This window comes from Cupressus sempervirens, chromosome 11 (assembly GCF_028749045.1).
Source record: "Cupressus sempervirens isolate cs-2001-9-10 chromosome 11, ASM2874904v1, whole genome shotgun sequence".
NCBI classification, from domain to species: domain Eukaryota; kingdom Viridiplantae; phylum Streptophyta; class Pinopsida; order Cupressales; family Cupressaceae; genus Cupressus; species Cupressus sempervirens.
The window spans coordinates 845,107,784-845,179,872 of NC_143128.1; the positions used below are offsets into that span (position 1 = coordinate 845,107,784).

General features: G+C 34.7%; 1 protein-coding gene and 1 pseudogene across 1 annotated transcript; both read left to right on the plus strand.

Moving 5' to 3' along the window:
* Nucleotides 1–16,355: 16,355 nt before the first annotated feature.
* LOC149532195 (uncharacterized) lies at nucleotides 16,356–54,101 on the plus strand (annotated as a pseudogene).
* Nucleotides 54,102–62,248: 8,147 nt separating this feature from the next.
* Nucleotides 62,249–63,660, plus strand: LOC149532196 (uncharacterized). The gene is made up of 2 exons (XM_089810769.1): nucleotides 62,249–63,126; nucleotides 63,317–63,660. Exon 1 carries the CDS (start codon nucleotides 62,264–62,266, stop codon nucleotides 63,104–63,106), a length of 843 nt encoding a protein of 280 aa, XP_089666895.1. The 5' UTR covers nucleotides 62,249–62,263; the 3' UTR covers nucleotides 63,107–63,126; nucleotides 63,317–63,660.
* The last annotated feature ends 8,429 nt before the right edge of the window (nucleotides 63,661–72,089 follow it).

The following is a 72,089-nucleotide window of genomic DNA, read 5'->3' on the forward strand; positions in this document are numbered from 1 at the left end:
TGCTATTTTTTATGGACAGAGATATCCTCCTAAAAAAATGCACCTTTGACCAAAATTTTAAAAATCAAAATGACAACATATTTTTTTGAAATTTTTAGAATTTTTTCTTCATAATTTGCATGTATTATTATTGAAAACAATAAAAAAAAAATTGAGGAAAAATCATTATGTTTTCAGAGATTTGAAAAAAAATGTTTGAATTTTGGTGCATTCTATCTAGAGGATAGTCAATGAAACTTTTTATTCTTCATGACAATGCATAGGTTATATACATCATTCATCTCTATAAAACACATCAACTTGCATTACAAATGATTCACAAGATGAGGGTACTGATTACTTATCTTGAGGCTATGTGAATGCTAGCCTTGTTTACCTCTATATTGGACTTAATTTATTGGTAACCAAATTAATAGATCTTGGGTAACTAATAATATCAATATCTTTTGGTTAGAAATTCCTCTTGTGGAAAATTTTTAATTCAAAGGAAACAAAAAAATTGAAAAATCTTTTCAGCAAGATATGAAAAAGCTCCCCACCCTTGTTACATAGTGAAATAGTTATAAAAATTGAATCCCCAAGCTTTTAAAAGAGTAGATATTTGGTCTACTAAAGATAAATAAAAAGAGAAAGAGGACTCCAAAAATATGTTATGTTTCAAAAAAATTCATCCATGATAAATACATGAGAATAAACTCTCTACTGTGATGGTATATATTTTTGGAGGATTTTAAAAGTTTAATATTTCTTTTCAAAATTTGATTTTTAAGTATTTAGTTTCAATAATTTTGGACCACATGTGGAAAAGGGTTTAGAGTATAAGTTTAAAGCCAACATTTATCTTGCAATGAGTTTTCTATCATCCACATAGTGAATTCCCAATCCACCTTATTTTTTATTTCAAATGATTTTCCATTAAATAAGAAGATTTTTTTTCCTATACATGTTGCCTTTTCATAATAAGTTTCTCAATTTTTTTTGAAAAAATCTATGTGCTTCTTTTGGGCGAGAAGCAGTGACACGTGTTAGATAATTGAGAGGGGTGAATCAATTAGAACCAATCATCCTATAGGTCTTAAAAACTCTTTTCAAAAATTTAAGCACTTTAATCTTTCAAATCATTAACATGGTAATCAGATCTAGCATCTTGAATTAAACTCATATTTAAACTTTGGAATAAACTATCAATTTAATATATGTTGAGTATCAAAGTTATCTTCTAGCTTATACTGAGTTGCAACAATAAATTGTAAACATAAAATAAACTTGCAACATCATAAGCATTCACAAAATTTGACACAAGTATTTAATGTGGAAACCATGTCAAGGGAAAAACCATTTGGGAACTCATAACCCAAAATTTTTGGTCTTCTGAAGTGGGCTCTATTAGGAACCAACATTGTTAAAGGTTACAGACATATTGTTAATGTGGCCTTATTAGAAGTTTTTTGCCAAAGATCATCTAGACCTTGTAAATTCTTTTAAACTTATAAAGAATGGCCCACTCTAAAGGACTTACAAACAATCCATATAATGTTACCATATAGGATTTCAAAAGACTATTAGGTCCACTTGGTTAACATATATTTTTGCTACAATGACTAGAGGGTAACAATTAAATGATCTGTTAGGTTTAGCACTATCTTGCTTGTTCAGATCTATGCTTTTCTCAATCTCTATCTTTTGATCCCTTGTTAGTCAATTCATAGACTCCATAGATCAACTTAGCACTTCTTTTGCTCAATATTTGCAATACTCTCTTTCTTTTTTCACCTTATTTTTTCAACAACAATCAACTCAATCAATAATATCGGCAACAATAAACATCGTTTCCATCCCTTAAATATAAAACTTTTGTCGCTTCTCTAGAATCTTAAATTTTTTACCACTAAATAATAATCATTAGATCTTTATCAGGTTTATGTTCATTGAATCTATATGCTCAAGAAATATACTTCCACCTTGAACTTTGTGCTCCATTTCTAATTGTCAATTCTCCTATATTATGTCTTCTTAGATTTTCTCCATGCATTGATTTTGTAAAAAAAATCATCCTTATCTTCAAAAATTATTGAAAAATATTTATTTTTATAAAATAGTGGCCTCATATTAAATATTTTCTTAAACTTTACTTCCTTCTAATGCTCAATTAACATCACATCTCACTTGGTCAACACTAGACTTAGTTAACACTGAAATTGCTTGGTTAACACTACACTTTCTTCATCTTTTCTTTAGGTGCATAGTGACAAGTGTAGTAGCTTAGTTAGTAATATGTTCCTTCATTAACCAACCAAATTTTCTTTCTTATACATGATTCCAACACTTCATCAAATCGTGTAGAGAAATCAAACCAAAATTATGTTTTCTTGAAGTCTAACTCATTCAAATGCCCATTGAATACCATAGATTTATGAACACTTACATCATCATATTTTATTCAAATCGTCTTCATCAATCAAGTGATATGACATTGTACATAATTATCATAATTTTTAACCAATTAATGGTTGAGATCAATGACAACATAACAACTGATATGACTCTTTCACAGACATTAGCAACATTATTAGTTGAGGCTAATAATGTGATGTAGTTATGGATGGAACCCAAATATGATTTGATTAAAAGCATTCTCGTTGCTAATCCAATAAATCTATCATTTTATATTTTATAATAATATTTTATCGATGATGTAGGAGATAATATTTGAGCAATTTGAGGCTTTATTGAAACCTTGGAAGAAGGGAACTCTTTATTGCTTACAAGGAAATGATTTTTGATTAAAATTAAAACATTGTTGCAAGAAGACACTAATCAAGAGTGATATGTTGAAAAATAACATGTTTCTCTTTGATAGATTAATTTTTATCTACAAGCCTTACAATATTCTTCGAGAGTGTGGTTAATGGATATTTCCCATTTATTTCAACTTGACTAGAAAGGAGGGTGTTATCAATGAAAAAAATATGAGTGGTAGATAAAGAGGTATTTGGAATCACCACACATTTTCAATCATTAATAAAATACTAGTGATGAATGAATTTGCTAAGGGTTGTAATACCCCAAAATTGGCTCATTGCCATCTCAACCAATTCTAGTCTATATAATCAATTCTAAAGTCCTATTTTACTAGGTAATTCTTATTCTGCTACTCGCTACTTGACTTAATTGTCAAATACAAAAAAACCTTAATTTGCATTAATCATGCCATTTATTTAATTCCTAAAGTATTGACTCGTATTAGTCACATTAAACTTGTTGATTAAGATTTGATTTAATTTAAAGTATTTATGCTTTAATTAAATAAATTATCTCCTAAGGCTAATGTACTAAGGAATTAAAAATATTTAATTTAATAACTATGCTTATTTTCATTAATTGAATGTAATTATTCAATTAAATGTAAATGGCATTTATGAGGTTATATCTCATTTTATTAAATTAAATATCTTTACTAAATCCTATTTCTTAGTTCAAAAATTAAAACTCTAAGTGAACTACTTCTCGAAAATGGAATCAATTTAGTTAACTTGCTCTCACAATTATGACAACTTCAGTTCACTGCACCTGCATAAGGAAGTTTCCATCTTAACTAAATCTTTTATCTAATCCTAACCATTCATCAAGGTTGATCCTGACCGTTGATTTATTCCTAGATTCTATTTAAGGGACTCATAAATCCTCATTATAGAGGTTGAATGGAATTGATACTGAATCTCTGTTGAATCGTGCACCCAATTGTTCATTACTCTTATAAGCTTTCATTTCTTAGATTTAATATGCATACATCTAGTTAATTTTACTTTATATATTCTTAGATTAAGTGCATATCCTACATAGATTTAATTGCATCTCATATAGATTTAATTTCATTTTTAAAACTCTTCATTCTAGAATGGTTTGGTTGTCTGCATCTCAACTTTGAGAGCATAAATAGGCCAAATCCTTCTTGATAGAAGGCAATAGGTTGTCTTGCAGGACCCCTCTTGTGTGAACAATCTCATGTTCATTCTAGGATGAATCCACATACAAGGACCATGTTGAAGTGTGTGTGTGTGAAATCTAAAGCCACATTCTGCATATACATTTCTAGTGCCCACCATGGGGCCGAGAAAAATAGTTTTTTGGCCTCATTTATTTCTTTTTCTTTCATTTTTATTATTCTATTCGTATTGTTTCATACAAATTCTCAAATTTTCATGTGAAGATTAGAAGGGTTTTACATGTGTCTAAAAACTTTCTCATGTGAAAAAGTGCCCGATTGCGCAAGTCTTTGAATGGCCCGTCATTTTCTTGCATGGGTCGGTGAAAGATTTTGCCCGTTCTTGTACAAGATTTTGCACAAAATTCTGAAATAATGAGGTTCATTTTGTTATTTTCAACATGTTCTTCATTATCTTTCACTGGCATGCTTTTCTCTGAAGCATTATTGTTATGTTTTTCTAATTTTTTGTAGCTTAACTATTGTCTGCAAGATGTTTGACAAAGATTCCTTTACATAAATCATTCAAACATGAACTGACAATGTGTTTTCTTTCTTGCTTTTAAAACATAGTCTAATTAGGGCTTGTGAACTTCCTAGGGTGTAAGATAGAAGAATAGGGGATTATGCTCTTCATGACTTGGAGGTCTTGACCAAGGGTGAATCATAAATCTAGACACTTCTAAAAGATGACATGCTGGAGAAGGAAAGAAACTTAGTGGTTCTCTAGTGCTAATTCTTTTCTATGATGAGATGATGGTTTCCTTTCAAGGGAATCAAAATCTTTAGGAAGAATAAGTCTAGATTTATTAAGCTAAGTCGGTAATTAACCTGTTCTACATGTTTGGGTGAGAAAGTAAGGTGGAGGAGTATGCTCTTTCCCCTTAAGGGAAATTAGAAACTTTGACCCTTATGTTCAAACTACTAGTCTGTGTCAATCCTTTAGAGGGCCTACCAGAGTGATCCAACCTCCAGGAATGACCCAAGTGAGCACACTCCTTTCGCCAGAGATTCCAACTCACTATAATCAAGATGTTTTGTAGAGTGAAAGACTCCAAAGCCAGATTAATTAGTTTCCCTTGATTCTTGATATCACTTATCAAGGGGAACCTCTGTCTGTTGCACTAGTTAGCACTGACTCTAGTCTTGCTAAGCAAGTGTGTGCACTCTCAAATGCTGGTGTGGGCTACTAGTCTCAACTCCGCTTGTGGAGCCACTAGGGATTAATTTGAACGAAAGCTAAGTAAAAACCTCTTAGTTAGAAGCTACCCAATTTACCTTTGAAAGGAGGCATAATCTTTGTGCAAGGAAGGGGAAGAATATCTCCTATAAAACTAACCATAGGCATGCTATTGGACATTGGAAGGTGGTATATGCACTTGTCCCCTTCCACAAGGATGCTCATTTAGCATATACAATTGAGTCTTTTGAATGTACCAAAAATATGGGTGCCCTATAGGGGGTGACACGATTGTGTAACATACACACATGCACATAAGATGTGGGACAAAGGTTTTGCCTTCTCTACCATTTTCTATTTCTAGGGATAAAGTGTGTTTGTTATCAAGTCATAAATATTCCAAACCTTTTTAAACAAATTGCAAGTCAAGACTCCCTCGTCCCTTTGAGTTGCTTTTCCCTCAGTTGGATTGTATTCGATTACTGCTTGCTTCTTGTGTCCTATTGAAAACACTTTTTCTTGTTTGAAATCCAACATCACTTTCACAAATCTAAAAAATCAACCTTGCAATCTGTCTATTATTTATCAAATAAACTTGTAATCTATTTAGAACTGTACAAAACTATTGAAAATCTCTTTGAAATTCAATTCTCTTGTCAACCTGATCTGGAATTATGCACACAATCTTGCACCATTTTGCGCAAGTAGTCACATCTTCATGTGGTCTATTAGCACTAAAAATTGCATGGTCAATTTTGAGCACCATTGAGAAATTTGAGCCCTATAAATGCTTTTAAGTGCACTTGTACCCGATTGTACCCTTGAAGCCCATCAAGTGTTTAATGTTTCTAACACCCTCTATTTAGTGCATCTAAGTGTTCCATGAAATTAAATTGAGATTTTGACCCATTTCGTGAAGTCCCATTTCGAGCACATTTCAAATCTGCATTTTACCCTGTGTCAAACAGCAATAGGAGCCTATGTTTGCATCTGAATAACTCGCACCCAGAAATGTTTCATGATTTTCTTATTTAAGAGTGTTTAGTGTCCATACCGAAGAACCTATGTTTTAGATTTCAAGCCATTTTGAGCTTTTTTGACTAGGTTTTGAATCCCTCAAAGTTGGTGGTTTACTGTTTTCACACATTTGCAAAATGTTCATATTTCTAGGAAGCCCTATTTGACCTATAATAAATTTTGACCACTTGCTAAAATGATGAAATCCCTTTTCTGTTGCATTTTAGAGGTCAGATACTTGTTATGTTTTAAGTTTGAGCTTATGACAAATCTATTTGATCAGTTTTCAAATGCAATTTCTATCTTTTTACTGGTGTCAGCAAATGCAGATTGTTTGGTACCCCTGTTCATGATGTTATAATTCAAAACCTGTGATTGGTAAGATTGAATGGATTGTACCATTTTTTTTTGCTCTAAAAAATCTTTAACTGTGCCAATTTCCAAGTCATGACAAATCCATTTGCACACTTTTCCATGTTAATTCCATTTGCAAAAAATGACTTTTAGACAGTGTTTCTAGCCTACAAAATCCAAGTAGCCTACTTTGACTCTTCGCCAAATGCATCTTGTTATTTGTCAAGAGCCCAAATCATAGATCCATATTCTCCTCATGACAGAGAACCAATGCCCTAGTTTTCGTATTCACAAGTGTCAGTTTGCCCAATTTTCAAGGCCAAATCTAAACCCAATTTATTGTTTTCTAACTTGTTTACTTGCAAGTAATTCTGAGAGGTCAACTTTGAAAACAAATATCTTTTGACCCCGAATTCATCTTGAGACAAGATCTAACAAGGTGCAAGTGTGCAGAATAGAAAATTAGTGGGTCAGTTTTTAGAACTCGGTCAGAGGTTCAAATTAGTTTTTAAGGTCAGTCAATAGAACTCTTAGCACAAAATTCACAGTTTGCGAAAGAGAGTTAAAATGAGTTTTAATTGATGGTTCAATGGTTGAATTCAATTCTAATTAATTCAAAATGATCAATGGATCAATTTTTCAATTAGCCAGACCCGCCTTGGGGCCTGACTAAATTCTATTGGATTGATAAGGCATGATGAGGTTTTCAATATTATTAATTGTGAGTGGAATGAATTTTCTTTATTAAAGTATCTTAATGCAAAGGAGATATAAGTGGTGATGATATGATTGAGGTATGAGGGTAAAACCTTTTCTGACTAAGTAATGAAGGCATTTGTTGTAGCACATATAGTACAATTTCATTTGAAAGAGTGAGAGGAGCTTTTTTGTTGCTCTCAAGGCTACAGAGGAAGGACTTCTCAACTTGAAGTGTGAATGCCTCTTTCAAGATGTTGACAATATAAGAGATATGGAAGTAGCTGGCTCCATATTGGAGTATGAAGATGCCAAAGTTGTGCTATCATAACCAGTGGATGAAGTAGAACCTATAGATATGTCCCCACTTGCATTATAAAGAAGGTGATTCAGAAGTGGATGGCAGTGAAATAGAAAGAGGTTTTATAGGCCATCCAATTTGTGATTTTTTCTAGAAAAGATTCTATGGAGAAAATGAACTTTATAGGAATAATGCAATTGAACATGTTGGAAATATGTCTTGCTCTAAATGCAGTGTTGCACTTCAAATTCTTTTTAGCTTTTAGTAAATGCGACTTGGAGATGAACATGAGTCCCATCGAGGCAGTAGAGGACGTGGACATGGACACAACATGAATTATAACCTTTCTTCAAATCATACACATAGCACTGATATACAAAATGAATAGACTACTATTCAGAATTCTATGTTAACTGCTTCAGCTGAGAATGTAGTTGGTTCTTTGGACCTTGACCCAATGCCTCCATTACTTTCCTCTAAGGTTGTAGCAATCTCTTTTATGATTCCAACAAATGCATCTGCTAGGTATCTTGTGGTGACATCTTAAATTAGGGGAAATCCACAGAAGAAGACAAGAAGAAGCCATCTTTGTGAAGGAAATCCCATGCGAATGGAGGCCACAACCAACAAGCAATATTGAAAGCACATTCAAAAGGGGTAGCCAATATTCAAAAGGGAAAACTTCTATAAAAGAAGCGACATGGGATATGTAAAAGAAGAAGCTACCAAACAATAGCAAACCCATGCACGTAGAGAAAAGCAATGTTCCATGCCAAACAAGAGAATGGGAGAGCAGGAATAGAGGCCCCAGGCAAGGCTGAAATTAGCAAACCTCCAAGCAATAGACAAACTGCCAGTATAGAGGAAAGTCGTATGCCAAAGAGCAACCCACATGAAGGGGAACTTTCACAACAAAGAAAAGGGTAAACCAAAGTAGAAAGCCATAGCATTAAAAGCATTGAACAAACCACAAGACAAAGCCATGGCATCCACGCTGGAGACTAGGAGAAGTCGCATGAGTAAAAGGAACCCTACACTAGCAAATAAAGGGAGATTCACGCCATAAAGTAGTCTACACCAAATCAGGAAAGCCACAGCCATAGTGTGCAGACGAGTTTGTAAAAAAGTGCCAAAGAAAGAAAGAGGAGTCCACGCAGGGGTCCACACTGCCAATAATAGAGGCAAGCACGTTGACAAATAGCAGCAGACCATGTTAAGATGAGAGAAATTCATGCAAGACAAGGGAGTGGAAATTGCATTTATAATGTTGATATATTAAAAGAAGAGATCACGCATATAGAAATGGAAATCCATGACATAGAGCAGTTAATGTAAGGGGAATATTCAAAAAGGAGAAGCTGATTAAAGAATCCACCAGCAATCAAAGGTTAAAGATGCCTGGCATAAAAGGAGAGCTGCGTGTTAAGCACCAAATAAAGGGTAGCAAGTAGAAAGGATAAAGGAGCCCACAACACATAAAAACAAGGACCTACCCACATCAAAGTGGAGAAAGTTGACTTGTTTAAAGGAGATAACAGTGAGCTTTTATCCCACATGCTGCTTGGGCAAGACTTTTTAAGTCTTCTTATACTATCTTGTGCATATGGTTTAGTGTCTTAAAGGAAGAGGGCTTTTGGAAAGCCATAAGGTTGGTTGTGGGATCCCACCCATATGGCAGTGGATGCCAGCATGGAGGTAAAGCTAAATCTTGAACAAATACGCATTTAAAGTTCTGACATCAGCAAGTTCTAGGTGACCGAAAAACTCAAAAATTTGGTGCCTCACTACTTTGCTAGCTGGTAAATCTCAAAAATCTAGCTAGTGACATAGCAATGTCACAAAAAAACTCCAAAAACTAATGAAAGAAAACTCCAATGTGAAATGCAACATGGGTCCCACATGGAGTTGTAGTCAGCAAATCAGCGAGTGACATGTCATGACCAGGCAATGACATGGCACATAAAATGAAGATGGAAGAAGATTGCAACATGTGTCTTGATCATGTGGTCATTGCTACATCGCCAAATAGAAGATACATGAGAATTATCATAGTGACATGGCAAGGGTTGATGTGGTCATGACACATGGTTGTAGGTCCCGATAATGCTAATGAGGCAAATGTGAGTTTTGACCAATAGTGGAGTGCCACATGGCATCTAGGTGGTGCGATGATGTGGCAAGGACAAGGATGAATGAAGTGATGCCATGTGGCACTAGCTGTGCAAGCTTGATCCAATCATGTCTTGACATGTGCCCAGGTTGGTCAAACTAAGTTTGACCTAGATTGGAAGGGGAGGAAGAATTTCAAAGGCTTAAAATAAAATTTTATTTTATTCCTTCTTAGGTTCTACGTGCAAGGCATAAAATTTTAAAATCATATTTGATTTATTCTATAGTTTTAACTTTCATAAAGTTAAAATATATGCAATATGTGCTATGGAAGCTATCAACAAAGGTCTAATTTTCAAACAAGCATAATAGGTGCTATTTTTAACTAAAATAGGCACTCCAATATACCACCAAAACTAGAACAAGATGAATTTTTTGAATTTGACATCGATTTTAGCATAGGTGCTCACCGGTTTGCATTGTAGGACAATTTGTAAAACTTGGGCCATTGGCAGTAGAATGAGAAGATTTCAATATTGGTCATCAGAATTGGTTAGAGGGTAGTTATGAAGACTATTTGAAGCCAGAATGTGGAAAATGTGACTTTGAGAAGATTTTATTGCATTTTGGAGGCCTCTTAACTAATTTTTGGCTTAACCATGATTTAAAATTTGGCATCAAAAGTGGTTATGAAGATGAACCAAATATCTGAGATTATTTGTGCCATGTATAGCCAAAATGGTGGGATTTGATTTTCAGTTATAGAGAGAAGGTAGAGAGAGGCTTTTTATCTTCTTGGGAAGGAATTTTGAGTGGACACTTGTCATCTCCTGATTAGATCTGAGAATTCACTTCTCCCTATATCATTCCCTTTCTTTCTCACTGTAAGGGTGCCAATTTTTGGGAAGAAAAGGTTCGTTCTTGTATGACCATTGGTTCCAGTATTTTGACATGATTCCCTAACGGTGACACCATTCCTCAACATAATTCTCTCATGTGAATAGCAGTAGTGTAGATAATACAGCAAGTTCTGATATGTTAGGTTTTTTCATGTTTGAATTTTATGCATCTGAATGTATAGTTTCAAGGAAATTAATACATATGAGCAATAATTTCACTAGTTTCATAATGGTTCTTGTCTCCTGTCTCAACAATCTATAAGTCTTATGTGGTCTTGGAAAAAATATCTAAGATCCATTTGCATCCCCTTCAGGTTGTATGTTTGATGTATTTTGCTATTGGACCAAAGGGCCAAGTAAATGCTTGATATGTTTGTAAGAAATGATAATATTGAGCAAGGAACGAGAAGCAATCCAAGTAAGTTAAGTGTGAAACAATGTTACCATAAGATAAGCAAACTCCAAGAGCATACACCAAGATGGTTCAACAATGGAGACAAGGATTTATAAGGGGAAAGCAAAGAAAACCCCTTGTGAGTATTATGAATGAAGGCAAATTCCTAGAGAAGAGAGAGAGAGTGTGTTGGAGCAAAAGTAGCTCAATACAATAACATCAAGTACTAAGAGTGTATTGGAGAAAGAAGGAGGAGCATCTCTTATATAGAGATGAGAGAGGAGTTGCATTTGTAACACCCATTTCTATGAATGCCACATTCATAATAGGTGTGTGCAAAGTGTCACAATCCTCTTAAGGAGGATAAACTAAATAAAGAAATAAACAAGAGTTGTCCTTACATGTGGAATAAAGGACAAACAATGACATGTCATCCACATGTGTACAAGAGGACAAACTACATTTAGGGACCCTTGGAATATCCCAATTAATATATCCAAGGAAAGATTAACCTTTCTAACACCCCCCCTTAATCTTTACTTGGGGAGTGTACATCAACGGGTTGTAAACCCAAATTTTTACAATGGAACTGAAATCTCTCTTTAGAAAGTGGTTTGGTTAAAATATCAGCCACTTGATCTTCTCCTTTACAATAAAGAAGAATAATTTTCTTGTCTTCAACTTGTTCTCGAATGAAGTGATGTTGAAGTGAAATATGTTTGGTTCGTGCATGATAAACTGGATTCTTTGCCAAGGCAATAGCACTTTGATTGTCACAATGTATAGGTGTAGGTGATTGTTGAGGTAGACCCAAATCATCAAGAAGTCTTCTAATCCATAAAGCTTCCTTAGCAGCATTGGTACAACCTTTATATTCAGCTTCAGTTGAGCAAAGGGAAATAGAGTGTTCTTTTTTGCTTTTCCAAGAAATTGGACCTAAACCAACAAAGAAAAAATAACCACAAGTGGATTTCCCATCATTGGGATCTCCACCTAGATCGGAATCAGTATAGCCATATAAAATAAATTCAGAATTTGCATCATAAAATAATCCCATATTAATAGTTCCTTTAATGTACCTTAAGATGCGTTTAGCAACTTTAAAATGAGTTTGTTGAGGTTTAGACATTAATCGAGAAACTAAACCAACACTATAAGCAATATCAGGTCTAGTAAGAGTTAAATAATTTAAACTTCCTACCAATTGCCTATACAAAGTTTCATCAACAAAAGGAGTATTCATATCATTCATTAATTTAGTTCCTAATTCACATGGAATTGAAACATGGTTAGAGTCATTCATCTTAAATTTTTCTAAAAGATCATATGCATACTTGCTTTGAGAAACAAAGATACCTTTAGGAGTTTGAAAAATTTGCATACCTAAGAAATAATGTAAGATACCTAAATCTGTCATCTGAAATTTCAGTTTAAGTTGGAATTTAATATCAGAAATCAAAGCGTCTGAACTAGAAGTGAGTATAAGATCATCTACATAAACAATAACAATGATAATATCATCGTTAGTATTTTTAATATACAAATTAGGATCATTTTTAGTTCTAGAAAAACCTTGAGAAATAAAGAAAGAATTAATTTTAGAATACCATTCTCTAGGTGATTGTTTAAGACCATAAATAGATTTGTTCAATTTGCAAACCAGATTTTCACTACCTTTCTTAACAAATCCAGGAGGTTGAGTCATATAGATTTTTTCATGTAAATCACCATTTAAGAAGGCACTTTTAACATCCATTTGATGAATGGGCCAATTCAGGTTAGATGCTAAAGCAAGAACTAATTTGATATTAGGCATTTTAGCAACAGGAGCAAAGGTTTCATTATAGTCTAATCCTTCAATTTGGGAAAAACCTCTAGCAACTAGTCTAGCCTTGAATTTACTAATTTCATTATTAGTATTCAATTTTATTTTGTATAACCATTTACATGAAACTAGATTCTTGCCATGAAGTAATTTGACTAAGTCCCGAGTTTGATTAGCAAGTAAAGAATCATATTCCTCTTGCATGGCTTTCTGCCAATGAGGGTGAGAGTTAGCTTGATCAAAAGACTTAGGATCGTTAGAATTCATAATAGTAGTCATCAAAGCATAATTACAATAATTAATCCTTCTATGTTTAATTCCACCAGATCTAGAAATATAATCATCAGCTTCATTGATTAAGTTTTGAGCCCATTTAGGTTTACGTTTAGTTGTGATGGAATTATCACTAGAGGAAGAATCATTAGTAATAAAAGTATCATTAGTATCTACTTGAGTATCATGAGTTGTAGGAGCAGAAATAATCGGTGGTACTTGATTTGAAGGATGAAGAGAAAGAGTAGGGTTAAGAGAAGGAGGTTGGTCCTCCACCAGCACAATTTTAGTGCCACTGAGTTCTTCATCATGTGTAGTAGAGCAATCATGAACTCCATTGTCTGCAATACAAACATCTCTAGCAACTTGAACTTTGTTAGTAGTGGAATCATAAACACGATAACCCTTAGTGTTTTCATCATACCCAACAAACATATAAGGAGATGACTTAGCATCTAATTTATGCCTTTTCTATTTAGGAGTATGAACATAAGCAATAGAACCAAATATCCATAAATGATGTAAATTAGGTTTCCTACCAGACCAAGCCTCTTCTGGAGTGATAGCCTTGAGAGCTTTGGTAGGAGTCCAATTAAGAATATAAGTTGCACAAAACATGGCTTCAGCCCAAAATTTATAATGCAGATTCTTAGCATGCAACATGCTTCTAGCCATTTCAACAATGGTCCAATGCTTTCTTTCCACCACACCATTTTGTTGTGGTGTATAAGGAATAGTAAGTTTGTGTTTAATTCCACATGATTTCAAATAAGAATGAAAAGCATTATTCACATATTCCTTCCCATTATCAGTTCTAAGAATTTTAAGTTTAAACCCAAATTGCCTTTCAACATATAACTGAAATTCAATAAATATATCAAGAACTTGATCCTTGCTATGCAAAAAATAGATCCAAGTTCATCTAGAAAAATCATCAACAAAGGTAAGTGCATACCAAGAACCTTGGATGGAGGTATTCTCCATGGGGCCCAAAAGATCACTATGGACAAGATGCAACTTATGAGTTGCCCGCCATGATTTTCCACTTGAAAAGGGCTCCCTATGCATCTTACCACTCATACAACCTGTACAGGCAATCTTGGAAGGAATAATGTGAGGCAAGCCATCAACCATATTATACTTTTGCATGAAAGTAATATAATCAGAATTTAAATGGCCAAGTCTTTCATGCCATATATTGAAATCAATAGAAGTATGTAAAGAATATCGTGAACTAGCAAATTCATGGAATTTAAACAAATTTTCATTATCCATTTTAGCATGAGCAATCACTTTGAGAGTTTGAGGATCTATGATATAACATGTATCTTTGTAGAATTCAACTTTATAGTCCTGACATAACTGTGAAACAGAAAGTAGATTAGTTTTCAAGTCAGGTACATATAATACATTATGCAATTTACCATTAGGAATAGTAACATCACCTAATCCTTCAACTTTACAAGTCTGATTATTAGCTAACTGAATAGGAATGTTAGCAATATCAGGTTGTAAAGAATCAAAAATTTCTTTATGAGAAGTGACATGTTGTGATGCACCACTGTCAACAATCCATTCTAAAGGTCTACAAAGATTAAAGCTACAAGTAAAAGCATGATGAGAATTAAAAACAGTAGAGTACCTTTTTTATGGTTTGAGTTTTGATGATTGTTACTATTATTCATAAGTTTTTTATCATTTTGCTTTTTAAAACAGTTATTGACAATGTGACCATCTTTGCCACAATAAGAACAATGAGGTTTGGAATTGGAATGATTCCTTTGATTATTAGTATTACGAGTATTATTAGGATGATTTTTATTATTATTATATTTTGCATGAAATTTATTGTTGGAATTATTTGAATTAGTATTATATTGTTTGTGATTATTATTATTATTAGTGGAACAAAAATTATTATTTGAATTTCTAGACACAAATGCATGTTTAGTTGATTTAAGGGTACCAAACTGAATTAGCTTAGCTTCTTCCTGTCTTAATAAAGTTTGAAAAATAACATATGTTAACTAAGAAGTTAAAGTAGGAATAGCAAGCTGTGCATGAATATTAGTTATAAACTTTTGAAACTGTCTAGGAAGACATTTTTTAAGAATAAGATGAATTAAACGAATGTCTTCTAATTGAACACCTAAGGCCATAATTTGACTTTTAAGAGAATCAAATTTTAAGAGAAATTCATCCATACTTTTAAAATCTGCATACCTGAGATCTTCAAGTTGATCCTGCAACTGTATTTTGCGGTATTCATCGCCACTGTCATACTTGGTTTTCAAGATGGACCATGCATCATGAGCTTTAGAACAATGAGCAATTAAGACATATAAATCTGGAATAATGGAAATACCAATTAACCCTAAAGCTTCTTCATTTTTAGCTTTCCAAGTATCTTTCTCGTCTTGAGCAGCCACTGAACCAGGTTCAAGAGAAGGGTCAGTGGCTATTTCGAAGATGTGTTTAAAATGAAAAATAAATGAGATATGAGTTTTCCAAGAATGATAATTAGAATAATTAAGTTTTATTTTTGGAATTAAGGTTGACATGATTAAAAAAAATTTCTCTCTTTTTTAAAAAAAAATCCTTAATTTGAAAATCAAATTAATTGAGAAAAAAATTGTTTTTTTTTTTAATATATAAAATTAAGAATATATCTTTTGTTTTTTTTTGAATTATGGATTTGAAAGAAAACAAAAAATTAATAAAATTTTTATTTTTATTTGTTTTAAAATTTATAAAATTAAAATTTGTATTTGTTTTCAATGGTTTTGTTTTAAGAAATAAAACAAGATTTGAAAAAGTGAAAAAAGGCGGGCAAAGAATGGGAAATTTAAAATGGTTGAGAAAAGGGGAGCGGAGCGCAGGCGGTGGCTGCCGCGTGGCCAAAGGGCGGAGGAGTTGGTCAGCCCTGGTCGGTGGAAAAGGCAGGGTTACAGAGTTTTTAAAAAAAATGCAAAGAGGATAGGGATGTGGCTGCGCAGGCGGTGGTTGCCGCGTGGCTTGGATGCAAGCCGTGCCGAAGGGTTTACGCCGGGTGTGAAGGGGACAGCGGAAGCGGTGGAACAGAGTTACTACAGGGTTTATGGTATTTTGTGTGGGGCGTCGTTGATACCGCACGGCAGTGATGAGGGCTTCGACGAAGTTGTAGATCTCGCTCGAGCCTATGTTTTATGTGTGTGCGGCGGTGGTGAATGCAAGCGGCAACGTGCGATGGTATTGCCGACTCGCAACGGTGCACTAGTGTCGTGCGGCAGTGCACGGCGGTGCTAATGGCTCGCGGCAGCGCACTGGTGTCGCGCGATGGTGCATGACGACGCTAATGGCTCGCAGCGGTGCGCGGCGGTGCACGGGTGGTGAGCGGGTGGCGCGACTGCCCAAACAAATGCAATGTAAAGAATGAATGCGGGTTTAAATAAAATGCAATGTAAAAAAAAATTAATAGATTTATAAGGATTAAAATCCTATAAAAAACATCTATGTTGTATGGTTGAAATTTTCAAGAGCATACAACAAATAAATATAGAAGAATATATTAAAAGTTTTTAAAGAGTAGGTAAAAAAAAAATTTTAAAGGAGTATAAAAATGAGAGAGTTATTCAAAACTTTACTCATGTAATACTTCTTGTTTTGGCGGCATGCCTTCCAAAACAAGAAAAAAAATTGAAATTTAACAAGAAAACCCTTTGGCGGCAAGCCTTCCAAAGAGGGTTAGTAAAAAAAATATGAAACTTTACAAGAAAACCCTTTGGCGGCAAGCCTTCCAAAGAGGGTTAGTAAAAAAAAATGAAACTTGCATACACAAGATTTGTTAAAAAGAGCTAAAATCACAACACAAACTTCTTCTCTCAATAACGTCTCCAAATAAGGTGTGCTCCAATGAATGGAAACCTTCAACACAAAACTTAAAACAAGGATTAAATAGCCAAGCTCTGATACCATGTAAGAAATGATAATATTGAGCAAGGAATGAGAAGCAATCCAAGTAAGTTAAGTGTGAAACAATGTTACCATAAGATAAGCAAACTCCAAGAGCATACACCAAGATGGTTCAACAATGGAGACAAGGATTTATAAGGGGAAAGCAAAGAAAACCTCTTGTGAGTATTATGAATGAAGGAAAATGCCTAGAGAAGAGAGAGAGAGAGAGAGTGTTGGAGCAAAAGTAGCTCAATACAATAACATCAAGTGCTAAGAGTGTGTTGGAGAAAGAAGGAGGAGCATCTCTTATATAGAGATGAGAGAGGAGTTGCATTTGTAACTCCCATTTCTATGAATGCCACATTCATAATAAGTGTGTGCAAAGTGTCACAATCCTCTTAAGGAGGATAAACTAAATAAAGAAATAAACAAGAGTTGTCCTTACATGTGGAATAAAGGACAAACAATGACATGTCCTCCACATGTGTACAAGAGGACAAACTACATTTAGGGACCCTTGGAATATCCCAATTAATATATCCAAGGAAAGATTAACCTTTCTAACAATGTTTAACAAGGTTACTGGTTACTTGAGAAGGATATTTTGTGAAAATGAGATCTGAATGAACACTAATGTCTAAATCACAAGGGGATTAGATAGATCTAATGTTTGGGTATATGAAATATGTCCTAATGTCACAGATGTATTTTTTGAATTCATGGAATTGCCCAATGGATTAGGCACTGGTCAGCTATAGGATCATTAAAGTCTTACTGTTGCATATCTAAGAGTTTGTTGAATTAAATATTATTAATCAAACATTTTTCCCTTTCATGTTGAAGGACCTAAATGTTTAGCCCTCACTCGACTTATGAATTTCATAGATATGCATCTAGCTACTGTAGATATGTGTTATTGCATGAGTTGTTAGGAGATATAAAGGTTTTCATCTACTTAATTGATTCAGGGATATGTTTTTACACTAGTAGGATATCAATTGAATCTTAGGTCCACCCGCCTAGGTTTTGTAGAGCCTAAAGTAGAAGAAGGGTCAAGCCTTATAGTTGGCCCAGTGTCTGAAATGACATGTTGAAAATGGGAGTTAGCTGCCCCTAGATATGTCATATTCTCATTGGGATAATTGAAAACCCTCCAATGTTTTCAAACACCAACAAAATGGCGACTCTGGTAGGGAATTGCATACAAAAAGAACCAACATCTCTGGCATGAAATAGATTGGATATAGCAAATATATAGCAAGAGGTGTTCCTTAGTTTCCTTGCTGAAGTTTCATGTTCCCCCAGTTTCCTTATCCATTAATAGTAGAAGTTTGACTAAATTGAATAATTTGTAAAATAAAAGTAAACTTGAAGTTTTGATATGTTGCTATTAGAATTCAGAGTTAGTTTCATGTTCTTTCACATTGTCAAGAGTATCAAATTCCCATGTTGTTGTATAAAGTTTTTGGATACTAGTTGTAAATTTTGGACTAGCTTGTTTTGTTTTGCAAGTTGGTAAATCTTTTCTCACTAAGTGAGTGGCGACTCAAAATTATATCTTTGCACCAATGCTTCATGAATGTGAAGGTATTCTGAAGGAAACAATAGTCAAAAAGTAGATTTGAAGATTTCATTTCAAGTTCTTGATAATGAGTGAAAGAATTAGATGAGATGCAGTGCAAGTGTTACTAAATCCAGATAAGATCTAAATTTGTTGTTAGTTTCAGCATTGAAGTAGTTGTAGGCATCTGTATTGAAAGGTATTTACATTCTCATGTGATTTTATTTACATGATAGTAAGCTTTGCAAAAGATTCTTTGCCAAATGGTATTTAGGATTAAATAGGAGAACGGTTTAGTACAGTTCAACATACTTTGTGAGTGGTAGATATAGTGAAAGTATTTTCATATTTCGAAGTATGTTTGAAGTTGATTTGGTAGAAGATATTTCTTGATCTACTACAAGTTATGAATTCTAAAAGTGTTTAATGGTGAATGAGTCTTAAGTTTGAAGAATGTCGAGTTTCATTTCATGTAGTATGCAGCCTGTTAGTCAAAGTTTTAGATTTGTTTCTACCAAGCAGTATATGCCATTAAAATTTAATGGTATTCATGGTTTCGCAAATACTATGCCCTATGATCTTAGAAAGTACTTACCTAAGTTTAGTGGGAACCATGAAAATTCAGCTAGTCATCATGTTTAGTTGTTTAGTGACTTCATTGCTGATTTTGAAATTGCTCATGAAGATGTTCAGATGAAGTTGTTTGTTCAGACTTTAGAAGGGGATGCTAGGGATTGGTTTTTCTTCCTGCCGGCATACTTAATTTCATCTTGGGATGAATTAATTTCACCCTTCATGATGCAGTTCAGGGAAAGAGTAAGTATCTCTGATTATTTTGATAAGTTGTTGAATATCCAAGTCAGGAATAGTGAGTTAGTTCCTGAATTCAATATCAGATTTCCAAAATTGTTGAATGACATTTTTGAAAGCTATAAGCTAGATGATCAAGTGTGTTTAGTGGTTTATCTCAGTGCATTTGATAAGAAGATGAGCTATCTATTGAGAGATAAGGAACCTAAGACTTTACATCAAGCATTCGTGACGACAATAGAGATTGAAAACAATATAAAATATGGCTTAACCCAGAGTCACTTCTCTAGGAATGTTTGCCAGCAAGATGAGGTGCAAAGGACAAATCAATGTCACATAGAATGTTCAATTTTAGATCAGAAAATAAGTACCCCTACTATTGCAAAAAATCTTGTTGAATTTTCAGAATTAAAAACATGTGTAGATAAGGTTTCTTTTTTGCAATGAAGAAATGATTCCATTCTTGCTGAATTGAATGCACATGTTTATGGTAGTACAACACTAGATGATAGAGTTGATTCACTTGACGAGTTATGCATGCAAGATATAAGTTTAGTCATTCATTCTCCCATTGATGGTTTGCATTATGTTGAAAACATAACAAATTAGGAAGAGGAAAGGTATTTATCTTAGTATGAGGATGAAGAAGCTGCAAGTGATGTATCAAGTATAAAGGTGAAATTAATGTTCCGACATATTGTGAAGAGGCCTCATGTGAAGACAACGATGAGAGAGGTTGCTCAAGTAAAGAAGAAGACAATGATAGTACATATCCATCTTCATGTGAATCAAATGCAAATTGGGAAGAAGAAAGAAATGACAAAAGTTGTAACTCTTATGCTAGTAGAGGTATGAGTTCTTTTCTTAAATCTAGAAGTGAATTTCCAGTTCAGAATTGTGCAAATCAGTTTGAGGTTGAAAGTTATGAAGAAGAGTTGTCTACACAATATGAGGATAAAAGGATTATTTATAAAGAAGAATTGATTAGTTGTGTAGACGAATGTCTTGAGGATACATGCAGTGATAATCAACAGACAAATGATTCTAAGGATAATGCATCTGCACCTATTGGTAAGATAAATGATAATTTCTTTGCAAAACATTTGAATCACCTTGATAGAGACTATGAAAATAATACTGATTCATATTTTGCATGCTTTGTTGATGGAATTAATGGTTTGTCTTTGGGTGATGATTTTGATTTTTCTTCACATGCTAAAATTTTCCGTGAAGATGAAATGGGTAGTGAATTTAAAGTATATACTAATGCTTTATATGATGAGAATCTTGATGATGATCAACCCATTTTTTGTCAAAACGTTCAAAGAGGGTCATTGCATGGAGTTATCAGTCCTTTATTTGAAGAGCACATGGACAATTTAGATTTAGTTGAGAATGAGTTTGATGATGATACCTTGTCTTACTGCTATAAGAGATCATAATGTTCTTCTTCTGAGTTTGATAGTGAAACTGATGATTATGTTGCATCTGATGAGATGGATGGCAAGGTATTTGACAAAGTTGTTTTTGAAAATCGGTATGCACCTTCCAATGAGTTTTATGATGAACTCTCTTATGTGAAGACTAATCTATTTTCTGATTGTGAAGAACCATTTGAGGATTGTGGATTAGTTCCAAATTTTGACATTGATGACATGTGTGAGTACAAGACAAAGTGCTCGCTTGAATACTCTCTGGTTATACATAAGGATACACAATTTGAAGGTATGAGTGATCCTTTTCCCCGTGTTGAATATGAAACCTTCATATTCGAGAATGATGGCATGTGTGATTTGCCTAATAAAGAAGAGTTTTAGTTTCAGTCTGATATATTTGAGCATGCTGATCAGTATTTTCATAATGAGCAAACATTTGAGAATGAAGCAAGTTTTTATATGCATTATAGAAGTAAGAACAAAGATTCAGTTTTACTAAGTGTTGAGTTTCAGGATGCTGATCTAATAGGTGAAACTGATAGGAAAAGTATTTTTAGTTTAGCTCATGTATGTTTGGATGAGAATTAGGTTTATGATAGAGGTAAATAATTTTGTTGAAGTTCGGTGGCCCGGGGCCATTGTTTGTACATAATCTTAGTGGTAGTTGTTTTGCTTTCAATAAAGTTGTTCAAGAGGGTTTTTGAAGTTTTGGGAATGGTCTACTTCTCCTAGAGATTTGAATCCTTTCCATGCCTACAAGGGACATGCATCCCCAAATAGAGCCAGTGTTGGTGCTAAAAATTGCATGGTCAATTTTGAGCACTATTGAGAAATTTGAGCCCTATAAATGCTTTTAAGTGCACTTGTAACTGGCTGTACCCTTGAGGCCCATGAGGTGTTTAATGTTTCTAAAACCATCTATTTAGTGCATCTAAGTGTTCCATGAAGTTAAATTGAGATTTTGAGCCATTTTGTGAAGTCCCATTTCGAGCACATTTCAAATCAGCATTTTACCCCAAGTGTCAAATAGCGATGAGAGCCTATGTTTGCATCTGAATATCTCACACCCATAAATGTTTCATGATTATCTTCTTTGGGAGTGTTTAGTGTCCATATATGAGAACCTATTTTCAGATTTCAAGTCATTTTGAGTTCGTTTGAGCAGGTTTTTAATCCCTCAAAATTGGTGGTTTACTATTTTCACACATTTGCAAAATGTTCATATTTTTCGAAAGCCCTATTTGACTTATAATAACTTTTGACCAGTTGACCAAAATGATGAAATTTATTTTGTGTTGCATTTTAGAGGTTAGAGACTTGTTATGTTTCAAGTTTGAGCTTATGACGAATCTGTTTCATCAATTTTCAAACGCGATTCCAAATGCAATTTCTATCTTTTTACCAGTGTTAGCAAATGTAGATTGTTCGGTACCCCTGTTCGTGATGTTATAATTCAAAACTCATGATTGGTAAGATTGAATGGATTGTACTATTGTGTTGTCCTCTAAAAATTCTTTAAGTGTGCCAGTTTGCAAATCATGATGAATCCATTTGCACATTTTTTGAGGTTAATTCCATTCACAAAAAATGATTTTCAAATAGTGTTTCTAGCCTACAAAATCCAAGTAGCCTACTTTGATTTTTCCCCAAATGTGTCTTGTTATTCGTCAAGAGCCCAAATCACAGATCCATATTCTCCTCATCATAGAGAACCAATGGCCTACTTTTCGTATTCCCAAGTGTCAGTTTTCCCAGTTTTCAAGGCCAAATCCAAACCCAATTTATTATTTTCTAACTTGTTTACTTGCAGGTAATTCTGAGAGGTCAACTTTGACAATGAATATCTTTTGACCTTGAATTCTTCATGAGATGAGATCTGACAGGGTGCAAGTGTGTAGAACAGAGAATCAATGGGTCAGTTTTCAGAGCCTGATCAGAGGTTCGGATCAATTTTTAAGGCTAGTCAATAGACCTCCTCGCACCAAATTCACAATTTGTGAAAGAGGGTTAAAATGGGTTTTAATTGATGGTTTAGTGATCGAATTTAATTATAATTAGTTCAAAATGATCAATGGATCAATTTTGCAATTCAGTCATTCAAAAATAGATTTTTTTTTTTAACCGGACCCACCTTGGGGCCTGATTAAATTCCATTAGATTGATAAGGCATGATGAGGTTTTCAGTATTATTAATTGTGATTGGAATGAATTTTCTTTATTAAAGTATCGTAATGCAAAGGAGATATAAATGGTGATGATATGATTGAGGTATGAGGGTAAAACATGTTCTGACTAAGTAATGAAGGCATTTGTTGTAGCACATATAGTACCATTTCATTTGAAAGTGCGGGAGGAGCTTGTTGTTGCTCTCAAGACTATAGAGGAAGGACTTCTCCACTTCAAGTATGAATGCCTCTTTCAAGATGTTGACAATATAAGAGATATGGAAGTAGTTGGCTCCATATTGGAGTATGAAGATGCCAAAGTTGTGCTATCAGAACTAGTGGATGAAGTAGAACCTATAGATATGTCCCCACTTGCATTATAAAGAAGGTGATTCAGAAGTAGATGGCAGTGAAATAGAAAGAGATTTTATGTGTCATCCAATTTCTAATTTTTTTTGGAAAATATTCTATGGAGAAAATGAAAAAAATAGGCATAATGTAATTGAACATGTTGGAAATATGTCCCACTCTCAATGCAATGTTGCACTTCAAATTCCTGTTAGCTTTTAGTATAAGTGACTTAGAGATGAGCATGAGTCCCATCGAGGTAGTAGAGGACGTGGGCATGGACACAACATGAATGATAACCTTTCTTCAAATCATATACATAGCATTGATATACAAAATGAACAAACTACTATTCACAATTCTATGTTAACTGCTTCAGCTGAGAATGTAGTTGGTTCTCCAGACCTTGACCCAATGTCTCCATTTCTTTCCTCTAAGGTTGTAGTAATCTCTTTTATGATTCCAACAAATACATCTTCCAAGTATCTTGTGGAGACATCTAAAATTAGGGGAAATCCATGTAAGAAGACAAGAAGAAGCCATCTTTGTGAAGGAAATCCCATGCGAATGGAGGCCACAGCCAGCAAACAATATTGAAAGCACATTCAAATGGGGAAACCAACAGTCAAAAGGGAAAACATCTATAAAAGAAGTGGTAGGGGATATGTAAAAGGAGAAGCCGCCAAACAATAGCAAACCCATGCATGTAGAGAAAAGCAATCTTCCATGCCAAACAAGAGAAGCCAGCTAATAAGAAGGAACTCCATGTAATCTCAAAAGGAGGGAGTAGGAAAAGAGGCTCCAGGTAAGGGTGAAATTAGCAAACCTCCAGGCAATAGAGAAAATGCCAGTATAGAGGAAAGTTGTATGCCAAAGAGCAGCCCACGTAGAGGGGCACTTTCACAACAAAGAAAAGGGTAAACCCAAGTAGAAAGCCACAACATTAAAAGCATTGAACAAGCCGCAGGACAAATCCATGGTATCCACATTGGAGACTAAGAGAAGTCACATGAGTAAAAGGAACCTCACACTGGCAAATAAAGGGAGATTGATGCCATAAAGCAGTCTATGCCAAATTAGGAAAGCCACAACCACAGTGTGAAGACAAATTTGTAAAAAAGTGCCAAAGAAAGAAAGAAAGAAGAGTCCACGCAAGGGTCCACACTGCCAATAACAGAGGAAAGCACATTTACAAATAGTAGCAAACCATGTTAAGATGAGAGAAACTCACACAAGACAGGGGAGTGGAAATTGTGTTTATAATGTTGATGTTGTAAAAGAAGAGATCATGCATATAGAAATGGCAATCCATGACATAGAGTAGTTAATGTAAGGGAAATAGTCAAAAAGGAGACAATGATTGAAGAATCCACCAGTAATCAAAGATTAAAGACACTTAGCATCAAAGGAGAGTGACGTGTTAAAAAGCCAACAACAAATAAAGGGTAGCAAGAAGAAAGGATAAAGGAGCCCACAGAACATAAAAACAAGGACCCACCCACATCAATGTGGAGAAAGTTTCCTTGTTTAAAGGAGATAATAGTGAGCTTTTATCCCACATGCTTCGTGGGTAAGACTTTTTAAGTCTTCTTATACTATCTTGTGCATATGGGTTAGTGTCTTAAAGGAAGAGGGCTTATGGAAAGCCATAAGGTTGGTTGTGGGATCCCACCTATACACCAGTGGATGCCAGGATGGAGGTTAAGCTAAATTTTGAATAAACATGCATTTAAAGTTGTGACGTCAGCAAGTTCCAAGTGATTGAAAAACTCAAAAATTTGGTGCTTCGCTACTTCACTAGCCGAGAAATCTCAAAAATTTGACTAGCGACATAGAAAGGTTGCCAAAAAACTCCAAAAACCAGCAAAAGAAAACTCCAATGTGAAATGCAACGTGGGTCCCACATGGAGTTGCAGTCAGTGAATCAGTGAGTGACATGTGGCAAGTAGGCAATGACATGGCACGTAAAATGAAGATGGAAGAAGATTGAAACATGTGTCCTGATCATGTGGTCATTGCTACATCACTAAACAAAAGATACACGAGAATTACCATAGCAACATGGCGAGGGTTGATGTGGTGATGACATGTGGCTGCGTGTCTCGATAACGCTGATAAGGTAGATGTGAGTTTCAACCAATAGTAGAGTGCTACATGGAATCTAGGTGGAATGATGACATAGAAAGGAAAAGGATGAATGAAGTGATGCCATGTGGCACTCGCTGTGCAAGCCTGATCCAATCACATCTTGACATGTGCCTAGGTTGGTCAAACTGAGTTTGACCCAGATTGGAAGGGGAGGAAGAATTTCAATGGCTTCAAATAAAATTTTATTTTATTCCTTCTTAGGTTCTACGTGCAAGGCATAAAATTTTAAAATCATATTTGATTTATTCTATAGTTTTAACTTTTGTTAAGTTAAAATATATGCAATATGTGCTATGGAATCTATCAACAGAGGCCTAATTTTCAAACAAGCATAACAGGTGCTATTTTAAACCAAAATAGGTGCTCCAATATACCAAAAAAACTAGAACAAGATGAATTTTTTGAATTTGAGGTTAGCTTTTGCACAGGTGCTCACCGGTTCGCACTGTAGGACAATTTGTAAAACTTGGGGCATTGGTAGTAGAATGAGCAGATTTCAACATTGGTCATCAAAATTGGTTAGAGGGCAGTTATGAAGACCATTTGAAGCTAGAATGTGGAAAACATGACTTTGAGAATATTGTATTGCATTTTGGAGGCCTCTTAACTGATTTTTGGCTTAACCATGATTTGAAATCCGGCATCAAAAGTGGTTATGATGATGAACCAAATATCTGAGATTCTTTATGCCTTGTAGAGCCAAAATGATGGGATTTGATTTTCAGTTATAGAGAGAAGGTAGAGAGAGGCTTTTGATCTTCTTGGGAAGGAATTTTGAGTGGACACTTGTCATCTCCTAATTAGATCTGAGAATTCACTTCTCCCTATATCATTCCCTTTCTTTCTCATGGTAAGGGTGCTAGTTTTTGGGAAGAAAAGGCTCATTGCTGTGTGACCATTGGTTCCAGTATTTTGACATGATTCCCTGACTGTGACACCATTCTTCAACATAATTCTCTGATGTGAATAGTAGTAGTGCAGATAATATAGAAAGTTCTGATATGTTAGGTTTTTTCATGTTTGAATTTTATGCATCTGAATGTATAGTTTCAAGGAAATCGATACATATGAGCAATAATTTCACTAGTTTCATTCTGATTCTTGTCTCCTATCTTAGCAATCTATAAGTCTTATGTGGTCTTGGAACAAAGATCTAGGATCCATTTGCATCCCCTTCAGGTTTTATGTTTGATATATTTTGCTGTTGGACCAAAGGGCCAAGTAAATGCTTGATATGTTTAACAAGGTTACTGGTTACTTGAGAAGGATATTTTGTGAGAATGAGATCTGAATGAACACTAATGTCTAAATCACAAGGTGATTAGATAGATCTAATGTTTGGTTATATGAAATATGTCCTGATGTCATAGATGTATTTTTTGAATTCATGAAATTGCCCAATGGATTAGGCACTGGTCAGCTACATGATCATTAAAGTCTTACTACTGCATGTCTGAGGGTTTGTTGAATTCAACATTATTAATCAAGTGTTCTTTCCCTTTCATGTTGAAGGACCTAAATGTTTAACCCTCACTCAACTTATGAATTTCATAGATATGCATCTAGCTACTGTAGATCTATGTTATTGCATGATTTATTAGGAGATATAAGGGTTTTCATGTGCTTAATATATTAAGGGATATGTTTTTGCACTGGTACAATATTGACTGAATCTCAGGTCCACCCACCTAGGTTTTGCAGATCTTGTAGTAGAAGAAGGGTCAAGCCTTATAGTTGCCCAGTGTCTAAAATGGCATGTTGAAAATGGGTGTTAGCTGCCCCTAGATATGTCATATTCTCATTGGGATAGTTGAAAACCCTACAGCATTTTCAAACACCAACACAGTCCTGTCCAGGTCTTCAAATGAGAACTTATGTATGCCTGCACAAGATCTTTCCAAGTGTATTTGTTGAATTTGTCACTTCTTTGTGCGACCTTGAACAACTCTTTGCACTAATTTAAATTGTTGTTCTGAGATTTTGCATCACCTAGTGTACTTTCTTGCTTGCCTCATAGAGAATCTTTGTGTAAGACCTTGTTCTAAAATTGTCAAATCAGCTTATTCAAGAAATTTGTGATTTGTGTCTAGTCTATTTCTAGCATTGAGTTGCATTGAGTTGTCCCTTCTCTATCTGTAAAAAATCCCAAATAGCGGTATTTAGCTTAGCTAAAGATTTGTGATCCATACTTTTACTAGTCTCGTCCTTTAGTTGTCTTGATTCTTGTTCTTTAGTGCTTGTCATACTTCATGTTATGATAGTCATAATCTTTGGCTATCATAGCCTTCAAATCAGACTATTTGTGCCTTAGTATACAACACTCTTATCTTGTCCTATTGAGACTAAGTTCTATTGCAGTCCTTGTCTAGGTTCTTGCTTCTTGTCCTTGTCTATGACTATCATAACAAGGAGTGGCAATGTATTTTATCCTCTTGGACTTAGGTGAGGTCATGCTAGGGGTCATAATCATGGTAGAGGTCACCTTCCTTTCATTACATAGTTTGCATCTAGTTTGTCTAGGGAGGTATCTTCATGATCTCCCTCACCCATCAGGTCACCTTGAGTCCAGCAAACATTTTCCATAAACTTGTGACAAACTAGGAACCCTCTGTATCAAGATGATCTTGATACTAGTAGAGGTCCCATATCTCCAAACAAAATGTCAAACTTCCTTTTCAAAGGACCTTTCAAATCACAATGTATTGAAACTGAAAATGTTCCTACAATGACTAATCATGAACCTAAACATGGTAGTCACAGTAGACATCAAGAACCACCCAAGAATGACAATAAGAAAGACCATGACACTGAAGAGGAACAAGAAGAGGTGGAAATACTTGCTAAAGACATAGAAAAATGTTGAAGAGACAAAAACTTTCAAAAGCTCATGGGAATTCTACTCAATGAAGAGAAAGAAAGGTACTTTCTTCAACTTGCCCAAGAGGGAGCTAAGCTACCTTCTCATTTCAATGTGGAAACCATCATCATGCCTAAAGAGGAAACCTAGACTTCCAAACTCCAAAAACAATTGAAAATTATGCAAGATCAACTAGCTCAAATGATGCAAGAGAGGGAAAAACCTACTAAAACATACACCCTAGATGCTCTTTGTCCCTTTCCATTTGACAAGAGCATAGACATGCCTCCTTTCCCAAGAGGAGTAGAACTACCTAAATGTGAAAAATACTTTGGAACCACTAATCCCCATGATCACTTGGGGGAATTTGGTGTATTATCCATGGAATTTATGCATAACTAGATAGATCGCATGCATTTATTATCTAGAAGTCTAGATGGTCAGGCTTTGGAGTGTTTCTCACACTTGCCTCCTAGTATCAAGATGTTTGACGAAATTGCCAACTTTTTTGTCCAACAGTATTCTCATAACGTTCAACACCCTATCAATATTCAAGATCTACGTAACCTTAAGTAGAAAGTTGAGGAACCTTTCCTTACATTCCTCCAATGGTAGAGACAATTTTTCACTAAGTATTCACACAAAATTCTACAAATAAAAAATCTTGAAATTTTCACTGATAATCTCCTACATGATTTCAGGTATAGAGTCCAACTTCAAGGTCCACATCCCTTTGACGACATGATCACACAAGCTATCTATAAAAAGGAATTTATGGTCAAGAAGGGTGAACTTACTCTTCAAAAGGACAAAAAACAAGGTTCCACCTCCAACAAGGATAAAACCAAACATATCAACAAGAATCAAAAAATTGTACATGATGGGGTTGTTGACAATGTCACTCCCAAACCTGCTAAGGCAACATTTAATCTCAGAGATGGTCTCAATGCAGAAAAAAATGCTAAGAAGCCTCCTCCTAATAATAAGACATCTAGGAACAAACCAAGAAACTCATGAACCAAATGCCGTAAACAAGAGTATACTTCCCTGGGTGAACCTTTGGATATGGTTTACAAAAAAATGTTACAACACAAGCTTATTTCACCATTGGAAAACCCTCACCCCTATGATCCACAGCCATGCCCACCATGGTGGAATGAAACCTCATTCTATGAATATCACCAAAATAAGGGGCACAAAAGTAGCAACTACATAAACTTGCACCACAATGTCCAGGACATGATTGATGTTGGTGAACTTGTGGTAGATGGACATAACAAGAACTTAGATCACAAGGCCTTCAAAGAGCCTTTCCCATCTTATGAAAAAGGAGAGAGTTCAAAACCAAAGCCCAACAATAAGGCTAGCTATGCATATTCCAATGATGATAAAGTAATCAACATGGTTGAACCTATGGATTCTGAATACTATGATGTCATTACAATTAAGGGAAAACAAGATAATGATAAACCCAAGACACCATTTGTCTTGAGGGGTCCTACTTCCAACATAATGGATAACACATCTTTGCAAAACTATGCTAATGTTGTTACTCACTCTTGCACCAATTTTCTGCTGCTTTGCTTAGACAATTGAATTATTTTGAGGACTCTATTGATCCTCGGTGCAAGATCACTATCAAAGCATATGTTGAAGTTGAATGAAAGTCTTTAGGTCTTGTGGTCTTACCCATTTGCATTGGCCCTATAGAAAGGGATGTCACCTATCAAGTGCTTGACATTCCCTTGGCTTATAACATTCTACTAGGATGGCCATAAATACATGAGATGCATGTTGTGCCATCCACATATCACCAATGTGTCAAATTCCCATTTCATGGCTCCAACGTCACTATTTTTTCCACTACTAGCTATACCTACAATATGCTCAAAGCTGATAAAAATTTTGTCCCTACTAATTGGGAATCCAATGATTATCATGACAACAAACTGAAACAAATTGAGCAGTCATTCAAACTAAAAGAAACTAGCATGGGAGAGTATCATATTGAATCAGTGCTATCATTAACATCTCTTCTAGACTCTCCTCATCATTATGGAAGACCCTTAGAGGAAAAGAAGTTGTTTGTGATGACACCTCAAACCAAGTATAATGGCACTTTTGTCAAGGGTACAGTTCCCCTAGAGGATGAAAGTGAAAATATTGTTGAATGGCTTTACAGAGAAGAGACTATAGTAGAATTAATAGAGCAAGCACAAGAAATCACTCCTAAGAAATATGGGCCTAGTCTTAGGCTCATGAAGCATTTTGGCTACAAGGGAACTGGCCCTATTGGATGCAATAATAATGGCCTAATTGATCCTATCAAGGTAATAGCTCAAAGAAATAATGATACAACTAGCTTAGGCTTTAAGAAGTTTCCCTTTCATTTAGGAGCTAATAAATTCATATTGAAACCTAAGAATTCATCTGGAAATGAGTCATAAGCTGAATTAGATACTCAAGAGGAACAATCTAACAATGAGGGTCCCTATCCCTATCCTATCCCTCACGATCTTGCTAAATTCTTTGCTGAGCTAGATGACTTTGTGCCATGTGTCATCACTATGGATGATACTAGTGATTCTTCTGAGGACAATACTAATCAACCCAAAGCTCATTTAGAAAAGGGAGAGTCTAGTCATTCATTGCGTATTGAGTACCTATGTAAGAACCTAGATGATGAAGGTGAGTATGTCCCTATCACTATTGGGGAGTTCTATAGTCCCTTGCCATGTAGCACTAATTCTAAGCAATATGAGTTTGACTCTCTTTCAAAAGAAACTATTGATAAATACATTGACCAAGTTCATGTCTATGAAAACCAAATCGAAGTGGGTGAAATGTCTAGGGTTAGGTCAGATGGGTCTGATCCAACTAGTGTCCTAGAGTCATCAATTTCTGACATTAGTATTCAAAGGCATTCAAACATACTTGTGGATGAAGTCGTCATAGGTCTTGAATTGTTGGTCCAAGCACTTAATGACTATACTATGAACACTATTGAACCTGTCACTACTCTTTCACTGACACATCCTAAGCTTATAGACTAGAACCCTAATGCATCTAGTGAAGTCCCCACATTCTAGAATGACTATGCTCTTGCCTACTACCTAAACACTATCAAACCTATAATGTCTTCCACCAATGAATAGAGGATCAACATGACTGAAGCTAACATCAAATATCTTAGTCATACAATTAAAAAGAAAAAATGCAAAAGGTTTGATGGTGAGAACCACATTACAACAGTGTCAGAACCTAAAAAAGTAAAAACAAAAGATGTATCCAAGGGTGAAAACCTCTTTGAGGTGCTCATGGATGAGATATTTGATGCACTTCCAATTCCTTTTCAAGAGAGATCATCAGTGTTGATAGATCTAACACAACCAATCAACCTGGGTACAGAAGAACATCCTTGTATGATACATCTAGCACAGTCACTGTCTCCTAAAGAAATGGAAGAGTGCATTGCCTTTTTCCAAGAAAAGAAGATAAATTTTGCTTGGGCATATTCTGACATGCTAGGACTAGATCCTGATCTTATCATGCATCACTTGTCCATTGCACTAGGCATCAAACTCATTAAACCAAAACTTCAGAAAATGCATCCTCACGTTGCATTGCTCGTCAAAGCAGAACTGGAGAAGCTTCTAAAATTTGGTTTCATCCACACAATTGATTATGCCATCCAACATTTCTCTAGTCTCTAAGCATGATAAATCTATCAAAGTTTGTACTCACTTCTATGATCTCAACTTGGCATGTCCTAAGGATGATTTTCCACTTCCCAACATTGATATGATAGTGGACATGATGGCAGGCTATGAGATGTACTCACTAATGGATGGATTTTCTAGTTACAATTAGAGAAAAATTGTACCAAAAAATTAGGAGAAGACTACTTTTACATGTGCATGGGGAGCCTTATGTCAGAATGTAATGCCATTTGGCTTGAAAAATGCTAGTACAACCTATCAGAGAGCAGTAACTACAATCTTCCATGACATGATGCATAAGACCATGGAGGACTACATGGATGATACCTTGGTCAAAAGTGCAAAATTCAATACTCATCTGCAAGATTTCGGACCCATCCTAGATCATATGGAAAAATTTAGTCTTCAGTTCAATTATAAGAAATGCACCTTTGGTGTCACATTAGGAAAATTGTTGGGATACATCATGTCTACAAAAGGAATTGAGGTGGATTTGGAGAAAGTTCAAGCAATTATGGATATGCCTCCACCTCGAAATATCAACCAGATGAGAGGTCTACAAGGAAGACTCCAATCTATTCATAGCATCTCACAATTTGTGGATAGATCACAACCTTCACAAAGACTTTATATAAGGGTGTGAAATTTAACTAGAGTCAGGATTGTGAGAAAAGATTTATACAGATCAAACAATATCTTTCCAATCCACCAAACTTAATGCCTCCTATCTATGGGAAGCCTTTGATTTTTTACATTTTAGCAACTGAAACATCTATGGGAATTCTATTAGCTCAAGAGGACAACAATAACAAGGAGAGAGTTATTTACTACTTGAGTCACACACTGATCTCTTATGAGTAAAACTACAACATCATTGAGAAAGCTTACTTGGCAGTTGTCTTTGCTTCCCAAAAGTTGAGACACTACATGCTTTCCCACACTATGTAGCTCATGGCTAAAATAGATCCACTAAAGTACTTTCTTAGTAAGGCATCTCTTACAGGAAGGTTGGCTAAGTGGGTTATGATACTCAGTGAGTTTGACATCCACTATGTTGAACACAAAGCTATCAAGGGACAAGTGATTGCAGATCAGCTAGAGTATGAACCTATGTAGAGTCTCCTTCCAATGAACATTAATTTCCCTGATAAATCCATTCTGACACTTACACACCAAAAATGGGTCATGTTCTTTGATGGCTCCTTCACACAACAGGGATCTAGTGTTGGATTACTCTTCATAACACCATAGAGATATTCATTGCCCAAAGCATACAAGATTTTGTTCCCTTGTACAAATAACATTGTTCAATACAAGGCTTTGATCAATGGCATGAAAATTGTAGCTGAATGGAGAGTAGATCAGTTAGATGTCTTTGGAGACTCTCAGCTTGTAATTAACTAGATTAATGATGTATATCAAACAAAGGATGAGAAATTAGTTCCTTACAAATGCATGGTTGATGACTTGAAGAATTATTTCACACACATCACTTTCCAGCAGATTCCTTGAATAGTTAATAAAGTAGTTCATGCTATGGCTACTTTGGCTTCCTTGCTACAAATGCCTAAAAAATGATCCTCGACATGAGTTCTTGGTGGAAGCATTACACTACCTAGCCTATGACACCCCTAATCTAGGATGATCTATTCTATTGTAGGATAGGACTCATCCCACTACCATTAGATCTATTCCTATCTTTGTAATCAAACCATTCTAGAAGGTCTAACTCGATATGAGAAATGTTACCTTATCCGTAATGCTTTGTAGTATGTCATTATTGCTGACGACCTATATAGGAGAGGTCTCGATGAAAGACTCCTTAGGTGTTTAGAACATGAAGAGTCCAAATGTGCATTAATTGACATTCACGAGGGCATTTGTAGATCCCATTCAAATGGCTTGACACTAGCTTGCAAACTCATTAGAGCTTATTACTATTGGCCTAAAATGGAGCAAGAAGCTATCAAGTATGCTAAGTCCTGCAAGCAGTGGCAGCTCCATGGGAATCTGATCCATGCTCTAGCTAGGGAGATGATTCCTTCTACTACAACATGGCCATTTCAACAATGGGCCTTTGACTTGGTGGGTCTAATTCATCCAACCTCTTCTAATGGACATAAGTTCATGATCATAGCTACAGACTACTTCACGAAGTGGGTAGAGGTAGTACCTCTCATAGTCGCCGATGGCAAAACTATATCTCTCTTTATCATAAACTACATCATGTCTAGGTATGGTGTACCATCCTCAATCATTACTAATAATGGAGGATAGTTCAAAAATAAAGACCTCAAGGAACTATGCAAATGATTCAAAATCACACAACATTGGTCTTCTATCTATTACCCCCAAGGTAATGGCCAAGCTAAGGCATCCAATAAAGAAATCCTCAAGATCTTTCATCACACAGTCAGCAAATTTGGGAGAGACTAGCACCTCCAGATTAATCCAGCCTTGTGGGCATATAGGAAAAGCATCAAGACTCCAATGGGTATGATGCCCTTTGCTTTGATTTATGGAGTAGATGTTATGCTTCTAATAGAGGTTGAGATTCCTACCTTGAGAGTCTCTATGAAAGGCCTTATTACTGATGATAATTACAGGATAGCTCAGCTTCAAGAGCTAATGCTACTAGATGAATGTCAACAAGTGGCTGTGATAATCTACGAGCTTATCAATAATGAATTTCAAGAAGCTACAATCAGAAAGTTTGGTCATGTGAATTTCAACTGGGTGATCTCATCCTGAGAGAGAACCCTAAGAATCAACAACATCAAGTCCAAAAAGGGAATTTTAAACCAAATTGGCTTCGTCCTTACATCATTACTACAGTGTATGGATCCAGTGCTTATCAGCTTTCCACAACCGAGGAAGAAGTGCTCAAGGAACCTATCAGCACTCTCCACTTGAAGAAGTTTTACAATTGATTTGATCTAAGTAGCTCTTTGTACATATCTATATGTCCTGAAAAAATCTTTAAAATCAAAATAATTCCTAAAAAAATTATTACCTTGGTGAAAACCTAGCAATAGGTGCCTTGGTAACACCAAAAAACATTAAAAAATCCAAAAAAAATATTCAAAAAAGAGAAAAATACAAAAAAAAATTGAAAAACAAGAAAAGTGCCATTGGTGAAAACCTTGAAATAGGCATCATGGTAGCAAAAAAAGAGAAGTTCTACCAAGAAGGTGAAAACCTGGCAAATAGGTGCCTCTTGTTTCCAATGCTCCATCCTGTAGCGCATCTTCTGGCTCTTTGTAAAATTGCTTTACTATTTTTCTTGCTTTTTGTTCATCTATCCATGGATTGAGTTTTGTTACAGCTTGAGGGTGGAGCTCCCCAATGTCCTAGAATCTCTTTTACGATAGTCACCAATTGTTATGGTTGTGTTTGCCTACTATCACCTAGTATCACTCTTGTTGAGATTCTCCTTATAGAATCTCTTTTGTGACAATCACTAGTCATCCTAGCTGTGTCTACCTATTGTTTCCCAATATCACTCTTGTCGAGATTCTCCTCATAGAATCTCTTTTGTGAAAATCACCAGTCATCCTAGCTATGTCTTCCTATTGTTGCCAGTGTCACTCTTTGTCAAGATTCGCCTCATCAAATCTCTTTTGCAATAGTCACCAGTTGTTTTAGCTATGTTTTCCTATTATTGCTTGGGTCACATTTTGAGATTCCTTTATGGAAGATCTCTCTTGTATTAGTCACCAATCATTTTGGTTGTGTCTATCTATTATCACTCAGTCCTCTTAGGTTCTTCACCTTGAAGATTCCTCGTTGACCTCAGTCACCAGTCATTCTAACTACATCTGCCTACTATTGTCACCCTACTAAAGAGATTTCTTTCATCCATGCTTTGGACACTAACACTTGACATCAATCCCATGACAAACATTGAACTTAGAACAATGTACTTGTTTGGATATACTAAGCATTTTCTTTGTCTTCTTTATTTTTTCTTTATCATGTCTCCTCGAACAACTCAATGATGTCATTTCTGACTAGAGAAGTAATGACTGGGGACATTATCTTTTCTTTGCTTTCTGTCTACAACTTAGTTCCAATTAGTTGACATATTCCTCTAAGAGGGGTGTCCACTATAAGAGACTCCATCTCGTATTTGATGGTTGGGTGTACCTCGACTCCTTTTATACAGATATGTCAATAACATTGTTACTTCTCCTTGTCTATTGGAGTGAACTCTTCATGCTATAGTATATACTAATACTCATCCTATTAAGTGAACCTATGGGTCACTACGAGTATACTTAGCACATTTATGTCTTAGCTTACAAATGTAAGGATCATTGCAAACTAAATACTTACTAAATACTTAGCATAAGATGGATCTCTCATGTGTTTGTTGTGTCTGCCATGCAAGCAACATTCTGGTAATCCTAACATTTATGTTTTGATCCTTATTTTAACTTGCTACAATAAAAGGGACAAATGTTATAGTCATTATGGCTTCTTGTGCTTTGAATAATTACATTTAATCTCAACAAATTTATAACATATGTTCTCTCCATATTCCCATGATTGCAATGTCAGTGGCAATTGTATGACATATAGGATTTTGTCCTATGCTCAGTGATGACAAATTGTCGAGACCAAGTAACCAAACCTAGGATTGCATTTAACATAATCTTGCATTGCATACTTCACTTGCATGAGCACGCGATTCAATTGCAACTAAGTTTCCATCCTTCATGATGGAGGATTGTGGATATCTTCAAATGTATCAGGATTCTTCCATAGCTACACAAGCATTTGGTTCTTTGGTTCATATTCACACACTCTTTGAGGGGATACCTATCACTGTCAAGCAAAAACATACAACACTTAATGAATGTCAGTTCATTTCTATATGCATTACATTCATACATCTATCCCATCTACATGAGCAATTCAAATCAAACATACATTCATTCATCCATTACATCATGTTTTTCATCTCATAATCATCATATAAACATCTCATGTACATCAAACACAAAGACAAATAATGACAATGACATGAACACAATGAAACTTAGCTCCAAAATCTCATATATATCTTGAAGAATGTGTCAGTACAAAAAAATGAGTGCTACTTGAGTGCTATCGATAAAAAATAATACAAAATGGTGTTGGCACACCAATCAATACATAGCCAGAATCAAAATTGGTGCTAAGCATATCATGTGACTAGCTATGGCCTGCACCATCACCTCCAATAGGAGGAGGTGGCATGTCTGGTCTCACCAGTGGGCGTGCACCTTCAAAGTCTCGTGCATACTGTGAGAAATGAGGTACCTACTAAGCCTTATTGGACACTACTATCGAGTATGCTACAAAATAGTAGGCTACTTGGGCCATCTATAATTAGACCTCATCTTGCAACACCTTTGCACTCTTCTTGGCAACCTGCACTTAATCCTGTAACCTTTGAATCTCTTGATCTCGCTCGAAGATCCATGCATCCCTGATAGCCACCTGTATCTGTAGCTCTCTAATCTGTTGAGAGGCTTGGTTGATCTATTCTCTCTATTGTCATAGGGCATCTTGAGATCCTATGGTAGGTTGCTCCAACATCTCCTCATCAACCATCTCAAGTGCCTGCTTTGTATGTGCTTGCTCCTCCACCCTCAACCTTGATCATCACCTCTACTCTTCGCCACTACCACTAGCACCTAGATCCAACCCCATCTGGCGTGGGAGGATATGCACCTATCTCCTACTATTGGGGTACCTACTGCTATTGTGCTAGCTTTTGTACTGGTCCTTGTACCAGTGCCTACTAGGGATCTGGTGTTGCTCCCCCCAAAGGATCTATGAAGCATGGGAAGGGGTGACTAATGAGATATGCCTGATATGCCAATGTCACCCCTGCATCTAATACCTCCAGAAGGTAATCCCACTATGTTGCAACTAGGTTGCACACATCAATCATAGATCTCCTAGCATCTAATCTCATTGGTCATCCTCATGTCAGGTCCCAAGCTGCCCTCGCATAGGCACAATACTACTAGGAGAGATCCTGGTGCCTCCACACCCGTGTGATAGCAAACTAATCAATGATCTATGTGGTCCTACCTACTAGCAACTGTGAGTAGAACACCCAACCTAGCTCCTTGGGAGCATCATCCCAATCCTCTATCTCTCACCAAGGCCACCATATGAAGACTAGGTCATCAAGATGGACCCTCCAATGATTCATCTTACCTAGGCTAGCCTGGGTAATCTGCCCCCTATATCTGCATATGTATGGCTTTGCAGGCTCTTCAGTATCCTCAAAAATGGGTCATGTAATAGGCAAGTTCTCCCATGCTTAGATCTGAAGAACATATACTCTAACGACCATACTCTTTTTCTCATGATAAACGATTGCATGCATCTCATAGAACATATGTGCTAGCATACACTGGCCCCATTTGAACCACTCGAGAGAATTAAGCATCTATTGTAGCATGACCCCCCATCCACACTCTAATCCATGCTATCCTCTGTCCGGTACTAGGAAGCAGCTAATAAATATGGCCAAAACTAAAGCCAACCTATGCATTTACCCGTATGTATGAATGAGCTCATCCCATGTGATGGCTCGCCCAATTGCTAGCTATCTCTGGAAGATGGCACATAAAGCCTCTATACCTACCTGGGGCACCATGGCATAGGCCACTCTCAACCCATGGAAGGGGATCCATAGAATCCTGTAGATGCGCTTAGGGGTGGTGGTCATCTCTCCCTAGGGTAGGTGGAAGGTGTTCATCTTCGAATGGAAATGCTCCACCAAAGTTATCAATAACTCATGATTCACTAGCACTGTTAGGATCTAGCATACAAAAGTGAGACCCAATTTGTCAATGTGGGCCATGCTTACCACATCAAGGCTCTACAACAGAGCTCCATATGGAAGATAATGTGATCTAAATGAGACATCACTAAATACATCCTGCACACACGAACAACAACAATGCACAAACAGTTAGTACTCGCTCAAAAAGTTAAAATAATGACAAAATCAATGAAAAATCAAAGCTAAAACATAAAAAATGAAAGTTTTTATTCACACACCATACCAGATTTTCATGCGAAGATTCATTTCCTCACACGAGAATTCATTTCTTTGTGTAAGATTGTACATCTTCACATGAGAAATCAAGTCCTTGCGTGAAGAAAGACATTCTCACATGAAAGGCGACGACAACCTGAGTGAAGTTTGCCCAAATTCCTGTATCTCCCATGCAATAATTTCCACTAACATGCACAAAGAAACATCGGATTGGTGAATCTTCACGCGAGAAGAGATTGGCTTCATGTGAGAAAGGATGGTCTCATGCAAAAACCAATTGGTGACCTCCTAAAACATGCTAAAAATGTAATAAATGACCTTCAAATGTGTGAAAATAAAAGTACAAATTAGGAAGGTTATCGACCACTCACCGATGGTATGTAGTTTTTCGGTTGACTATGTCATTAGGAGCGTTCGAAATGGTGATATCTCACATTGACTACCATCTTCCTCTCAGAGCTCCTATTCACTAAAGACAAAGGGTTCAAATGATTTGAAAATGACCTATTGGGCCCTTATATAGGGTTTGACCTAATTTTCCAAAGTACTCTGATTTGTGCAAAAATCACCCCCTGTCTAATTTTACTATTTTGAATCCATTTTTGGGATCGAATTTGAAATCTGACACACCTAAGCAGCTCAAAAATGCATTTTAAAATTTTGGGACCAACGTGGTCGAATTCTTGTGCAATCCAAATTTTTTTGATACTTTTTTATTCTTGGAATATTCTCAATTCAAAATTCTTCATGTTTTCAAAATTTATTTTGGAAAAGTCAACTATGGTCAATTCTAATCAACTTTTGGTCAAACTTGGTCTTCTTGATCTTGAAATCGTGTTGAATTCACTCCAAATCTTCTGTTGATCATTTTGATCTCTTCTACATTTTTTTGAATCTCATCTTTCCTCTATATCTCTCCACATACTACTTTACATCATATTTTTGGTGTGTCATATTTCGATTTCACTCCCAAGGGGGCAGGATGATTACATCATTAAATTGGAATTCCAAATCAATCTGAATCTTTATTACTTAGGGGCATTTTGTTACCATATTATTCCTTCATCACTTGGGGCATCTCATCACTCGAGGTATCTTATTCCCCTCTTTTCTGGAATCTTTGTCATCTATCGCATCGTATAAAGAGTTCTATGGACAGGTATTAGGATAATCTAAACCTCAACTCCTAAGGATCAAGCCTCATTTTGGGGATGATTCTATGACTCATAATTTGATCTTGCTATCTTTTATCAATTTTAGGTATCTAGATGTTCTATTTGGATCCTTAAAGGTTAAGCTCCGTTCTAGAGATAATCTTTTAAATGCTATCAATTTCAGGTATCTAGATGCTCTATCTAGATCCTTAAAGATTAAGCTTCATTCCAAAGATAATCTTTTAAATGCTATCAATTTTGGGTATCTAGATGTTTTCTCTGGATCCTTAAAGGTTAAGCTTCATTTTGGAGATAATCTTTTAAATGCTATCAATTTTAGGTATCTAGATGTTTTATCTGGATTCTTAAAGGTTAAGCTCTGTTCTAGAGATAATTTTTAAATGCTATCAATTTTAGGTATCTAGATGTTCTATCTGGATCCTTAAAGATTAAGTTTCATTCTAGAGATAATCTTTTAAATGCTTATCAATTTAGATATCTAGGTGTTCTACTTGGATTCCTTGGGATTAAGCTCCATTTTAGAGATGGCTCTTAAAAGCTTATCAATTGGTCTTCGTGATATCAACTTCGGAACCAATCTTACTTATTGATCTTTGCATCATATTTTTTTATTTTCCTTGAATCGAATGTGCTGCTCGCACATCCATTCAAAGAGGTGGAAAATGTAATACCCCAAAATTGGCTCATTTCCATCTCAACCAATTCTAGTCTATCTGATCAATTCCAAAGTCCTATTTCACTAGGTAATTCTTATTCTGCTACTTGCTACATGACTTAATTGTCAATTATAGAAAACCTTAATCTGCATTAATCATGCTATTTATTTAATTCCTAAAGTATTGACTCATATTAGTCACATTAAACCTATTGATTAATATTTAATTTAATTTAAAGTATTTATGCTTTAATTAAATTAAATTATCTCCTAAGGCTAATGTACTAAGGAATTAAAAATATATAATTTAATAACTATGCTTGTTTTAATTAATTGGATGTAGTTATTCAATTAAATGAAAGTGGCATTTATGAGGTTATATCTCATTTTATTAAATTAAATATCTTTCATAAATCCTATTTCTCAGTTCAAAAATGGAAACTTTGACTGAACTACTTCTCGAAAATGGAATCAATCTAGTTAACTTGCTCTCACACTTATGACAAGTTCAGTTAACTACTCATCACACTCAAATTTGAAATAGTTCACTTCACCTACACAAGGAAGTTTCTATCTTAACTAAATCTTCTATCTAATCCTAACCATTCATCAAGGTTGATCATGACCATTGATTCATTCCTAGATTCTATTTAAGGGACTCATAAATCCTCATTACAGAGGTTGAAGGGAATTGATACCGAATCTCTACTGAATCATGCACTCAATTGTTCATTACTCTTATAAGCTTTCATTTCTTAGATTAAATATCATTTAAATTTAATATGCATACATCTACTTAATTTTACTTTATATGTTCTTAGATTAAGTGCATATCTCATATAGATTTATTCGCATTCTTTAAACCCTTCGTTCTAGAATGGTTTGGTTGCCTGCATCTCAACTCTGAGAGCATAAACAGGCAAAATCCTTTTGGATAGAAGGAAACATGTCATCTTCCAAGACTCCTCTTGCATAAACAATCTCATGTTCATTCCAGGATGAATCCACATACAAGGACCATGTTGAAGAGAGAGAGAGAGAGAGAGAGAGAGAGAGAGAGAGAGAGAGAGAGAGAGAGAGAGAGAGAGAGAGAGAGAGAGAGAGAGAGAGAGAGAGAGAGAGAGAGAGTGAAGTTTGAGGCCACATTTTGTATATACAAGGGCTTTGTGAATATCATGAATAGTTAAGGTGATAATTTTCATATTCCTTGAGTAGAAGGAAAAAAATACCACAAGGTTTTCCATTTACTAGAACTAAAAATTTAGTTTTTGAAAAGAAAGACATCATCCATTTACACTACTTTTCTTCAAATCACATTCTATGGAGGATCTTTAGTAGAAATTCCCAACTTATTTTGTAAGTGTTCATTATCTCAATCTTTATGACTAGTGAAGATAGATTATTATAATGAATAGATTGAAGTAATTTATGTGCTTCAAGTATCCCTCCATTATTTCTCTCTCAAGGATAAAATCACATTATTAAGGAGAGATAATAGAAGGTATTAAGGTAGTAAGTCTAGAAGAGATTACTTTGATAGAAATTATTGTAAGTTGTATTACATAGTGAGATAAATTCACACACACAACAAAAGAGGAATGATTCTTAATTTTGGATATTACAACTATGGAAGTTGTATTTGATTAATTCAAAATTGATGCAGGAGCATCCAGTGGTGTAAGGGCAATCCTGTATCACCCAAAAATATTCTTAGTGTTAGTTTTTGTTTAAAATATTTTCATTTTTTGATACCATTTGGGTCAAATAAAGGTTTCATCTCTCATAGCTCCACTATTGGTTTTCTAGGTTAGAGTTTTTTAGCACCTTGGGATACATGCCAATGTAGAAAATAGGTTATTTTGTAATTGAGACATAATTATAATGAATTAGAGGGTGTAAGTTGGAGGGATAATTATAATTTTAATTTAAAACACTCCATTAAAATAATCAAGTCAAAAGGCTTTGTGGTTTGAAAGTTATTGCAGTTTTAAGTTGCCTGGAGACCTCCTAAGAGAATTTCAAAGTCAGATTTGAGGCACTGAGTAGCATTTTATAAGCCCAAAAAATTGGAGACAAGCAAAGCTATTCCATAGGACTATAGAGCACTTGGATAGATTTACAAAAATGCAAATGATTTGTCAATCTGTGTCCCGAATCAAAAGTTATGCCTCCTAGAAGTACAACTACCATTTCTAGATTCTTCAAATTTTACACCAACCTCTGACATATTTTCTTGAACCTTTTTTTTGGTAGTAGATTCCAAATGGAATATTCTAAAATTTATTCCTAACCCTAAACCTAATTTGGGTTACTTAAGGACATTTATGGCATTGTAAGGCAGCTTTCGATGGAGTTTGGGAGAAGGTACTATGAGAAAGCTTTTCTCTAGAATCTAATAACATTGTAAGCAATAGGTCACATAATTGGGTCTATTTTCATTGTACTAAATGTAAAAGAATATCACTTCTGACAACAATATTCCCCTTTTTCTTGTTGTGTTCATTTTGGTCTTGGACCATGCCCTCGTCAAGTGGTATCAGAGTGGGTTTTCCTAAGTGTGTAGACAGAGTGTCAACTATGAGGCAATTTGCACTAGGATTGTGTGGTTGTGGATTTTGATATAGCAAGAATATGCCTCCATGAAGGGAGCGTGGTGGAAGGGTTGGAGTTGTTACTCCTAAGGTTAGAGCCCTCAAAAGACAAGTGCAGACATTATAGGAGGAGATCCGTAGAGGGATCAATGCTATCATAGGCAACAAAACTAAGGAAGAAAATGAAGAAGGAAATATTAGGTAGGAAGGGGAAGGAGATGTAGAATTCTTAAACCAAGTGGAGAAGAGGATTTTTAGAGCCATTTCCAAGCTTGGAAAAAGACCTAAAATTGGCATTGGCATGTTTTCAGGAAATCTAAACCCGAATGAGTTGATAAATTAGATCAATGAGTTGGAGGAATATTTTTAGTATGAGGATGTCAGGGACCCTAATCAGGTTAATTTTATGAAGGCCAAAATGAAAATACATGCCAAAATCTAGTGGCAAGAGATTCAATTGGAAAGAAATAGAAGAGGAAAGGAGAAAATCAAAAGATGGGATCACATGGTGGACAAACTAAAGAAGCAGTTCATTCCTATTGATTACAAGGTTGATTTATTCAAGAAGATGTAAGGGTTGAAGCAAGCATGAAAATCTGTCCATGAATACATAGAGGAATTTTACTGAATCCTTATTAGGGTAGGGCATGCACAAGGAAACAAAGAGAAGGTTGTTTGTTACCTTAGTGGGTTGAGACCTAGCATTTAGGACAAGTTAAGTCTGGTTAGAATGACTAGCATTGAAGAGGCATACCAGTTTTCCTTGCAAGTTAAGGAGAAGCTAAAAAAAAAATTTGATGAAAGGCAAAGAGGGTGCAATCAAGGAGGAAGGGGAAGTGGCAAGTCATTTGAAAGCTGAAATGAGAACTAGAAGAAAAATGAAGATGTGGGTACTAGCCGAAATTAGATGAATGAGGGTTTTAACTGCTCCTGTGGTCAAAACTTTGGAGATCAAAGAGGAAGAGATAGAGGACATGGACAAGGTTTAGTAAGAGGATGCTTCCATGGTACCTATTTTCACTATAATGAAGAAGGTCATCATGCCTTCAAATGGCCTCAGCACCAAGCAAGGATAGATAGGAGATCTGATGGTCAATCAAGGGTTGTTCCTGTGGATGATGATGCACAATCATCACAATCAGAGGATGCACAAAGAGGAGAGAATCTATTTAATGAAAGGGTATTACTAAGTAGTGATATTAAACTTGGAAAAAGGAGGAGTTTTTTTTATACTAGGTGCAAGTGTGAGGGCAAATGTTGTGATCTAATTGTTGATGGGGGAAGCACTGAAAACTTGGTGTCAGAGGAGATGGTCTCAAAGCTAAAGCTCAAGAGGGAGAAACACCCCCAACCCTATCAAATTTCTTGGGTTTAGGATGATCATAAGGTCTTGGTTAGTGAGAAATGTTTGCTAAAGTTCAACATTGGGAGTTACAATGATGAGGCTCTTTGTGACATCATTCCAATGGATCTCTATCATTTATTGCTAGGAAGGACATGGCAGTTTGATAGGCATGTTATACATGATGGTCATGCAAATACATACTCTCTGACAAAGGATGGAGTTTGCCACAAATTGAAGCCCTTGATAAAGGAGGGTGAAAAGGTATGAAGTAGTGCTAGGGTATGCCTTGTTGATGGAAGAAAATTTCTGGATGGCATGAAACATCAAGATATGTGTTATGCTTTAATTCCTAGAAAAGATAAGGAATGTAATAGTGAAATTTCACTTGAAATTTTAGGTCTATTAAGTGCGTATAAGATGTCATCTCTGATAATGTTGTAGAAGGGTTGCCACCAATGAGGCAAATCAATCATCACATAGATTTAGTCCCTAGAGCTAGTTTTCTTATCAAGGTTTCTCATAGGATGACTCCTAATGAAACTGAGGAGCTAAATAGATAAGTTCAAGAGCTATTGAGGAAAGGTTTGATTTGAGAGAGTCTGAGTCCATGTGTAGTACCTGCAGTGCTAGTACCAAAGAAGGATGGAGAGTGGAAAATGTGTATAGCCTCTTGGGCCATAAATATAATCACCATCAAGTATCAATTTTCTTTGCCAAGAATGGATGATCTTATGGACTGTTTGAGTGGAGCTTAGTACTTCACAAAGATAGATCTCAAGAGTGGTTATCACCAAACATAGATATGAGAGGGAGATGAGTGGAAGACTGCATTTAAGACCAAGGAGGGTCTATATGAGTGGTTAATCATGCCCTTTGGATTGACCAATGTGTCGAGCACCTTCATGTGGCTTATGAATAAGGTACTAAAGAAAATTTTGGGAAAACTCATTATTGTATATTTGGATGATATTTTGATTTATAGTAAGTCTTTGGATGAAAATTTATTGCAAATTTGTAGTTTCCTTGAAAGGTTGAGGGAAGATAATTTTTTGATTAATTTGAAGAAGTGTAGCTTTGTCAAAAAGGAGTTAGTCTATTTGGGGTTTGTTGTATCAGTTGAGGGTCTCAAAATGGACCTAGAGAAGGCAAAGGCCATATTGGAATGGCCTACTCCAAGGTCTTCCATGAAGTTAAGATCATTCCATGGTTTGTCTAGTTTTTACAGGAAGTTTATTAGGAATTTCAGTAGTATATGTGCACCCCTAACTGAAACAATGAGGAGGGATAGAAAAGAGTTCAAGTGGACTATAGGAGCTACAAGGAGTTTTCAATTGCTGAAGAAGAAGGTGATAGAGAAAATTGTGTTGGCACTTCCTCATTTTAACAAAGTGTTCTAGGTGGGTTATGATGCTAGTGTTAGTGCTATTAGGGTTGTGTTGAGCTAGGAAGGTAAACCTATTGCCTATTTTAGTGAAACTTTGAATGATGCAAAGAACAAGTATTTTGTTTATGATTAGGAGTTCTATGCAATAGTTCATGCCTTAAAGAAATGGAGGAATTATTTGTTTCCAAAAGAATTTGTTTTGTATACTGATCACCAGGCATTGCAGTACCTAAATAGCCAAGGTAAATTGAATCAGAGACATTTAAAATGGATAGAGCTCATGCAAAGCTATATATTTGTATTAAAACATAGAAGTAGAAGGTCTAATAGGGTTGTAGATGCATTAAGTAGGAGATAGTTTTTGCTGACAGTAATGCAGGTTGAAGTAGTTGGGTTTGATGAACTCAAGAATTTGTACCTTGAGGATCCTGATTTTGTAGAGGCTTAGAAGGCTTGTAAAGAACTTGTTACTCTAGACAAGACTATGTGGCTAGATTACATGATTCAGGATGGTATGTTGTTCAAGGGAAGTCAATTGTGTATTCCAAGGAGTTCCATGAGGGAGAACTTGATCAAGGAGAAGCATAGTGGAGGGATGATAGGGCACTTTGGTCGAGATAAGACCATTACCGTTAAATTAGAGAGCATTATTTTTTGCCTCAATTATCACAAGATGTGAATAAGTTTGTGGAGAGTTGTCAAGTATGTCAAACAACCAAAGGATTTAGTAAAAATACTAGACTCTATCAACCATTGCCTATTCCATCAAAGCCTTGGGAGGACATAAGTATGAATTTTGTTCTTGGATTGCCAAGGAAACAAAGGGGTAATGACTTAGTATTTGTGGTGATTGATAGGTTCTCCAAGATGGCACATTTCATTCCATGTCACAAGACTCATGATGCAGTTCATATTGCAAATATATTCTTTAGAGAGGTGGTGAGGCTACATGGTCTCCCAAAAAGAATTGTTTCTAACAGAGATACTAAATTTGTGGGTTATTTCTGGAGGACTTTGTGGAAAAATTTGAAGACAAAATTGAAGTTTAGTTCTACACATCATCCACAGACTGATGGACAAACATAAGTAGTGAATAGAAGTTTGGGCAATTTGCTAATATGTTTAGTAGGAGATAAACCCAAGGGATGGGATTTGATCCTATCACAAGCAAAATTTGCTTACAATAATTCTATAAATAGGAGTACTGGTAGATCACCATTCCAAATTGTATATGGGAGTAGTCCAAGGACTGCACCATAGCTAGGGAAGATGGAGCAAGAGAGGACAAGTGTTGAGGAAGAAGACTTTGTTGAGCATGTCAACAACCTACATGAGGAGGTGTGAGTACATATTACCAAGATGAACCTACAGTATAAGGCTAGGGTAGATCAAAAGAGGAGACATAAGGAGTTCCAAATTGGAGATTAGGTTATGATATATTTGAGGAAGGAATGATTTCTAGTGGGTACCTACAACAAGCTAAAGATGAAGAAATTTGACCCTTGTAAAATTTTGAAGAAACATAATTCAGGAAATGAATATGAGGTGGAGTTGTTGGATGGCTTTCACATTTCTCCTATTTTCAATATTGCAAACTTAATAGAATATCATGATGATGGTGTAGATAGGGAGTTGATGTTGAAGCCATGTCGAATTCCTACTTTTGTGAATGAAGAGATTGAAGAAATTATGGATAGTCATGTGTGCCAAAGTACTCGAAAAAGATAGTATGAAGAATACCTGATGAAGTGGAAAGGATGAACAATAGAAGACTCAACTTTGATATCGACAGTGGAGGTTGCCCATTTGGGTTTTCGTCTACTAGCTATAAAGTGACAGGTTGGGCAATCTTGTATCACCCAAAAATATGTTTAGTTTTAGTTTCTATTTAAATTTTTTTCATTTATGGATATCCATTTGGGTCAAATAAAGGTTCCAACTCTCATAACTCCACTATTAGTTTTCTGGGTTAGAGTTTTTGAGCACCTTGGGATATGTTCCAATGCAAAAAAAAGGTTATTTTGTAATTGATCTATAGTTATGATGAGTTAGAGGGTGTAAGTTGGAGGGATGATTATAATTGTAATTTAAAGAACTCCAAAAAAAGAATCAGGTCAAAAAGCTTTGTGGTTTGAAAGTTATTGTAGTTTTAAGTTGCCTAAAGACATCCTAAGAGCACTTCAAAGTCAGATTTGAGGCACGAAGTGACCTTCTATGAGCCCAAAAAATGGGGGCCTAGCTAAGCTTGTCCATTTAGTTATAGATCACTTGGAGAGCTTTCCAAAAATGTAAACGGTTCGTCAATCAGAGTCTCAGATCAAAACTTATGCCTCCTGGAAGTTGGACTACCATTTATGGATTCTTTTAATTTTACACTAACTTCTGATGTGTTTTCTAGAACCATCCATTTTGGCGATGGATGCCAAATGGCATATTCTAAAATTTATTCCTAAGCCTAAAACTAATTTGGGTTACTTAAGGACATTTCTGGCATTGTAAAGGTAGTTTTTGGTGGAGTTTGGGAGAAGCTACTATGAGAAAGGTTTTTCTCCAAAATTTGATAACATTGTAAGCCATAGGGTATGTCATTGGGTTTTTTTTCATTGTACTAAATGTAATAGCATATCACTTCTGATAATAATATTCCCCTTTTTCTTGTTGCGTTCATTTTGGTCTTGGATCATGCCCTCATAAAAAGTTGTTGCATTATTTCTATATTCTTCTAAATGTAGATAGATATAAGAACCAATAAAATTCCAACACTTCTAGAAAAATGTTGCAAAAAATCCATCTAATCTAGGAGCCTTATCTCTAGGATCAATGAGAAGACAACATTCTTGATATCTTCAAATGTAAAAGGTTGGGGAATTAGAAGGGTATTTGGAAATCTTGGTAGTTGTAAAATGTGGTTGATGATTCTAGAGGGGTAGCAAAGAAGCATTGGTTTGTTGATAAGATGAAAGGTTTGGAAAGTAATCCAAAAATCATTGAATTTATACTTTTCTCTAATAACTTGATAATTACAGTCCTTGATTTACAAAATTGTATTGTGGTTTTCTTTAATCTTGGTGAAGAGTGAAATATTTTTTTGTTCTCTTCTTTAGCTATGGATCCTACCTTGCAAGACATTCTCGTCTACAAATTTCCTCTAGATTAATATAACATCTTCTAGGTCCCTTGTAAATTCTTATAAACCTAATAAGTTTTTGAGGATGGGTCATTATGGATAATGTCTAAAAAATTATGACACTTAAGTGATCTTGAATTAGAGTCTTTCAAAGAAAAATAAATTTAAAATGAGATACATTTGATCCCTTCATTTTTTTCTTAAGAAAGTTTAGTTTCTTTGTTAACTGAACATTTGAGAATTAGGAACAAAAAGATCCTAGGTCCACCATTTTTATCTTTTTGGAAATGAACTAGTGTCTCTCATAGGGATTCACGGTATGGTTTAATAGTCATTTTTTTATTTTATAAGTCTTGTGATTGTAGCGTGAATTGACAGGTTGATCTTTTGGTGTAACCATAACCCTAGCTTCTAACAAGTGTTATCAAAGCTAGATCACAAGTTTGAATCCAAAGAGACTACAATGAGTAACTATGGGAGGGGGATTCTTTTCTATTAGGTCATTTATCTTGCAAGGATTCATGACATGGTTCTATAACCTTATGTTTATTCAATAATTCTAATGGTTGTATCACACACTAATAATCGAATGTTTTGGTGCAATGACAACCCTAGGTTCTAACATAGATAAGTTAGACACTTGTCAAATATATCAAGCACATTTGTTCAAATTTAAAGTGTGGATTTGACTTATTTTTTCAGATGCCTAAATGGATATCAAACTAAAGGTAGAAATGATTTGAAACTATAAAGTTGAAGATTTTGGTGTCACAAAATCCCTTTTCTTGGATCCAAAGAGGGCTAATAACATAAGTGAACCTTTTAGCAATATGTAGGCAACACTTATGCTTGATTGTCCATATTACATGACTATTATAAGGGAAGAATTTTAAAGTTTAGTATGAGATATAAAATCATTTAAGTCTAGTTTATTTAAGAAGAGGCCATGTACCTCATTTTTTGTCATTAAAAAACAAAATCACATAAGATCAACCAATCTTCCAAGGTTGAAATGACTTGTGTCAAGAACAACCAAAATATTCCTTTGTTGATAGTTTTTGTTGGTCCATAAACATTGATAAGAAAGGAGGAAACTTTAAATAAGTCAACTTTAAAAAAAATCTAGTTGGCACTAGATTAATTATAGAGATCCAAACTTTGAACCTTTTCGATGGGATAGCCAAAAACTTAAGAGTCCCCATAGAAGGGGATTGAAATGTCAACCATAGTTTCCACACTTTTGAAAATATTTTCAACTTGATTTGCCAATATCTTTGTCTCCTGAAGTGACACATTTTTTGTTGCAGAAGAGTCGTTACTTTTGATTAAGTGTTTCTTGTTAGGGGAATTTATGTGTTAATGCATTTTTTTACATTGTTAATAATGTACTATAGTGATTATGTTAAACAGTTGGAGAGGCATTTTGACGTAGTTAACCTATTTGACTTAATTTTGTTTTCTCCACCACTTCATTTAAATGATTACCAAATGCAATACCATATACATTGAAATAAAATAATAGTTTATATGTTTTCATAACAACTATCATCAAGGCCACATATATCCCTATGCGTGATGAAGAGGTGATTATTATGGAGAGAGTAAAAGGTTTATGGGTTGACTTGCTACATTGGTGGAAGAGTCTCTACAATTGAATATGAGTCTTTCTTTCTCATGAGTTTGACTTTGTTTGAGTTGTTAAAACTTCTCATTCTATAAGTTCTTCTTAAAACATTCATATCGTCTTGGAGAGTGAATGTGCTTGCTTTGTTGTGCATATAAAAGTAGTTTTTTGGAAGTGCCTATGTCTAATTTGTAGCATTCAACTGTATATTTTGAATGAGTTTTTGAGAGATTCAAACATTACACTCTTCTCCTAGTGTCTTAGCTTTACATTGTTCTTGGGTTCGAAACATATGAAGAAGACCACATATGAGCTTGGTTGAATTTATTAAAGTTAGTTTTTATTGGAAGAAAGTTGATGCTATATTATTTTTTCTTTTACGTGATCATACATGTTGGTGCAATAGCAAGACAATATTTTGGAGCAATATTGTGTACTTAATTTATTGAACTCATGGGGTGATCCTATATCCTCCAACCCCTTTTTTTGTGAATATGTATTTTTAAAGTTTTAAATTAATGGAAAAGGTCTATTCATTAAAAAAATGTTTATGGTGATAAAAGGTTTGAAAACTAAAGAAGAAAGGATTAATGTCAAAATCTTTGACATAGGGATCCACTTTAAGGTCATTGTAGTTGATGATCTTACAAAAGAACACAAGTATACATGTTTTTATTTGGATCTTATGAGTTATATTCTATACTATAGTGTTACTATTGGAGGGTAATATGTAACCTATATTCTCAAGAGGTTGGTGGTAGAAGAGGATGGAGGATATTTAGTCATCTCAAGTTAGCTTCTCACTTTAAGATGATGTTTTTCTTGAGAATCATTTTTGGTTTTCTTGTTTTTGTTTATTGCTAACATATTTGAATATACATGTATTGTGAAGTTTGATTTGTGGAAGTGGGTAAAGGGTTTTATGTAGAGTTCAATATGGATAGTTGTCCATTAGTTCGGGAGGTTGTTATTCAGGAGTTACAGAGGGAGAACTCAGGAATCTCAGGAAGGGGCCACAACTTTGTGAGAGTTATGAGATAACTTGATGGAACTTCTCTTGATACAATGTTTGTTTCTTTAGAAACTATTTTCAAATAGATGTGTATACATTTTTCATTTAGTAAATTTTAAGATGTAAACAGTCAGGGGGGGTTTCCCAAGAGTCAAGTTTTAGGATTCTAAGGTTGATTGCATTCCCATCTCAATTTCCTCCTCAATTTTATTTTTAAGTTAGTATTTGATATTTTATGTAACTTTCTCTTTATCATAAATTTCCTCACATCAATATTTTTTAATTTTGATGTATAACAATTTTCTATCTAACAAAACTACAAATAAGGGACCTCATTCCTAACATCAAAAAAATTAGTCCAAATCATTGATCACAATTATCAATCAAAAAGTACAAAACTCACTAGCACACTATCTCTTCTTTGAATCATTTTTTATATCTTTATAGAACTTTCAAATCTAAATTAACCTCTTCCATAATATTAGTTTTGACCAATTTCCTTTTTTTCCCTCTTATAGTTTTAGCCTTTCTTCAAACTTGGAGTTAATAGTCGATTTGCACTTATATGTAAACTCAAGAACAAGTTATTATCCCTGAAATTGCACTCACAGAAAACCTTATCTTTCACAAAAACCAGAAAGAAGAGAGATGTTCATATTCAAATGATTATATCTACCATTAATACTTTTATATTTAGCCAATAGACTTTCCCATTGGAGTTCACTCCAACTGAAATTTGTCTCACACCAGGAAGTCACGTCGAAAAATTCTTTTTAGATCATGGTTTTAGATTATTCAGTAAACAACTATAATGACATCATTACGGGTTTTAGATTATTGCTGGTCTCCATGTTAACATTGCAAATAATCCTCCGCCTCTACTTTTCGTTGGAAGGTGGAGATGAGGGGAGAAGAAAACATGTACTAGCTACGGAGTCCATTGGGAATGATCTAATCTAGTTGTACTGTATAGTTCATCCAATCTAGTTTGTCAATGCCATTGAAGCCCTTGAATGCAGGAAACCCTTGTTCGCTCTCTGTCTGCTTCACTTTGTTCCACCATGATCGTCAAGCTCTTCTTCTTTTGCTCACCTGTGTGGCACGGCCCATTTTTCAAAACCCTAACCCAGTTGCTCACTAATTTCTTTGTGCTTATAGATTGCAATAATGATGCCAACAACAACAATGCCCCTTCGTGAAATCTCTTCTTACACTTCATTACCACCAGATTCAACATCTCTTCAGCTGATGCCACAAAAATATTGAAACAGAGGCCCTCATTGTGGCAACTGAAATCCCTTGATAATGTTGAAGAGGTCATGTCCATACTCAACGGATTTGGCTGCACTGAACATCAAATTGCAAGCATAATCAAATCTCAGCCCTCACTTTTGGTGACAAATACGAAAAGATCGTTGGAGCCAAAGCTTCAACTGCTTAAAGATTTTGGTATTGGGGGCAAAAATATAAGCAAAATTGTAACTAAGTTGCTGTGGATCTTAACGGCTAAGCTGGAGATGCTACACTCCAACCTTGAGCTTCTCAAGACTGTATTCCCCACACAGGATTTTTTGATCAGAGCTATTAGGAGTAACCCCCTTATTCTTACAAAGAACTTGTAGGAAACAAGTCACATTTTGGGCGGATTTTGGCTTTTGTGGAACAGAGCTCACCATGTTTTTGCTAGTAAATCCCTAGGTTTTGACGCACACTTCTCTCTCACCCAAGCAACTTGATCTCATTCACAGGATTGACATTCCCAACGAAAAAAAAATGTACAAACACATTGTGAGTGCAGTGGTCGTGATCCACATCAAAGTTCTAATTAAAAAGATGGACTTTGTGCTAAATCACATGGAATGCTCTGTAGACTTTGTGGCAAAGGATCCCCGCTTGTTGTCAATGAGTTTGGAAAAGGTAATGAGGCCCAGATTTTTTGTTTTGCAAAATAAGAGAGCAATGGATGGAGCAAGGGAGGATAATCCAACACAAATTTTTTCAATGTTTATGATGCCGAAGGTTAAGTTTTTCGCCAAGATCATTCAAGGGCATCCTAAAGCTGCTACCATGTGGACTGTTTATAAAAATGCCATTGCTAATGTCTCAGAAAGATAAAGAAGGAAGGAGCTTTCAGTTTGTTAGCATTTTTTAGGCCTTTCATTCTTGTTGAGAAACCACCTCAATGTTCAGGAAAGTGATCCTGCCCCTGTTCTAGGAAACTTTTAGTATGCATTACTCTGATTTAAAAACTACTGCCCATGTTTTTTGGATTGCAGTTGCTCTGGAATTCAAGGTATGCTTGTAGATGTCTATAATGACCATCTAATTACTTGCATTAAGTGATTTTATTTTTGAGCTTCTAGTGAATAGAAGTGTACAGATGTTTAGCTACTCTACTATTATGGCATTTTGTATGGATATTACAACAGCATTCATGCCGATGCTTATTCTATATTGCCATTTTTTTTAGTTCATGCTTTTAATGTTTGTAGAAGGCGAGGCAATTTTGCATGATACGAAATGAATAATGGATAGGGGAAGGTCAATCTGACGCAACTTTGACCTATTTTGATTATGAGTGAGACCAAGTTTGTTGCCTAGATTATACAAGGGCACCCTGAATTCGCTACTCTGTAGTCTCTTTATAAAAATGTCATTGTTAATATCTAAAATAGATAAAAGGGTTTCAGTTTCTTAACATTTGATGTTTCAATAACTACTGAAAGCCCATGCCATGTCTCAAATCCCACTGCCGGGGAATCGGTATTGCAATTGCAATTCCATGAAAGTTCCTCTCTTTGTGTTTTTCTCATGTCCCCACTCCCTCTTCTTGTGGGGGCCTTTTGTTATGGGCTAACGGAACTATTTTTTAACAAATGTTCAAATGATAGAGGACTTGCACTCATGGAAATTGAGTTCTTTATTGCCGTTTGGCTCGCCAGTTTAGCCAGACTCCAGGTGGACTTCTTTTAACATTTGAAAAAGTCTTAAGATCTCATTGATATTCATGGACTCCTATTATTTTGTTGATATAATCAACCATTATAATTTCAAAGGCCTTAACATCATTTGTAATCCTCTTTAACCCAATTTCCTTAATTATTGTTAACTCTCTGTTTTAATTTTTATCCTTAAAATAATATTTTTGTTTGAGTTTCTAATAATCTTCATAAAGGAATGATCTTACATTTTTTTGGAGACATTTTACATTCCCTATAACATTGAAAGGATTAAGCGAAAGTTTCAACATCTTCCAACTCCTTGTACAAATGAGATTCCTTTCTTTTTACTACTAGCTCTAGGAATGACACCTCCAAAATTTATGTTGATCTCACTTTTTGACAATGTGATAAGTTAAGGTTGAAAGCTTGTAAATATTAAACCTTCTTATATTGGGCCTTAGAATCATATGATAAGAATACTGCTTTAAAATGAAAACTCTCATCTAAAAAGTTAGTAGTAATAACTTCTTTTAAACCACATCCATATGCAATTTCTTTTGATAAATATTATATCATTGTTTTCCTTATTTCTCTAGAGCTTAGCATGTGCCTTATTGACTAGGTGTTTTGTTAAAGCAATCTAGTTGATGATACTTCATGCAAACAACACTAGAATAATCATGCTCATTTTTTTCATCCAATTATAATGTTAGAGATAAGATGAAAAAGAATGAAGATATTCATTCACAACAACATTTATCAAAAATTTCATAAATATTCTATATTGTGGAGTTAGTTTCCTTAAAATAGATGAAACATTCTATATATTCTATATTGAGGAGTTACTTTTCGCTAAAATATTTATAAAATATTCTATATATATGATATTGAAGCAATAGTGAAATATGCTTTTAAATTTTGAAGTAAATAAGAGAGAAAAGGTTGCCCATATTAATTATACAAATATAAAGAGGTTTTATAGGAATAGTTATTTTGATGCTTAGTGTTATTGTGCTCTAGTTATGTTTCAAGTTGTGGATGTTTTCAAATGTTAATAAATATGTAAAAGTATGAGGTGAGTATATGTTGTTATAAGTAAAATGATGATATTAAGAATTTTGAAACTAAATGTGTTATATTATTTATACAATATAATATTATAGTTTATGAAGTTACTAATATTTATTTTTTTCTTAAATCCAGCAAAAATGACTCTCAATGGCTGACATCTCAGGACTACCCACAAAACCCCCAATCCACAAAGCTCATGGAAGCCGAATCAGATTCATGGTGGGGAAAAGAACTCAAATATTATTCACCATCTCCACTCAACTACACTTATCATTCAGCCGGTCCACTGACTATAATCCACAAATGCCCACACTACAAGTACCTACTTTCAGAATCTTCACTACTATTTTGAACTCAGAATATCATGCTTGTGTTTGCAGACAGTTCTAAAATGAGATGTTGTAAGCTTTGTCTACCTATTTAGAATTTTGAGTTCGGCAAATACGGAGAGAGAAATCCATACAATTTAACTCTTGAAAGCTATTGCTTATGGTCTTAATTTATGTATTGCAAGTTTATGTGATCAATTTTGGTATGCATTGTATGGTTTTAAGATTCATCTTGTTTTCCTATTGATTTTATATTTTATATTTATTTAAATACTTTTTTCGCACCAAGAGAATAAGCTACACACCCACTTTTAAAGAACTAGTTGTTAAATTACTCTCTTTCCTCAATTCATGATAATTGTCACTTATGAATTATAACATTTCACCTTCTAAAGAAATAGAAAAGATTTGCAAGTAGCAATAATTTTTTTTTTTGTCTTTTCATGCAGTTCATGCAATGGTTCATGCAGTTCATGCTATGCATTTTTAGAACCTACAAAAGCCACAAACACTATTTGATGCTACTACTTAATAGACTACTTTCTACAACGATACATATTTGTAGACCTACACTTTTGTAAACTTACTTTTATTATGCAAACCTTTAATTATACTTCGAAATCAAATACCTATCGGCGTACCCCTTGCACCTCCTTCTGGTGCAAGTGCTAGTTTATAAATTCATACCAAGACTCACAAATGTGACACAATCACTCCTATTAATATATTTTTCAAGAGGGCCTATCGGGTTACGTCAGAGGCCTACATTTTCCAAAGCGTGCGACAAATTTACCCCCATTATTGAACCAGAGTTTTACGAGAACTTGGACGTGCTGCCGCCTTACCATTTTGACTGAACTTTGAGTTGCCATGGACAAAAGCTTTGATCCCACTTTCATTATCTTCTTTGAATACAGATATATGAATATGATAATAGTCTGTGTAAGCCCTATTTTAATGCATGCAACTGTTTACGATAAGAATTTCTCTACCAATCGTAATCAGACATCTTGATGCGGCGTAATCTCCGCTTGACAAACATTAATTTATGCTTGGAATGCCTAATTATAAATCTGGGAGCGGTTGAATGAAGCAAATGGATTGCATTATACCACGGTTTATCTGTGATTAGGGTTTTTTATTATTGTGATAAGAATCGAGCCCACGATGATTTTTTCATGCCCTACAACGTCCTTTGATTGCGGAAGATAGGGACTTCATTTCACGAGGTTGCTTCATGCTTATCTTTGAAATTGTATGTGTTTTTAAGTCAATATTTAAAGGATTGTCCTAATCCAATGGTAATAGAAAATTCTTTTTAGCATATCAAATCATTACTGACTAAAAATTGGTCGAAATAAAGTGATATATTGTATGAGTCTAGGCTATAAGTTTAAATTGATCAATTGAGACTAAAATTTGGAAATGGGAAGACTTTGATATTATTTATTTATATATTTATTGAGGTGTATTATGGTATTGTTATAAAATATTGATAATCATGATTTAATATCAAATTTTAAAATTAAATGTTTGAATCTATGATTTTAATATAAGAAAATGAATGTTTAAAGTTAAAATGTAATAATGGCTTTATTTAGTAACATGACTTTATTTCACTTTATGCAATTGTATGTTTTATGAAATGGATCTTTGATGTTAGCAACACACATTCATTTGATTTTATTTCAAGGAGGGTATATAGTGATGGTGTTCATGAGAATATTGGACATTTTATGTGAGTATTAAAATTTTGGACTTTCTCATGTCCTAAAAATTCTATGAAACAAAATTAAAAGAAAAATGCAAGATGGTATGAATATTAATCAATTGTTGATTGTCCATCGTGAGATAATATAAATTTACATTAATTATTAATTTTATATGTGCCTAGATAATGAATGCTATGTTTTCCTTATTTAAAGTCATTTGGTGCTAATGATGTATAATACATAAATATATTGGTGGTCGATGCACCTCAAAAATAAAAATTGTTTAATACTCTATTGTATGTTTATTTATTTTTTGGTTATATGGAGGGGGGAAATGGCTAATGTTATTTAGTGCTACCAAAAATCTATGCACATAATTGATTGATGTCACCCAAGACATAACTTGCTCATGTTATAGTGTAACTACTTTCCAACGCGCGCGCACACATACACACACACACACATAAGATGAACATACCATTTAGCGGTGCCTAGTACAATGAGAACACAACACTATAAAAAATTTCTTAACTAAAATTTTAATGTATTAGGCCTAAAGCTTGCATTTTAAACATAAGGACCAAACTTCCATAGGGGAAGCCATACTATTTTTCTAGATATAATACTAGATAATCTTTTTATCTTCCTTATCATCAAAGTAGTTCATTTTAATTGACTCTATAAAACTACAACTATAAAAGAAAAGTAGTTCTCATTGTTCTAACAAAATATTTCTTCTATAATCTATAAAATATAGGTGAAAGTCAATTATTATTTACTAATGTCATTAAGTAATAAGGTTTAAGAGATATGGAGTGCATCATTTAGCTCTATATTTTCATTGTAAAATCTTTGTTGAAACATGAAATTTTTAATCTTTAGGGATATTGTTGTTACAAAATATGGTTGTCATTGTACCCAAAGATTGACCTATCAATGTCTGATACAACCACTTGACTTATAGAACATAGGACATGATTAATCCATGCCACAAATCTTGAAGGGAAACATTGGTAGTTATTCCAACAATCCCCCCTAATCATTACGTAAAAAGATTAGAACCTATGACTAAGATTTGATCCCACTTGTTACAAGATAAGGTTATCATTGCACCAAAAGATTGACCTGTCAATGCTCAATAAAGTAGGTAGACTTATAGAATAGAAAAGGTAGTTAAGTCATGCCACAAATCCTAAAGGGGAGCATTGGTAGTTAGTCAAACAATTCTAACTCCTTCCTTTATCTTTACTTTAGATGATTCTTTCTTCTCTTTCTAGGTACTTATTCTCCTATGTTTGGGAATCTAGTTCTCTTTATGGTATATTTTTGTACTTGTGTACCTCATAAAAAAGTCTTGTTCAAAGGTGTTAGGTGTTACTAATATATGATAAATAAATATACTAGTCCTAGAAATTATAATAATTTAAATGCTCTTTTGTTTGTTCGATAGTTATATGCAAGATTAAAAACTATCAAGAACATATTCACATCTCTCTCACTCTCTCACTCTCTCTCTCTCTCTCTCTCTCTCTCTCTCTCACACACACACACACACACACACACACACAAGAATAAATAAAGTGTCCAAATATTGCATGGTAATTTTAAGATATAGGTATGCATGTGCACACCCCCACACACACAGTTTCTGAAGGAAACTTTTTGAGCTGATTTCCAAGGCCTTTATAAGACTCCTAAATAGATCAAAAGTGTTTTTAATTAGTGTATCAAGTTATAGATTAATAGAGAAAATTACAACCTCTCCAACTCTTTAAATGGTTCAAAATACTTGATTCAAATGTTAGGTCTCTTAAAATAGGTAATATAATTTTTTTGCTCTCATAGTGAGTAGTACAATAGACTTATAAATTTTGATGCTCCATTTAATACATTATCAAATGTTTGATTGGACATAAGATGGGCACCTCTTTTTATATCATTTCTAATACATGATTTATTAATACCATTTGATGGTTTCATGTATAGTATCCCCTATATATTAGGTTCATAAAATTGGGTTGTGTGTAAGAGTCTAATGAGTTACCTCAGGATTTCTAGTTGGTGATTCTCATGTAAGAAGCGTTCTTTGTAAATATATCATATTCTATTGTTGATTTTTAAATAATATAGTGGGTGGCTTGTGAAGTGTGAGGTTTCTTTCCAAAAAGAGTTTTCACCACACAAGCCACTACATTGTGATCTGCATGTTGTTTATGTTTAATTATATTTTATTTATTTAACTATTGTATAGATTCGAGTAAGGTCTTACATAACCCTTCTTTTAAGGTTAGTGTAGGGAATTGTTATCCGTCTTAATCTCCTCACAAGAAATTTTTAGTTGTAAGTTGTTAGATTTTTTTAATTTATCTAGATCAAAGTGAGAGCTTTTGGCAAAAATACATTATAATCTTTTCGTAAGAATGTTTAAATGGTATGTTCATTAAAGATAATAAACATGAAGTTTCTTCCTATATAATTTTTGAATATTTTTCATTACTACAGTATATTCAATTCCATACATTATAATATAATATTAAAAATATTTTAAATAATAAACGAGTTACATTAATAATAATTTTTTTTAATAATTAATGCACATTCTACAATGGTAGAATAGGTGGACTAGGATATTTTTCAAGATTAATTTTGACAACCATCTACATGTCAAAAGTTTAAATCTTATTATAAATAGAATATATTTATAAAAATAATTTAATATATAGCACATAAAATATTTGTTTAAATTATAATATTTGGAGATATAAATCATTCATTTTTTAGAAATTAAAATAAAAACCATAAGTTAGTAAAAAACTAAATAAATGGAGATAAAGAAAATATATATAATTTTTGATGAAGTAAATTAAATTATTATTATTTTGTAGTGGATATCTATCAGCATTTTTTTAGATAGATGTATTTAAGATATATATACTAGTAATATATCTCCATATATTTTAGTTAGATTGTTAAATATAAATAGATTAGTAATGTAAAATAGATTTTACACAAAATTAATTTTATAAATATCCTCATATAATTATCATAAGATAAACAAAAATGATGGCCAAGCTTAATTGGCACACACGGGCAATTAACTAATAGTGGTTAGGAGCGGGCCTAGCCACTCTTAGCCAATAGCTTGGGGCCACTATTATGCATTGGTCTCATGGTATTGGTTAAGAGTGGCTGAGCCCACTTCTAACCACTATTAATCAATAGTTCGAGTGTGCGGTAAGCCACTTCATAATGAAATTCTCAAAAATTTATTTCAATTTAATTATGTTTGACAAAACTGGGCAGTTCAACAAATTATTATAATTTATTATGAATATCCATATTTGTACTCCAGTTTCTTTATTTTTTTGATCTACAAGTTTGTGAGATGCGCCCCCAAAAGAATTGTAAAATGTAGACTCCGTCTATTTATTAGAATATTGATTTGAGTTACCGTCAACTGTGATTTCTTCGAACGTTCTATTAAAATTTCCTTTGAATTGTACTTGCAGTTTTCAGTCTAAGGAGTCTAGAAAACAACGATTGCCCTAAAATAATATATAGACGTTATTGCGTCCAAGTCAACAAGTACAGTTGTAAATATGGAAAAAAACCATTAGAAAACAAGACGATTGACGTGTAAACTCCATCAGCACTTAATGTAAGTCAATAGAAGGCTTCCATTGACCAACCAAACTCTCATGACTAGCTGCCTTCTTCATTGAATGTAATTTTAACTGCCTCCAAAGAAAAGGCCTTCAAATATGAATGATAAAACACAGCCCACAAAGAACAACTCAACAATTATGAATGCATCGAGTTACACTTCCCAATGCACTTCACAATTTAGTTAAGTATACTTGCAAATTGCACATTGATCACCACATACTCAACACAAAGTCTAACACTAACTCATATGGGGACTTCGATATATTAAATGCTTAGTTCTGATGTCTTCTTTTAGAATAAGAAAAATCAACACAACTCTAACTCTTATGTGACTATAATATATTGAGGAATCCGGAAGAACGGTATTTGACAAAGCCGGTGGTTATTAAATAGAGATTGATATAAAATAGTAAGGCTATCTAGCTAAGAAGTTTGAATTGATAGAGTAAACTCTTGCGAGGAAAAGAGGAACATGTCGGTGCCAAATTGAGCCCCACTTGAATGAGATAGGCCCTCATCTTGCACTATATAAAGAGGAAGCTAACGTTCCATTAATCATGGCCTCCAGCCAAACAATGGAGAAGAGTTTTTCCATGGCGTTCCTCATTCTCTCATTGTTTTGTATGTTGGTTTCTGTAGCTCAAGCAAATTATTATTACAAATCTCCTCTTCCACCATCCCCTTCTCCACCACCTCCTTATCACTACAAATCCCCTCCACCTCCATCACCTTCTCCACCGCCACCTTTTCCATCGCCTCCACCTCCATATCATTATAAGTCCCCTCCACCAGCGTCTCCTTCTCCACCACCTCCCTATTATCATAAATCTCCTCATCATCCCTCTCCATTGCCACCTCCACCATATCACTATTCCTCTCCCCCACCAACTTCTCCATCTCCACCACCACCATATCACTACAAGTCCCCGCCACCACCATCTCTATCACCACCACCTCCTTATTACTATAAATCTCCTCCTCCTCCCTCTCCCTCTCCTCCACCTCCATATCATTACAAATCCCCACCACCACCATCTCCTTCTCCCCCACCTCCATATCATTACAAATCTCCTCCTCCGCCCTCTCCATCTCCTCCACCCCCATATCACTATAAATCTCCCCCACCGCCATCTCCTTCTCCCCCACCTCCCTACCACTATAAATCTCCTCCTCCTCCATCACCATCACTGCCCGCTCCATATCACTACAAATCTCCACCACCGCCATCTCCATCACCTCCTCCACCATATCATTACCCATCTCCAATCCACAAGCACAAATCTACACCTCCTCCCATTTACAAGTACAAATCACCCCCTCCTCCTCCCCCTGTCTACAAATATAAATCACCTCCTCCACCAGTGTATAAGTACACTTCTCCTCCTCCACCTCATTATTGAGGAGCTGAAGCATCAATAAGGTGACAAATATTTTGTTTTAATTTCTTTGAAACTTGTTCATAATCTTGCTCTAGAATCGGTTGCAAACGCTGACAATTTTAGTTAATAGTATTTCATATTTCAGACCAAAATGCTTTTCAGCAAATCTAGCAAGTAACTCCACTTATTAACTAATATGATTTTTGAATTGGGCTTGTGACAAAATTGCAGGTACAAAATTATGTTTGCTTGCTTCAGAACGAGGTGGGCAGATGCTGTACCAGCTTATATATCTATATATTTGTAGTGAGGTTATGGTGGTTGTTCAATTCAACGATCAAATGCTGTGTGAGATGTTCAAATTCTCTGTTTCTTCCCAGTTGGATTATCTGAAAGATTCACGAATTCAACATTGAAGCCAAATTAGTAGGGAGGAAGTAATCAGAGCCAGCGGAGGAATATATCACACTCAACTTCTCGAATTGCTCAGTAATATGTTGGTTATCTGCCTAATAAGGCTCTGATGTGTGTGACATTTTCGGAAAATAAAATAAAATGTATTACATTATCTTAAAGGCACTTTCATTTCAAATGATAGTATATAATGGTGAATCGTCTAAATTTAAACCACTACATTTAATTGTGCTTTCTTTAATCGTAAAATATTGGGCGAAAGAATAATCAGAAGTCAGGCTTGCAATTTCAACAATTAAAGAATATCATGCACATTATGAAAATTCAAGGTACTCGTTTCCACAGGACGCAAGCGATAATGAGATTTAAGAGATTTAAGAGAATGGAGAAATATTACTGTTTGACCAAAACATTATCTGCTCTTTCTACATTAATAAAATCAAAAGAGTGGACGACATTCGCCAACGGTCTGCTACCTCTCAAAATGTGGCAGTTCTATTATTTGTGGACTCTAGAAAGAAAATTGTCATTCCAAAGGAGAGTGTAATTCATGTCGCTACCGGGTTGATACAATTGGAGAGTACAATATTTTTCAGTTCCTACATATCCTTTGAGCCTTTCTCAAACATTGTAATACAATAGAAGTTTCTTACTTTTAAGAATAAACAATTCAATTTATCCGAATTCTTTATTTACATGTATGTATTAACGGTGCTGGCTATGTTCTAGATAGAATATACCAAAAGTTAAAAAATACTTTTTCGTCAAATGATAGAAATTATAGTGATTTTTTTTCAAATTTTTAGTTGTTTACGATTACAGAATATATAAATTATGAAGAACAAATGCTACAAATTTCAATAAAATCTGATGTGTTTTCATTTTTTTCAATTTTGGTCAAAGGTACATTTTGTTTGGATGATAGCCACGTTGTGTATTAATTCATTAAAATGATTGTCTCACAATGAATACATAGAATTTAGTCATATCCTTCATATAATATAAGTTAAATCAACTGATTTGGTTGTCTTATTGTGGTGAGTTTGTCTTATTGAACACATATCTTGCTCCTCTGTATATGTGGCTATCAAGAAGCTAGTTTTCACCATCACTTTTTGGTTGTTTGTTGGTTCAACTATTTTCATATGTTGTGCCATTAAGAATTGCTTAGCTTTCTCATCAAAAGTTATATTTGATAACTACAATACTCAAGGAACATAAACTAAATCCAAACATTAATATTTCAAGAGTAGCATTGAACTTTATAATTATTTTTCATGTTGATATCTTCTCATCACCTTTCTCAAGTCATAGTCAAAATTGAGAAGTTGGCCAATCTATTTTGGCACATCACAATAAGAAAGGCTTTAAATTTCTACAAATCATACATAAATGAAACTCAAAGGGAAAAAAGGGTTTGATTGTTGTCCCCTACCAAGTATCTCATTCTAATGAATGAATATTCCACCTAATGCTCAAACATAACACTAAAATGGATATTAAATTATAAAATTACAAGAAGGAAAATAACTTGCATTCAATTTCTTCTACAAAATAGAATTGTAAATTCATTAATTGCAATGCAACCAAATGATCCTAAATTGTTATATAGAAAATAATCTCACTTAGAAAACTCTACAATTTAAATCCATTATCAACACTAATAGAGATCTCCTCTCCAACCTTTGTTCCCCTCTTCAGGTCATACAAGTAACCAATATAAAATGTTGTAAAAACTGCAACCATTTCTTTTCCTATCAAGGAAGCTTTTTCTATTGTACATTCTTTGAGATGCACTTAAAAAATCTAACTTTCTTAAGGCATTTTTCTACATTCTTGTTCTCCTTCTAACTATCTTTCTTCTTTAGCATCAAATTCACTTTCACGTCTTCCTTTTGGCTCAAAGCCTCTATGAAACTCCTCTTGAGTGCTTGAACATGTCTTTGTAGGACTCTAAACCTTCATTTTTTTTATCAAAACTATCCTTTAATTACCATGTATTAGATTCATGAAGATATTTTCATCATTTTTGTTATTCAATCAAAATTGTATCTCAAATTTAGAAAGATGATACAAAAGGTACTTGTTTGTATAATTTGGGCCTAAAATATCAAACAAAACTAGACAATACCTCAATAGAACTTCGATGCATATTCCAATAGAATGTTGTCAACTCACAATAAAGAGGCCCTATAATCTCTTTGTAATTCAATATAAAGCATTTTAAAATTTTGTAGATTCATATCTTAGTGTTCTTGTCTATTTTAAAATCTAGAATTTTCAATAACTATACTGTACAGACCTATAGAACTCTTTAAAAAAATTAAAAAATCCACACACAATAAAATAGGTGAAAGTGTTATGATGCATAAAGACTTATCTAAGTTGAAAACCACATGTTTTTGTTTCTACCTCCAACATAATAGAAATTGATAAAAATAGAGCTTATCCTCGAAACAAATATAATAGTGAAAATGCTTAACTTGACAAATATTACCTTAGAACTAAAAATATTGTCTTGTAGTCTCAATTATTGCTATATGTTTCTTGGATGAAATTAATAAGTGTCTTCATCATAGAGGAACTTATTATTATTAATCATTATTTTTTGAAAGAAGATGGAGACTTGAATTATTTACTCCTTATTTTTATATCTATACTCTAGATTATTTCTTGTGCTCAATAGGAATTTCTAGATGGTAGTTAAATAGATAGGATTTTGAAATGATCTTGACAAACTTTTATTTACAACAAACTTATCTATTTTCAAATTTATTTTTTGGAAGAGACCAACATTGGAGTGTAGTTTCTCACTTCTTACAAAGATGACTAATACTCAAAATTTGGAGCTAGACTATTTTGATAGAGGTATTAGATAACCTATCCCATGCCAAGGGAAACACCTAGTCCTAGTAGTTGAGCAAGACAAAGGTTCTGAGTCCTTGAGGATTTCATTAGGTATACACTACACATAACTACAAAAATGAGTCTAAGACTTTCTAAGAGATACAATACAATCCTTTATGTGTGAATTTGAGATACCAAGCCTTCACACTTAAAAGTGTAAAAAAACAAGGTCAAAATCCCTCTTTTTAAATAAATTAGCATGGCTTTTGGGGCACAAAATGAAACTTGGATTGCCATGTCTAGGATTTTTACAAGCTATTCATATCAATATTATAATTTAGGGTTCATGAAGTAAAACTTCTTTAGTTTGTGTGTTGTTTCAAAAATGACATAGACCACACTTTTAGGTAATTATTGGGCCTATATTACCTAATGATGATGTTTTGGTAGCCCTAAAAATTTGACCCAAACCTAAGGTAATAAGGAGCCTAATTTTAGTCCAAGAAAGTTAGCAAAATAGTGCATGTTTTTAAGATAATACCAATGAAGGAGTTAGACACATAAACAAATAGAATAATATAAAATAGCTATTAGGAGAGAGTTCACATTCGCATAAACCATAATGGAAAAATTGAATCTAACTCTCAAAGTATAGTTAGGACTAGATTTTTCACTTCAAAACAAGCACATTACATATTTGGGGATAGATTATTATCCTACTAGGTTTTTTCCTCATACATTTAGTGGCATTATGATTATTGACATTTACATATTCATGTTAATGTGATAGTAAATTTCTTGTTATCTTAGCCCACTATAATTTATTACTATGTTCACATATATTTTCATTGTATTTATTGAGATTAATTCTCAACATTATGATTAATTGAGTCTATGAATTTGGACTGTGTCTATGTATGTGTGTACTTGCACTCAAAGAAATGATCTTCTAATTTAGACTACTTTTTTTTCATCAAGGTTACATCTCATTTTTCAGCTATTTTAATCCATTGAAAGACATATACAATTTTGAAGGATTATCAATAAGTAGAAAGAGTTCATCCAATTGTAGATTAAATGACATAGATCTGTGTAAAAACTTAGCATGTAAAAGACAATAACTAAAGTAATTGAAAATGTGTTTAGTGCATTAAACTTTAGTGAACTACAATATTGATTACTCCTTAAATGCATGAGATTTAGAGGAGATGAATGTTTTGTTAAGATAAACCACAGACAGAAATAAAAAACTACATGCAAATATAACCAATAACAGAAAATAATAGAACACACAGAAATGAACACAAGGCACCAAGATTTAACGTGGTTCACCCAATCCCTGGGCTACGTCCACCAAACAACAAGTCCGATCTTATTACAATCCAGTGATTACAACCTGATTACAATCCGTAATCCCTTACAGTTCAATACCGCTGCAAGAACCAATTTCGTATCACCACCTATAAAAATACCCAACCCTAAGCCCTTTTTATACAAGTATTAAACCGCTTTAGGGTTATAACATGTCGGCCATATGTCGGCCATAATATGTCGGCTACCATGTCGGCTACTTCCAAAAAAAAAAAAAAAAAAAATTTTGGGGCGATGCCCCGAACCCCACTATTTATGAAGTATGTACAGTACTTTCCTGATCAGTCACCACAATCTAACATGTTTAAGGGTATCAAATGTATCCAAATGAATGTGTTTAAATGTTAGTAAATTTTATCAAACTATGCAAATATTATTCCATTGGCATCAATAGAAATTATTTTGGAAGGATAAATTGTCAAATCAAATCAAACAAAAAATGTAAATTAGGGTAGGTTTATGAATGAGAACAATTAAAATATAGAGTTAAATATGTATAAATGTGAGCATTTGTAGATAAGATAAATAAATATGTAGGTAATTATAAAAGTATTTAAAGTATAATGAAAATGTCTAAGATTTTACAAATTTTAATATTGTTTATTAGTATATATGAATATTAAAATAGTTATCTAAAATAAACAAAATCTAAATAAAAATAATACACACACACACACACACACACACACACACACACATACATATACACACACACACACACATATATATATAAGTATATATACATATATCTACATATGTATATATGTAAATATGTATATATGTGTGTATATATATGTGTATGTATATATGTATCTATGTATGTATATATAGATACATATATATATATATACATATATATATATATATATATATATATATATATATATATATGTATATATGTGTGTGTATATAGATGTATATATATACATACACACACACACACACACACACAAACATATGGGTAAGTGCACCAAGTTGTGTTTCCAAAAGGGGGTATAAGTAGACACCTTTTTTTCTTGAAATCAACAATTTCTGAACTTTGACAAGAATTTGAAGATAGTTATGCTCAAAATTTTAAGATATGACAAAAACAAAAGTAGTAATCATTTGAATATAGTTTCTAAACTACTATTTTTTATTCAAAATGGTTTAGTTTAAGGTCTTCAAAAAAGGGGGCCACAGAAAGTGGTACTGTTTATTCAAAAAAAACATAGCACAGTACAAAGTGTGGCCTCCCTAAAATTTTAACTTTTTCTTAAAAATTCTTTAATTGCTCTAGTCAAAAGTTACCTAACACTGTGTAGTTTATCCTAGATTTTTTCGGGTAATTTTATAATGTGTATTATTTTTTAAATAAATTTTTTAATTGTGTGCTCCCCCTAGAAATGGTTGAAAACTAATCTAAAATCAAAACTTCTTTTTTTCAAAGTGTGTAGAATGGAGTCTAATTTCTAAAAAACTAAGTTGTTGTGAAATTTGATGAATGGGCTAAAAGCTACAGCCCAATTAGTACATGTTGGTTTTTGATAGAAAATGGACATACATTCAAAAGATATTATAGTTGAAAGGCTTGAAATAGTTCAAATAAAAAATAAATTATATGGTTATATAGATAACATAGAGACCTACAATGTCATGTAACTTGATTTTATTGATGCTCAGCCATGAGGAAACTTGAAGGAGAGCACACAAGATAAATGAATCATTTTTTGTATGTTTGCAACAAAACATGTCTAAGACCAGTTTAAAGACTCCAAACCTTTGGGTTGGATCCCCCAAGCAAAACCAAGCCTTAGGCTTGGTAGAATGCAAAGCTTTAAATAGTGTGTGTGCACTATTTTAAGTTTTTTTAAATTTAGGTCCTAATAGCAAGTATGCGCTTTAGTGTCTACATGCTTTAGTGTCCATGCACTCTTGAAGCCTAAATTTCAATAGAGAGGGAAGGAGAGAGGTAGAAAGTGTAGAGAATGAGAGAGATTAGAAGATGGGAAGAGAGTAGGAGGTGAGATAGGGATAGAAGGAGTGAGAGAGAGAGAGAGAGAGAGAGAGAGAGAGAGAGAGAGAGAGAGAGAGAGAGGGTAGGGGATCAGAGAAGGTGGGATAGGGAGAGAGTAGGGGATGTGTGTGTGTGTGTGTGTGTGTGTGTGTGTGTGTGAGAGAGAGAGAGAGAGAGAGAGAGAGAGAGAGAGAGAGAGTAGGGGATGTGAGTGAGAGAGTAGAGAGGGGAGAGGGGAGAGAGTGAGAGAGAGCGTAGCAGGTGGGAGAGAGAGTAGGGGATGGGAGAGAGAAAGAGAGAGAGTATAGGGGATGCAAGAGGGAGTAGGCAGTGGGAGAGGGAGAGCAAGAGAGAGAGGGGATAGGTGAGAGATAGAGAGAGAGTAGGGGATGGGAGAGAGAGAGTGTGAGAGAGTAGATAGTAAGAGAGGGAGAGGGAGAGGGAGAGGATGGGAGAGAGAGGGTGAGAGAGAGAAAGAAGTGGGAGAGAGAGAGAGTAGGGGATGAGAGAGAGAGTAGGGGTTAGAGAATGAGGGAGAGAGTAGAGGATGGGGGAGAGAGAGTGAGAGAGAGAGTAGGTGGTGGGAGAGGAAGTGAGAGAGTGAGTGAGAGAGAGAGGAGAGGGGGGATGGGTGTGTGTGTGTGAGAGAGAGAGAGAGAGAGAGTAGGGGATGGGAGAGGAGAGAAAGAGAGTAGCCTAAGAGAGAGAGTAGGGGATGAGAGAGAGAGAGAGTAGAGAGGGAGAGAGAGTGTGAGAGAGAGATTAGGGGGTGGGAGAGAGATATATAGAGAGAGTAGGAGATGGGAGATGGGAGAGAGAGAGAGAGAGAGAGAGAGAGAGAGAGAGAGTAGGGGATATGAGGGAGAGAGTAGGCAATGGGAGAGGGAGTGGGAGAGGGGGAGGGGGAGAGAGAGAGAGAGAGAGAGAGAGAGAGAGAGGATGTGAGTGTGTGTGTGAGAGAGAGAGAGTAGGGGATGGGAGAGGGGAGAGAGAGTAGGGGATGGGAGAGAGAGAGTAGGAAGTGGGGGAGAGAGAGAGAGAGTAGGGGATAGGAGAGAGAGAGTGTGTGTGTGTGAGTGAGAGAGAGTAGGCGGTGGGAGAGGGAGAGGGAGGGAGAGAGAGAGAGCAGAGGGGATGGGAGTGTTTGTGTGTGAGAGAGAGAAGGGGTGGGAGAGAGAGAGAGAGAGAGAGAGAGAGAGAGAGAGTAGGGGATGCAAGAGAGAGAGAGAGAGAGAGAGAGTAGATGGTGGGAGAGGGAGAGGGAGAGGGGGGATGGGAGTGTGTGTGAGAGAGAGAGAGCAGGGGATGGGGAGAGAGAGAGACACACAGTGAGAGAGAGAGAGAGAGAGAGAGAGAGAGAGAGAGAGAGAGAGAGAGAGATGTAGAGATGACACAATGGGAGCCTACAATAAGCCCAAATCCCACACTGCAGACACCTAAAAACCTTTAGAAAATAAAGTATTTTTATTTTCTAAAAAATTCCTAATGACATCATCATTAATTAATTAATTAATTATTTAATTAATTTATTTATTTTTATGCCATTAAATCCCTTTATCTTAATTAAAAATATTTAATTAAGGAATCCCTCCCAAAAATGTTTAAATCTTATTTAAACATTATTTCCTTATTTATTAATTATTTAATTAATAAATTGACCAAAAAACCCAAAATAAATAAAAAATTTATTTTTTGTCCAAAGCTTGGCCAATTTTCTTAAGACCACTAACCTCTTCCAAAATCTTCTAATCCTTCTTTAATTTTGATTAAAGGCTAATCCCATCATTTCCTACCCCTAATCCCAACTCAAAATATTTAATTAAGATTAAATATTAATCCTCATGTTTATTAAAAAAGTTTTAATAAATATCTCCTCAACCCAAACCCTTGAAATAAATAAAACTTTATTTATTTCCTAAAAATCTAATTTATCCTCATCCTAAGAAGTTTTAGACTCTTCTAGAAAGTCTTTATCCTCATCCTAGGAAGTTCTAGACTATTCTAGAAAGCCTTTATCCTCATCCAAAGTCTAGACTCTTCTAGAAGATGTCTTTAAACCTAATCCTAATCCCCTCCTAACCTTGTCACATTCTCTAAACATGGGTTAAGACTTACTAACCCAAGCCAAAGTTAACAAATATCTCCTCCTTCACCCACCCTCATTAAATGCCATCCACTTGCCTATCCCTAAGCTAATCCTAAACCATCCTAATCCATCCTCTAATCATTTGCACAAGCCTAAGCAAGCTTAAAACCTTCAGGTAATCAAGCCCAAGTCAAAATTCCTCTCATCTCCCTCAAAATATCTCAACCATAAAACTTTATGAAGCCCGCTAGGCCATAAATGACTCTTCCAAGCCCTTTTATTGCTCTTAC

Coding starts and splice junctions, on each gene's coding strand:
- LOC149532196 (XM_089810769.1), top strand. CDS start 62,264: ATGGCCTCCAGCCAAACAATGGAGAAGAGTTTTTCCATGGCGTTCCTC.